The sequence below is a fragment of the Dipodomys spectabilis genome, unplaced genomic scaffold (genome assembly GCF_019054845.1).
Source record: "Dipodomys spectabilis isolate Male_0828 unplaced genomic scaffold, ASM1905484v1 ptg000061l, whole genome shotgun sequence".
Taxonomy (NCBI): domain Eukaryota; kingdom Metazoa; phylum Chordata; class Mammalia; order Rodentia; family Heteromyidae; genus Dipodomys; species Dipodomys spectabilis.
Window position 1 is genome coordinate 4,700,679 of NW_024870738.1, and position 72,089 is coordinate 4,772,767.

The following is a 72,089-nucleotide window of genomic DNA, read 5'->3' on the forward strand; positions in this document are numbered from 1 at the left end:
CTCAGATTTAAGAGCACACTTAGACTCAAGACACTTTTAGGTTCAATAATTGGCATCAGTGCTGAGTGCAAAAGTCACCTAAACTCTGGATCTTAAGTCCTTCATCTGTGAAATGGGGAGGAAGCAGAGTATTATCTTCCTAAGGGAACTGTGAGACTGGAATGAGTGAAGGCATGACAAATACTGTGTGGCCACTGATATTTTCATTATTATTGTTGTCAATTAGACTGAAACATTCTTGATCTCTGCCCCCTCCCTCTTTTTAATAAGATGTGTGCAAATCTGTTTATTTCTCTAGTCATTTACCAAATATTTGAACACCTACTCCAAACCAAATCATGGTTTTTTTATAATTTGGTTAATTCATGAACAAATCAAAGGTAGATAATTCCTAGTAGTAAGTGACCTTCTGAGGCAAAATCTAACTATTACTACATATTCATCATAAAAGAGAAGATTTAATCCTGATATTAATGTGTTATTAATCTTAAAAGGGATATGAGCAGTGTAATTCATAGAAACTATATTTCATCCTCCAGGTTTTGTTTATTCATAAATGATCCATGCCATGAACTTTATTTCCTTTGAAAATATGGCTGTGTACCCAGTGGCTTACACCTGTAAACTTACTACTCAGGAGGCTTAGATCTACAGGTTCAAAGCCATGCCATGAAGTCTGGGTTCACTAGACTTCATCTCCAAAATAACCAGCAAAAATCAAGGTTGGAGACATAGTTCAAGTGGTAGAGCACTAGCTAAGCAAGCATCAAGTCTTGAGTACAAACCTAGTACTAAAGAACAAAAGGAAGAGAGAGAGAGAGACAAAGAAAGAAAGTAAGAAGAAGAAAGAAAGAAGAAGAATGAAAGAAAGAAAGGAAAGGAGAGGGAGGGATACAGACTTGAGAGGAGGATAAAGTGAATATGAATTTTCTCTGGCTTTTTCTTTTCTTTTTTTTGGGTCCAGTCGTGGGGCCTGAACTCTGGGCCTGGGCGCTGTCCCTCAGCTCTTCACCTCAAGGCTAGCACTCTACCACTTGAGCCACAGCGCCACTTCCGGCTTTTTTCTTTTTGCTTATGTGGTGCTGAGAAATCAAACCCAGGGCCTCATGCACGCAAGGCAAGCGCCCTACCACTGAGCCACCTTCCCAGCCCCATTCTCTGGATTTTTCTAATTAAAGCTTTCACAGAGTTTTCCTTCTTCTTGTTTTTGTTAGTCCTGGGGCTTGAACTCAGGGCCTGGGTGCTATCTCTGAGCCTTTTTATACTCAAGATTAGCACTCTACCACTTGAGCCAAAGCATCACTCCCAGCTTTTTCTGAGTAGTTTATTGGAGATGAGAGGCTCATGGACTTTCCTGCCCTGGCTGGCTTCAAACCACAATCCTCAGATCTCAGCCTCCTGAGTAGATAGGATTACAAGTGGGAGCCATTGGCACGTACAGTTTTTCTTTGTTTTGTACAGGTTCTGTGATTCCAATTCAGAATCTCCCAGTCACTCAGTGTGCTTATTCATGGCTGGTGCTCTACCACTTCAGCCATGCTTTAAGCCCTGCTTTTGCTGGGTAATTGGAACTAGAGTCTCATGAACTTCCCTTACCTTACTTCAAACTTTACTCTTCTGCGTCTTAGCCTACTGAATAGTTAGGATTACAGACAAGAGCCACCAGTGCCTGGAAATTTTTCTTTATATATATTTTTCTTTTTCTTTTGCTTATACTGTGGCTTAAACTCAAGGCCTTGCACTCGCTTGGCTTGGTTGCTTGGCTGGCACTGTACTATTAATTATACCTCCACCCCCCCATTTTTCTTTTTCTTTTTTTTTTTTTTTACCAGTCCTGGAGCTTGAACTCAGGGCCTGAACACTGTCTCTGAATTTCTTTTGCTCAAGGCCACCACTCTACCAGTTGATCCACAGCACTACTTCTGGCTTTTTCTGTATACGTGTACTGAGGAATTGAACCCAGGGCTTCATGCATGCTACGCAAGCACTTTACCACTAAGACACATTCCCAGCCCAAACAGACTAGGTATTTTTTTTTGTTGGTCATGGGGCTTGAACTCTGGGCCTGGGCGCTGCCCCTGAGCTCTTCAGCTCAAGGTAAGCACTCTACCACTTGAGCCACAGCACCATTTCCTCATTCTTCATTTAAAAAAAAATTATTTGGGGGCTAGAAGTGTGGCTCAAGTGGTAGTGCTATGAAGCAAAAGGCCCTATGTTCATACTATAGAACTGCCCCTTCCCCCAAAAAAAGAGAAAGGAAAGGAAAAAACAGGAGTGTAATGCATGTCTGTAATCCCAACTATTGAGGAAGTAGACATAGTGGCATTGTAGTTCTGGGCAGAAGCATGAGACTCTACTTGAAAAAAAATAACTAAAGCAAAAAGAGCCAAGGTTGTGACTCAAATGGTAAAGCACTTGCCTAGGAAGCAAAAAGCCCTGAATTCAAACTTTATTTCACCATCCCCCACCAACAGAAACAGTAGTTCTCAGCCCATATTTGAATAATGTGAATGGCTTTAGGAAATTGCCTTACCAAACAAAATCATCTCATTATCAAACCATGTAAATCAGAATCTCAGATAATTAGGAGGACTTAGTGTGAAATGTCCTCTGGTGTCTCTAATGTGCAATATGTAATTCTTTTTTTATCTTATTGTTGTTATTGTTAAGATTTTGGGATTGCCTGCTTTTGAGGAACTGGTCACTAGGCAAAGGAAAATTTGTTCCCCTTGGTACCTTAGAAGCATTTCCTGAATGTACACTTCATTTTAGGAAGAAGTAATAAGAACTGATCAATGTACAGTGTCCCCCACCAGAAAAGGTGTTCAGCTGATGACCTTTCACAGATAAACATGACTCTGTTTCAGTTCTCATTTGTGTGGGTAGTTCAGTCAGGTTGCTTTTAAGGTTTTTCCAACAGTATCATCCCTTATGCTTATTTATGATGTGTCTCTAACACTTCTTCCAAATTTAAGACTTGTAGAGGTCAGATTCCAGATTCTCCTGCTAGGCATAAGTGAAAGATAGGTTGATGTCTTTAGTGGTTTAAAGGACCCAGTTGACAGGCAATTTCTTGTGGAAAGGCTTGTCAAACGTGCAGACACACTCTTTCAAGGAATGGCATTTGACAGTGGTCCAATTAATTGATGACCATTTCTTACTGTTTTCATAGGTATATGAACTTTCACCATCATGACTATCTAAGTATGAAAGCAGTTCAGGAATTTTCATTGTTCCAATGATGAATTGATTGTAATACAAAGTTCTGTGAAATCCACCTTCATCGACTACCATCCTTCTACACAAGCACACTATTCTGTGTCCCCTTTTTTGTGCTGATCCTGGGGCTTGAACTCAGGGCTTGGATGCTGCCCCTGAGCTTTTTTTGTTCAAGGCTAGGGCTCTGCCACTTGTGGTATAGCTCCACTTCCTGCTTTTTGGTGGTTAATTGGTGATAAGAGACTCATGGACTTTCCTACTTGACCTGGCTTCCAACCAGGATCTTCAGATCTCAAGCCTCCTGAGTAGTTATGGTTATAGGCATGAGCTACTGGTGCCTGACATCTATCTATTTTCTTTCTGTGGTGCCTGGTGTCTACTTCCTTTCTATAGAGAGCCTTGTTGACTTGCTCCAGATAGTATAATCTTTTCTTCAGGGTTTATCAGATGTCAGAGAAATACTTCCTTTCCCCTTTAACTTTTTTTCTCCTTTTTCTCTTTCTCTCCCTCTCTTCCTTCTCTCCCTCCCTCCTTCCCTCCTCTCTCTCCCCCTCCCTCCTTTTCTCTCTCCCTCTCTGCCTCTCCCTTCCACCTTCAGGCTCAAGCCACTGCACCAAGCAGAGAAACACTTCTTTAAACTAAGCATTTTCTTTGTGTGTTTGTTTTTGTAATTAGTACAAAATTCAATTCTAGAATTGAATAAATTGTAGAATTGGTATTTTGGGAGCCATACCTTAGAAGGGAGTTATATTTTCTTTTTCCTCCTAAAGGAAAGTAACCACTGAAGAAAGGCAAAACTTATTTCTCTAAATCTTCACACCTTACTTACTTCCAGAAGTAATTTAACAAAAGCTTATGATTGGCTACATTAAATAAAATAAAATTGAAATCAAGGAAAGGAGGAGAAAGCAAATTATTGTAAATGTATGATGCTTCTGACTCTTTTTATCTTATGATTCTTCCAAATTCTTCTTTTTACAAAATTGTTTAGCCTTCCTAATTCATTGTTTATGCATATAAATTGGAAAATAAGCTAATCTATATCAGCAAAGTTGGAATTGACTTAAATCTACTATAGAGTATTTTAATGCTTCCTAGGGAAAAATAAACTATATTAGTTCTTATTAAAAAGAAAAAGTGACTGATAGGTATCTCTAGAGAGAGACAAAGACTTTCCTGGTATTTCATTCTAAGTGTGTTTCCCATGGTATCTTTGATAAAGCACAGGAAGACGAACCCTAATGTTGATAGATGGTTTATAACAATTGATCTGCAACTTTCTTGCAAATGTCCCTTAAAATGATCTTTCATAAAGGATTAGCACCTCACTTTAATGTGAAAGCAGTGAGTCTATGGAGAACAAAGGTAGTGAGGAGGGGAGGAACTCCCTTGACATGAGACAACAGAAGAATACACTCAGTGGAGCAAAATGGGGATCCAGGCAGAGTCGAGTGACAACTTGACCTTGAGGGAGGAGGCATAGCAGGAAGCAGCCAGAGTTCCAAGGGAAGAGTACTGGGGAAGAATAGTACCTTGTACCTGAAGGGTCATTTGGATTCCCTTGACATTTCTTAATGTATTTGGATTAAGTAATGTTCAATGATGTGTTTTCTTGTGACATTGTGACTGGAAGTCCCATCAGAGTGATGGGGTAACTAGTGTGTCCTAAATCACTGATTCCCAAACATGGCTGACCCATCAGGACCAAGTGAAGAGTTCCTTGGACAATATGAGTTCCCTATCCCATGAGGTCTGATCCCATGACCAGAGAAAAGTCACTTTTCCCAGGTAATTCTAAGAAGCACACAAGCTCGGAACCATAGCTGTAGATGACTTTTTTTTAACATACTCATTTCTATTAGCTGACTTTTTCACACAACCGTGGGGCTGGCTAGCCTTGTGATTGCAAAGACTCTACTTGGTCTCCAAGCCAAGTGAAGATTATTCCTCAGAGAGGGACGTTGGCGCTCTTCAGGTCTTAGGAATGCTCATAAATGGGAACTAGAGCCAAGTTTATTCAGATCTAAGTATCCTGTGAACAGATTCTTAACCTTGTTAAATTGGTTCCTTGTTTAATTGTGTATGTGCTTCCATCCTTACAAGCTGACATTGTTACCAGGTTGAATCCTTTTTTCTTTATTTTTTCAATACTAATACTTTAGGAAATGAGTGTAATTACAAGGTCTCGAATTCAGTTATCCAGAAGGTCATTTGGAAATAGAAAAATTCACTTTAATGTGCTGCACCTTCTGTAGAGGTACACAGATGTATTTCATTTCAGACGTAGAAACTGAGTGTGAGTAAACATTTGGTTACTTTAGAGCCATTGTTGTTTCTCCCCCCCTCCAGTACTTGCTATATTCTTTAACTTTTTTTCTTCCTAAGTTGTTATTTTTTTCTTAAAAAATCATTTTACTTATTTTTGGCTGCATTAGGGTTTGAATTCTTTACCCTTAATAGATAGGTAACCTATTGCTCCAGTTAGGCCTCCAGCCCTTTTGCTCTCATTATTTATGAGGTCAGATCTTAACTTTTTGTCTGGACTGTCATTCTCATGTTTATGCTTCCTGCAAGCTGGGGTGGCAGGCATGTGCCATCTCACCTAGCTATTGGTTGGGATGGGGATCTTACAAATTTGCTCAGGCTGGCCTTAAACCCTGAGCCTCCAGAGTAGCTAGGATTATAGATGTGAATCACCAGCTCCTGATTTCTTTTACAGATTTTCAACTAAGATTCTAACTAGGAAAAGTTTTGCTTCTTTAGAACTGGGACTAAATATTAGAAGGAGGGAATAAGTATGAAAATAAACTCATATAAAGAATTAGAAATCATTACTTGGGCACAGCCTGGTCAGTGTAAGCCTTAGTCCTGTTTAAACTGTGAGAAAAAAGTTCTTTACAGTTGTTAGAAACCTTCATGAAATAGAAATTCAGTTAAATTCATTGTACTGTAATGACCAGACATCAGATTTTAGGTTAACTCAGATCTACCAGGGGTCTATGGATTGAGTAGATGTACAATTTCTAGGTTCCATTTCCTTCTCTGCAAAGTAGGGCTGTAGTACAACCAGGCTCAGAGGGAATAAAGGTAAAAAAAAAAAACGCATGAAAACTATGAAACTCTATATCCTCCTCTGTACATAAGTGAGATTACAATACTTCATTAATGAGAAATTGTTATTCTCTAAGTATTTAAATTAAATGAAGATTGTATAAAACCAGGAGTACATTCTTCTCGTGTTCCTCTTGAGACCCCCATTGACATTTCATGTGTGTGTCATAATTTGTCACCCCAATGTCTTCTTTTCCCCTGCCATTCAGCATATAGAAATCTTTCCGAACTTCACTTAGAGGTACCTGAATGACACAGAACTTGGAAATCATTCTTAATTGTACATTTAAATGGAAAGCTCCTATCTTAGTCTTAGAAGAATTCCTTCACGTGCTGAAGCATGGCACCTGAGTAGCATTTCTTACCATACAGTTAAGTAAAACAACAACAACAACAATAACCGTAGCTGAGTCTGTCTCTTAAAGTTCTAAGGCAACATTTTTAGGTTCGCTTTTTAAGTATTGGACTAATAGACTTGATTTTTTTTCATATATAGGTGTTCACGTAAACATAACTTCCCCACATCGAGTCCCACCCTTCTTGTTAAAAGCATGTTTACAACGTTTGGAATGGAGCAGTGCAGGAGGGATGACTATGACACTGACGCAAGCCTGGAATACAGCGAAGAGGAAATCTACCAGCAGTTCCTAGACTTCTATGATGATGTGTTGCCTGAGTTTAGGAACGTGGGGAAAGTGATTCAGTTCAAGGTGGGCATGGGTGTGAGGAGGGGACTGGTGCACCTCAAGTTCTCCATGCGCCAGCGAGCTGGGGCTCGTGCTTGTCACCTGGGTGGAGCTGTGTGCTAGTAAGTGCCTGGTCCCAGGTCAGGCATGCAGGTACTTTGGCCAATCAGTGTCCCTTCATTTCTTTCTCCCTTTCCGCCCCCACTCTGAGTGATGCTATAGCGTTACCATATGAAAGCATGTGAAAGCATGTATCAGCATGCTAGTTTTCTGAACACTAGGGGCAGGGTTGCAAAGGACCCTTCATTTCTTGAGTAACTTTGGACTATAGCTCTTTGTGGCATTTGAATTCTCTGTATCAGGTCGTCTGTATGCAGCCATGCAAGGCTTCGCTTAGATACCTCCTCTCCCCATGAGGACAGCATGCCCCTGGCCTTCCTGTGTAGGCACGTGACCTAGAACTGTGTGAACACACTCTGTGACTCAGCTCCACTCACTGAGCATTTTAGCCCACTGTGCCAAGGGTGGTCTGTTTGTACCTTCTGCTCAAGGTACATGCTTTCTTTTGGAGCTACATAAAACGTAGAAAACTTGATTACTTTTTTTTCTTTTTCTTTTTCTTTTTTTAATATTTTTACTCATCATCTGCTATCCATACTGAAGATAATGTTCTCAAACCATGGTTTGGGATAAAATATACTAAGGGGAAAAAAAGAGGCATTCAAATAACATAATTATTTAAAAATATTCCTCAAAGCAAGGAGGGTAAGGCTAGATGTGATCCTTGCTTCTGGAATCCATTCGTTAAACTGTAATACAGAAAGACCCCTTCCCTGTCCATCATTCGGTCAGATCTGAAATGGAATGACTCATGTTAGGGCCAGGAAAATATCCCACACTTTGGATTTTTCTTCTCTGCTGTAGGAAATGACAGTAGAGAGTTGGAACAGCCCAGTGACAGAGAGATTCCTGAATTTTTCAAGGCTGCTCTTTTGTTCCAAAGTTTTAGCAGGGATTTAGTATGTCAAGATAAAGTAAGGGGAAATGGGGGCAAAAAAGGGAGAAACATTTCCTCCTCTCCAAACAGGACATGAGAGGAAAGACCTCTGAAGGCTATACTTCTAGCAACTACTTTGAAGGTTTTAAGACATTCTTTAAAAGATTTTTCCCTTTAACCTTTATTCCTGTTGCATGCCCTTCCCTGCCTTCACTTTGCTCAGCACAAGCAGTAACCACTAAAACGGAAGTATATGCTCATGCCTGTACGATAGCACACTGAAGCAAGCACTGGCCACGGAAGCAATGTGCTTTCACTCGCCTTGTGCTCTCAGCTATGTCACTTTACCACGCAGAGTGAGATTGACCTAATTAATGCCAGTGTTTCCCATGAAGCATACTGTGTGGAGCATACAGCAGTGGTGTTGCTTTCAGGATCGACTGACCTCTAGGATGTAGTTCAGGGGTAGATTACTTACCGTACACAAAGCTGTGGGTTTCATTCCTACCACCACCAAAGAAATAAAATTAAATAAAAATTATTTACTTAGTTTTGTGTGTATGCTGGTAGTGGGGCTTGAACTCAAGGTTTCACACTTTTTTGCTCTACCACTTGAGCCATAACCTCCACTTCCAAATTAAATAAAAATGTATTAAAATATGAAAAAAATGAACTTCCAACTGGTTAATGGAAAATCACATATTACCGGAAGGAGCTAACAGACACTAACTCTATTTTTTCCCCTTTTGATTAGAAACCTGGTAAGATGGCTGAGTTTATTCTAAACATGTTGGCAGTTAGTAAATTTCAGAACATCAAATCAATGATCAAAAACTAATAATAGATCCTTGAGGGATCTGGATTAAATGGTATTTTTAAGCTTCCTGACACAGTTGACATGGACTTCTGAGGTTCTTCAAGAAATTCTTCTTTTGAAGGATGATGTTGCAAACTGTCCCCTTTTGGATGCTTGTAATAACAGTACTCTGAAACAAATGTATAAACTTATAGATTTGTTTTAACGATAAAAGCTAAGCATTAGTTGGAATTTGGGGGGATCTTTTCATATATAGTATCATATAAAAATATATCAAAGTTGTCATTTTTGAAGACACATGATGAAATGGTCAACCTTACTAGTAATAGAGACAGTATATGTGAAAATGAGCTATTCACACCTACCTGCTAAGCAGTTATACAGTGTGGTAATCAAGAGTAGGTAAAGGGTGTGTGTTAGCATAAGTCACTCCAGAAAGTGGTTTGGCACTGTGTAGTCGTGGAAACCCACAAATCATCATGTTCCTGGTTATGCAGATGAGAGAGGTCCTTAGACCCATAGAGAGGCATTCTAGAATATCACCGCAGTACTGTTCATGGATGAAAAATTGAAAGTACCTTGAGTAGCCATCACTAGAAGAGTAGATGCATAAATGTGATTATTTGATGTTTCTAGTAGGCAGGAGTTAAGTCCTTAAGTTTGCATTATTATGTCTTAGAAAAATACAGGATGACTTTTATATAAGATTTAAAAATTCGCTAAGCAGTACTATATGTTATCAATGCATATACATGTTCCTTTGCATACATATACATAAGTGTGTATACCATGTTGCATAATATATACTTGTGTGATACATATCTTCTGGCATGCATATAGATGTATATATGCCTGTATGTCTATATATGTATAGTTGTGTCTGTAGATCTATGCGTGTATATACATGTTTATGTCTGCAGACTCTCTTTAGTGCTTATTTAAGTTATGGAGGAAAGAGAATATGATGGAAGGATTTCAGTTGGGCCTCTAATGTTTTACTTATTCCAACACTTTCAATCAACTTTGAAAAAGTGTCAAGTGTTAAGTCTGGGTAGTACATCTCTGAATTGTTGAATGGTCTCTATACTCTTATGTATGTGTGAAACATTTCATATTTATGGAAAAAGCAAACCAGACCTAGATCAATCAGGATCAGATAAGTGGAACAATTATGCCTTATACAGTTGATAGAATTGCAATAGTATCTGTTTTGAAATTGGATCCCTAACTACTTTTAGAAATGTTAGCCTGGACAAAGTACATCTGATGACAAGATGTTTTCTTTAATTTCTCATGATCACATTCCTCATTGTTCCCATAGGTTAGCTGCAACATGGAACCTCATCTGAGAGGCAATGTATATGTTCAGTACCAGACGTAAGTATTTTGGATGTGCCCGTCTTCGTGTTTTGTCATAGTAAGATAGTTTGATTCTGTTGATGTTGGAGACTTTCTCACTGGATATCTAGCCTTTATATGCACGGCATCTTCCAAAATGTAAATATTCAGAGCTGATGGGAAGCATTTGAAAAATAATACGGTTGATTTTTTTCTTTGTTTAATTAAAGATTTTGAATCTTTTATAGTATATTATATATACTTAAAAAATTATTTATTAATTTTTTTCAGTGGTTGGGGCTTGAACTCAGGGCCTGGGTGCTGTCCCTCTACCACTTTGAGCCACAGCTCCACTTCCGGTTTCCTGGTGGTTAATTGGCGATAAGCATCACATAGCCTTCCTGCCTGGGCTGGCTTTGAACAGTGATTCTCAGATCTCAGCCTTCTGAGTAGCTAGGATTACAGGCATGAGCCACCAGTGCCTGGCTATTGTTATATATTTTAACAATGAAAATTCAAACTGAAAAAAGATGACTAGGATATAGAGTATAAAATATAAATATTAAAAAGCCAACAAAGCCCCAAATAGTCAGTATGTATGTATCTGGTCATATAAGAGAGTAGTTGCTGTATTTTTTCTGCTTGTCTTGCCATTTGCCTAGGCAACACCCTGGTGAATTGATTCAATTAACCACTGGAATGAAAATAACAGCAGTGTTAGTTGAGAAAGCATAGGCTCTAACAACAGAAAACACTTCTGCAGTTTCAATGGTACAGCCTTTCGGTTTAAGAGGCTTTGACTGAATCCAATTTCCATGCATCAAAACCTCTTACAGGGCCTGGTGCTTGTGGCTCACGCCTGCAGTCCTAGCTACTCAGGAAGCTGAGATCTGAGGATCATGGTTCAAAGCCAGCCTATGTAAAAAAGTACCCATGAGACTCAGCTTCAACTGACCACTCAAAAACCGGAAGTGGAGCTGTGGCTCAAAGTGGCAGAGCGCTTAGCCTTGAGCAAAATTGCTTAGAGACAGGGCTCAGGCCCTGAGTTCAAGCCCCATGAGTGACAGGACAAAAAGAAAATAAATCACTCGCAGGGTTAGTAAGAAAGGTTCCTGAAAATTGTGAGCTGCAGGAGGCTGAATGCTCTAGTTAGGATGACGCCTGAGGCAGTATAAAAACTGTGAACTTGCTGGTCCAATAATAAATTAATAAAATGGTTAATTAATAATGGGTTTCACCTGCCTATTAGAATTATTCTAAAGCACATCCTTTGGTTTTTGGTTCAAAGGGAAGAAGAATGCCAATCAGCACTTGCCTTGTTTAATGGCCGATGGTATGCAGGACGACAGCTTCAGTGTGAATTCTGCCCAGTCACCCGGTGGAAAATGGCCATTTGTGGTAAAAGACTATATGATTTTTGTCCCAGTATATAAAGATCTATTCTTTGAGGGGAAGGGATGAAGCCTACCTCGTCTCTCACAGTAGATGAGCAGAGATGTTATAAATACAAAGGATGCAGCCATTTCCATTTGGAACAGAATTTAGACGTTACTTTAGTGCAATGTATCAATGACAGAGTTGGGGCTAGAATTTCAGTTTTCTGATCCTCAGTCCAGGGCTATGTGCCTAAAATTATAAAGTAGGAGACTTTAGCAGCTTTGTTTTAATAAATATTGTCATTTAAAAATTTCATGGGCCGGGCTTAGAGGCCTGTGTTTATAATCCTAGCTACTCAGAGGTCTGAGATCTGAGGCTCACATTTCAAAGCCATTCCCAGCAGGAAAGTCCTCCAGACTCTTTTTTTTCCAATTAACTACCAAGAGAAAATAAGCCAGAAGTACAGATGTGGCACAAAGTGGTAGGGTGTTAATTTGAGCACAAAAGCTCAGGAACAAAGCCCAGGCGCCCCAAGTTCAAGTGCCAGGATCAGCACCAAAACAAAAACAAAACCCCCAAATAAAACAAAACTTCATGGGAGGCTAAGGCAGGATGATAATGAGTTTGGGGCCAGGCAGGATTATATAATGAGATCCTATTTCAATCAACCAACCAGCCAATTGTTAATCAGCCATTTATGAAGTGGGAAGGATTTTGGAATTCCTGGTTTTTGAAATATGTGGTAAGTTTTAGGAGTGGGGATAGAGGAGATGAAATTGTTTTCTCCATCAAGGAAGTTGCTTTTGCCAGTTCCTGAGATTGCAGTGTAATTTTAGTGAGGTGCTTCTGACTGTGGCTTTGACATTTCCAAAGTAGTCTTTAAAAAAGATAATAGCTTTGTCGTTTTCTCAGTGACTAGTGATATGTGCTCATTACTGACCATTTGTATCCTTGGAGAGATAGCTGTGGTTTAATCGTGGGTCTATTTATTTTTTTTTTTAAGATAAACAGGGTCAGTTCATTTGAAAGCAAAAGAAAGGCAGTGAAAAAGAAAAGTAGCAGAAAGTCTATGTTAGGAGAAGGAGCTAAAGAGGAGTCCCAGGCCCATTTTTAATTAGGATATTTGCCATTATATTACCAAGTCAAAAAAGTTCTTGCTATATTGCGCACACAGGACCAATCACAAATGTGATCTACAAATGTTTTCACCCATTCCATAGGTTGTCTTTTTACTTTGTGTTTAAAAGGAGTAGTGCTTTTTAAGTCTAACTTTATTTTTCTCGCCTTTAGGTTTGTGCTTTTTAGGGTCCTATCTAGCTAGGACCCTTTTGCTGACCTCAAGGTCACTAAGACTTACTATGTGTTTTCTTCATTTTATTTTTCATATTTAAGTTTCTGTGATCCAGTTTGAGTTAATTTCTGGGTATAGTGTGCTACTTAACCATTTTACATATTTGCGGAATTTACAACTTAAAATAGAAATAAAGTCTAATATCTCCAAAAGAGTTTTAGAAGAGTTCAAATCGATGATTTTTTAACATCATCAAATAGTTTTTACTTTTAAGTATATATTAATTGTACAAAGGGATTCATTATGATGGTTCCATATTCAAATTAATTTAGTTAGGAAGTCTTTTGTAATAAAGCACTTGGCAAGGCATTTGGTCAGTGTTTATTATCACTTTTCTCTTTAAGTAGAAACAATTTCCTCTTAAAGTGGAAAGAAAACAAATTCCTCACCTATCAGAAACCATCTTTTTTTTTTTTTTGTGCTAGTCCTGGGGCTTGAACTAAGCACCTGGGCGCTGTCCCTGAGCTTCTTTTGCTCAAAGCTAGCACTCTACCACTTGAATCACTTCTGGCTTTTTCTAAGTAGTTTACTGGAGTTCAGAGTTTCATGGACTTTTCTACCCGGGCTGGTTTCAAACCACAATCCCCAGATCTCAGCCTCCTGAGTAGATAGGATTACAGATGTGATTACGGCCACCTATTTTTTTAAAAATACAAGTTTATTGTTATTAAGGTGTTTCACAGAGGGGTTATCATTTCATGTCAGATAATGAGGACATTTCGTTTTGGACAATGTCACCCCTTCTGTTGCTTTCCCCCAGTTTCCCCTGCCCACAAAGTGTGTAGATGATTTTCCACATAGTGTTTACTGAACACCATGACTACGTTTGTTCACTCTTTCTTCTTCCCTTTTTGCACCCTCCCTTGACCTCCCCTCAAAGCCAGACAAAAGAACAAAACAAAAAAGCAAAAACAAAAAGTTGCCACCTCCATCAAAAATAAAAAACACCCTCCCACCTTTCTATTTCCTGAAATTTGTTTTGATAAATAGTATTTTAAATGTTCAGAAGAGGTATGCCTTTGAGATCCTCTACTAAGAGCATCCTCCTTTTGTCTGTTTGTATGTGAATGAGAAACTTTTTTTATTGTAAAGATACTGTACAGAGGGGTTATAGTTACATGAGTAAGGTAATGAGAACATTTCCTATCGAGCAATGTTAGAAACCATCTATTTTGACCAGTCATTTGCCCTGCCATCAGAGCATGCTACATGTGGTAGGGACCCCAAGGCCTGGCCATTTACTATTAATTAGGAATCTTCTTAATCAGCGCATGGTAAAATTCTGGAGCAGGTGATCACCATTTGTTCAGTTGCAGTCTGATAATGCAATATTCTAGTTAATTAACATGCCTGGCTTGTTTCCACTTTCATTTGGTAAGAGTATTTATATATATAGTATTTATAAGACTGTTGTAAATCTGGGAACCAAAGTATCACATCAACCTATATAGGCCCCGTTTAAGTAACACAGGGTTATAAATAATGCAAGCCCCTCCAAATATCAGAAATAGGGTATCTGAATAGGGTAAAGGACCCAGCCCACAAAGCACGCAATAAATGTGGCTTCCTCCTTGTGCCTCTGCAGGTTTATTTGAGATCCAACAATGTCCAAGAGGAAAACACTGCAACTTTCTTCATGTGTTCAGAAACCCCAACAATGAATTTTGGGAAGCCAACAGGGACCTCTTGTGTCTAGATCAGACTGGCCCTTCCTTTGGGAAGAACTTGGAGAGGAGAGACAAGATGGGTCACCACGAGGAATACTATAGCAGGTCAAGAAGAAGAAGAAGCCCCAGTGAAGACAATTCCTACAAGAGAAATGGGGAATCTACTGCTAGAAAGAGAAGTAGTCATCGGGGGAAAAAGTCTCACAAACACTCGGCCAAGGGTCGTGGTAGGCACAGATCAGGAAGTAGAGGAAGGAAGAGGGACAGTAGTCGGAGCCCCAGCAGCCAGAGCCACAGCCGCAGGAGCCACAACCACCACCGGAGCCACAACCACCGCCGGAGCCACAACCACCACCGCTGTAAGCACCGCCAGAGCCGGAGCCGGAGCCAGAGCCGGAGCCGGAGCCAGAGCTCATCTCCATGCAGGGATTAGGGCGGGCAAGTCAAGTCGTGGAGGTAAAACCATTGAGAGTCCCAATCCAAATAAAACTTTTATTCTTTAATGGCTGTGTATCACTGTGACTCATACATACATACGTACATACGACTACATACCTGGAGAGATGGCAGTGAGTGCACATCCATTTGCACGGATATGTCATATGACCTCTGAGACCAATAAAAGTTGCTTTAAAGAAAGAAGTATGCCAGTCGCCCATGGCTCACACCTGTAATCCTAGCTAATCAGGAGGCAGAGAGCTGAGACTGGGGGGGGGTGTGGATTGCAGCCAAATGGATAGGAAAATTGGTGAAACTGATTAAGCATCATAAAGCCACAAGTAGAGCAGTGACTCAAGTGGTAGTGTGCCAGCCTTGAGCAAAAAAAGCTCAGGGACAGCACCAGAATTCAAGCTCCAGTTCCAGCATGTGCATTTGCGCGTACACACACACACGTGTACACACACACACACACAATTAGGGATTGAACCTAGTGCCTCACACATGCTTTGGTTTGCACTCTAGCAATAACCCTATCCCTTTTGCTTTTTGTTCCAGATAGGGTATCTCAAACTTACAGGCCTCCCGCCCTGCACTGCTAGAATAGCTATAAAGTACAGGCATGCGGTTCTACACCTGGCTAAAGATAAATATTTTTTTTTAAAGTTTGATCAAAGGATTTTAGAATAACAATATTGAGTGATGAGGAAAAGCTAAGTGTATGTCCTGCTCCCCATGCAGGAAATGGGAGTAATAGACTTAATGGGGGTTGCTGTTTATAGCCTTTAGTACTTTCTGAGCTGGGAGAATATACAGGGTCATTCATATCTTAATAACTCCCAGTCCTTAGAAAATGGTTCTAAGGTGGGCAAAATGGATGCTAAATGTTTAGTATTCTAAAACATGAAGATGCAACCAAGGCCCATCTAAAACACAGAAGTCTTTTTCTCCATTTCCTTTTTTACCTGTTGTAAAGTTTACAGTAAAACCGAATATTCTTAATTCATTGTGGGGAGGGGGGAGGAAGGGGAAGGAAATCCACCTTAAGGTCAAGCCAAAATTGAGATGTTGATCCTTTCCCTTCAGATGTCACCGGGGTGGAAGCTTATAAACCTTTGATGATTGTGGTAAACATCCATCTTAAACTTAGCTGCAGTTATATGGGGCTGCTGACTGTGCACCTTCAGTAGACAGGAGGTGAGAGTAATCAGATGGTTTGGATACCTTTGATTACCAGGAATAATCGTAGTTGGCTGTTCAGAAAGAAGTCAACTGCATCCAAGTTTTAAAAGCGACATTTATTAATTGAAAATAAATGTGTTAATATGCTCTGGGCAGCATGGAGTTCATGTTTTTAGTGAGTTGAAGTACATGAAAATGCCTTAGATCTGTTATTTATTGATGTGCTTATAATCACCACCAAATGCAGATGGGGGAGGGGTGTCAAATGGTGGGAAGGGTTAACATTTTATCGAACACGAGAAATTCTTCCTTCAGCAGCTCTCCGTAGTTGGACCAACTTTTGGAAAGAGAAATTGAAAACACACTACAGTGTTTATATGGTGAACATTTATTACAACTGGATGTGATAAGACAGTGCTCATGTGGTCTGATTGTTGTTTACAATCACAACAAAGCTTGATCCAGCCCAGCATATATACAAGGGAAAGTGTGAACACCAGGACATGTTTAGATAATGTATGAAAGTGACTGTGGAACAGTTACACGGCTTGAAAAATAGCGTGCCAGCTAGTGCCATTTTACTTCATTCAACTCTCACTTTGTAATACGAAAGGTTTTTCAATTTTTGTTAATGTTCTGCTCGCTAAGCAATGCCGCAGAAGGAAAGGAAGCTGCTGTCAAGTGTTTTAGCACTTCTAACTGCAAGGAAGCAATAGAGAAGCGAAATAAATTTGGCTTTAACAAGCACCCCAGAAGGAACACTGGTACTTTCAAGATTGATTTTATGCAACGTTGAGAAGAACCATCCATAACAAATTCTGGAAGAGTCTGTTACCAAAACTTCCTGGCAAACTGATGATCTCACTTTACTTTGGGCCATCAAAAAACTAAGTAAATGATAAGGACCTCAAAAAACTCATCTTCAGGAATCAAATGGACCTTGGCCTTTTAATAATTTATGTGCTATTAAGAAACATTCTTTGTCCCTCATCTGGTTTGTTCATATTATTAATTTGTAGTGTAAAACAATATCATTCCAATCTCGTCATCAAAAACAATGGATGCTTTTTTTTTTTGTTTGGCTTTAAGGTATGGAGTATCCAATATAGGTCTTTCATATAAATTTGGATTTTGCTTAAAGTTTCAGTAGCTCAATTTTCATTCACTTGATCTGTAACACGTCAATTCCCTTTATTCTTAGACAGGCTGAAATAGTGCCCTAATCTACTCTTTGGTTCCATAAAACCAGCTTTCACATTCAAATTTGAGTTTTCTTGGTCAAACCCAGTAGTAAGTATATTTTGCATGATTTGTTTGAGATACATGTTACCCAGAAATCATTCTTATATATGCACATAATCAACTAAAAGAAATGGATCTATAAAGTATCCCCAAAAGGTTTCTTTTTCTATATCTTTCCAATACATAATTTAAGTCCCTTAACTTATCATCTTTGATTCACCAAAGTTCCCTTTAAAAAAAATTGTGTAGGCCTGAATGAAGCAGCTTAGCAAAACAGTTAATACTGACAAGACATCATCTTACACCATTAGCTAACATGGACATGAAGGCAGTGACCATCTACAAGTGTGAAATGCCACAAGAAGTCATCAACAAGGGAGAAGAGTTATGTCAGTCCAATTTCTTCAAGAACACTACGTGGGGTTTCAGCTTCCTGTGGAGGGAAAATGTGAGATTCTGGTAAGCAGATCCAGGGAGGGCCTCTTAAGGTGAAAAACGGACATGAAAGACATGCCCCAGAAATATTCTACTAGTGACAGCCAGTTAGTTCAGTGCCCCAAACTCTGGAAGCCACAGAAAAGACATCATATTTACTGTAAATCCGCCAATGTATGGGGGTGCAATTAGCATAACACACAAAGCAATCAAACCAATGCACTTATAATGGATGAAATCACTGGTAGTCCATTAAATAAGAAAATATTATCTTACTGTTAAAAATCTGCGAGTAAAAAGCATCCTCCCCACCTCAAGTTCCCTATGCTTCACCAATTTGTTTTTTGTTCCATGGATTTATAGAAATGACTTCCTCTTGATATTTTCACTTTAAATGTTCACAGCAGTAATGTTTTAGAAATGGTCCTTCCAAGATCTCAGGGCAAACATCTCTGGAAGCCACATACGGAAGACAACAAACACTTTGAGAGAAAAGGAACTTGCTCAGCTGGCGATCTACCATTTAAGTCTTACTTCCAGCCCAGCCTTTTCTGGTTATTTTGGTGATGGAGTCAAGCAACCTTTTCTGCTCGAGCTGGCCTTGAAACATGATCCTCCTTACCTTAGCCTCCCGAGTAGCTGTGATTATATGTGTGAACCACTGGCACCTGGCTCCAATATTTGTATTTAAATTTCAAAGGAAGACAAAACCAAGTTGCTAGGAAAAAAACCTATTTCAAACCATTTCCAAAGTGGCTAACTTTGCACATAACAAAATTTTTAAAAAGGCATGCAGATCAACTGTTAGGAATTACTAGCACTTTTGTAATTAAAAGGCAATATATTTTAATGGTGGATTAACAATGTAAAATTTTGATATTTAATAATAAACTTACTTTTGCATCCTAATTGTGGTACAGCACAAAACAAGGAAAAGTCATATTAAATAATAAATTCATAGAACATCAGGTTTAATCATTATAAAGCACTTTACAGTAGAACAATAAATTACTTAACCTTTATGATCAATTTCTATATTTGGAAATCAAGAATAACAATACTACTTACCTTCATGTGTTGAGGTTAAGAGAATTTAAGTCTCAGTGCCTGATTTATAGAAAGTGCTTTAAAAAACATTAGCTGGTAAGTTAGAAAATTAAAAACTAAATGAAGGCATTTTAGTATTTAGTATCAAGTTAAATTACTGTAGCCAAAAATGTACATCGTGTGACCTGTTAATGTTTCTGTAGTAATGGAAATCTGGGTGGAAGTGAGGTTGGTGAAAAAAGTTTTTTTTTTTTTTTTAAATTTTGTTTTTTGTTGGTTGTGGGGCTTGAACTCTGGGCCTTGGTACTATCCCTGAGCTCTTCAGCTCAAGGCATTTGCTCTACCACTTGAGCCACAGCACCACTTCTGGTGTTCTGATGGTTACTTGGAGATAAGAGACTCACAGACTTTCCTGTCTGTGCCGGCTTTGAACCGCAATCTTCAGATCTTGGCCTCCTGAGTAGCTAGGATTACAGGCATGAGCCACTGACACCTGGCTTGAAAAAGGTATTTTTTAAAGCGTAGTCTCATTATATATCCTTCCCAACTGAATTCACTTTATTCAGGTTATAAATTTAAAGATGGTGGATAAAAGAACGAACCGAATATCACAATAATACAATCAGTGAACATTAAAAAAAACTGTATGGCATTACTGTATGGCATTAAACGATCAGTTTTTAAAAAGCTAAGGAGGAAAAAAGCTGATAACTTGTTAAAAATTTAGAGATTTAAGACTTATCAACCAGATAGATATAATATGATGCTTGTCTGGAATCTGGTTCTAACAAACTAAACATAAGACATTTTCTTCCAGACAATTAGGAAAATCTGAACCACATAGGAGAATTACTATTAACGTTGTTAGGTGTGGAACTACTGTTAGGTATTAAGTAATATAGGTGAAATAGGAGGATGTCTCAGGTTTGCTCTAAAATTCCAGGGCAAAACTAGAGGAATGTTCTTGAGTAAACAAGTACAATATTAAGTTGATGATTGGTGACATTGAGTGATGTGTACCTGAAGGTTCTTTATAGAATTCTCTGCATTTATGTCTTGAAGCTTTCATGATAGGTTATTTTTAAAGTCAAATGGAAAAGCAACCCTCTCAAACTCCATATATGCCAATTTCTTCCATTTATAATGTTTAGCCTTTAATCATTAAAATACAATACACTGTGTAATATCTGATCCATATATTTAATATTTTAACTCAGTTATTTCCACTTAATATTGAGTAATGTTTAAAAGTTTAATGCAACCTTTAGTATGTTAAAGGATGCCTTGAGTTGTATACAGTTTACACTCTAAGTTTATCTTGGTAAAAATGGCCCAGAGCTATTTTGTGGAGCCAATCAGATTTCTATTATATGCTCATTGCCTGCAGAATTTCTTGAGAAAGAATCATGATGCTTTTTGGATATGGATTATTTAAAATGTTTCTTTCCTAAAAAGCCTAGTTTCATTTACACACTTTACTCCTTTAAGAGTAATTTGAACTTTTTTTTTTGTCAGTCATGGGGCTTGAACTCTGGGCTTGGGCACTGTCCCTCAGCTCTTGCTCTTTAGCTCAAAGTGAGCGCTCTACCACTTGAGCCACAGAGCCACTTCTGGTTTTCTAGTGGTTTATTGGATAAGAGTCTCACGGCCTTTCCTGCCTGGGCTGGCTTTGAACCACCATCCTCAGATCTCAGCCTCCTGAATAGCTAGGATGACAGGCGTGAGCCAGCAGTGCCTGGCTTAATTTGAACTTTTTTTTTTTTTTTTTTTTTACAAATTGTTTATAATATAAAATGTAATTTTCCTACAGGTTCACACTAAAATTGTAGCTCAAAATTATTTAGGAGAATTATTATCTAAAGTAGTAAAATCATAGGAACAGAAAGTTGAATGGTGTTTACCAAGGCCTGTGGGACCAAGAAATGGGGAGTGGTTGATTTGATGGGTATAGTCACTTTTCCAAGATGAAAAAGTTCTGGAGATGTGTTGCATAACAATGTAAAAATACTTAACACTACTGAACTATATACTTAGCAGTGCTTAAAATGATGACTTGAATGTTAAATGTTTTAAAATCACATTGAAAAATAACCTGGAATAATACAAATATAACATGTTATTTTATCAAAAGGGATGAAGAAGAAAAGGCCATTCACATGAGTTGAAGTACATGCAATACTTTTATTTTAGACATGCAAGGAAAGCTCTCTCAGTCTACTAATTTAAGCAAGCGGCTGTATACAGATAACCACAAAAAAGCCACATTTTGTTACAGCTCAGCACACAGCAACCAAAGCAATCAGGCAGGAGACAAAGCAAATTTATTTCTGCAGCATTAAAACCAGATGAACCATACTGCAGGACAGAGAAAGGAATGGAGAAAAACCAATGGAAATGAAAGACCAATGTTTCCCAATATTTCAAACATAGTACAATACAACACGAATGGTAAGAATGGAGATGACTCATCTGACCTGCCTAATACTAAGCTTGCTGCAAGCACATGTTCAAAGGTCTTTCAATGAGTGGTAGCTTAAAAGTTAGTGTTTAGGACCAAATTTCTTAACCCAGGCTTCAAACTCTTTCGATCCAATTGATTAACTTGGTACTTTTCTTTTCATTATAAAATATGCTGAAAGTTTAACAGCATACACCATATTGGTCAAAATTAAAGTTTTGGATATTCAGAAAGATATAACCCTAGTTAGCAAAAAAATAAGGATTTAAATGGAGGCTTATATTAGATAGCCATTAACTAATTAAATATAAGAATTTAGATATTGAAAAAATGAATATTAGGCATTCTGTACTGTAATATTGTTATGGAAGGGCTACTACTAAGCCTTGCAGGACAAACTTTGCAGACATAGCTTTCTTAAAGGGATAATACTTTTATTTTTAGATGACTGTGAAACTTTTTTTCCACTATTTTTAAAAATTTTTTCTTTTTTTTTTTTTTTGCCAGTCGTGGGGCCTGACCTTTTGGGCCTGGGCGCTGTCCCTCAGCTCAAGGCTCAAGGCTAGCACTCTACCACTTGAGCCACAGCGCCACTTCTGGCTTTTTCTGCTTATGTGGTGCTGAGGAATCGAACCCAGGGCCTCATGCATGCAAGGCAAGCACTCTACCACTGAGCCACCTTACCAGCCCAAAAAATTTTTTCTTTATTGTAAAGATACTGTACAGAGGGGTTACAATTCATGAGTAAGGGAAAAAAATTCTAAAAGGGATTGTTCAAGGTGGAGGCATGGCTCAAGTAGTAAAGCGCCTCCTAAACGGATTATTTGAGTTTATTTTATAGCACAAGTCATGGAATAAATGTGGCACTGAAAAAAAACTAAAAAGTTTCTTAAAAATCAAATGTTTTAACCAGATAAATTTTTACATAACATATCAGAACATATTGCTTCATACAGACTACAGTCACACTAAATAATTTCTTTTCTGGAACTGAAGATTAAACCACACTAAATATTATGGTACTGCTTATTTTGGACCAAGTGCTTTAGCTCCATTTTCTTTGGTAAACATTAATGATTGCCAGGCTTTTCTTAGACAATTAATCCAGATGGTTCATTAATAATCACATACATGTTTTTAATGAATATTGCTCATAATACTCACAGACCATATTTTGTCAAGAAAAAATTAAATCAGAAATGGGTATCACATACAGAATGAAAATAAAACAGCAAAGTGGGGTATGAAAAGAGGAAAGGTATACAATCAAAAAGGTACTGGTTCTAAAAGTTCTATTATTATTTTACAAGACAATAAATCACCAAGCTGAGGATATTTTCTTTCATAAGTATATCAGCTCTATTTCCTCTGGTAAATTCTGCATACTCGATGAGTAGTCATTTAGTACACAGGGACATTAAAATATTCATGACGTGGCTACAAAAGAAATGCATATATTCTTATACACAATAGAAAAACTGATATAGACACAATCAGATTTATAGAACTTTTAAGTTAATAAAAATTTAAGGGGTTGTTTACTTTTGTTCTTTGGTTTATGACTGAATATTTAACTTCTTTAATAATGCCCAAATCAAACTCACATTTCTATTATACATTTCTGTATGTAAGGGTAAACAAAATGTTGCTCTGTATTTACAAAGCAAGGTCTTTATTTTCAGTGTAACTCAATAATGAGCAAACTGAAAGTTCAATTTGAATATTGCCTTTCACCAGCGCCTTAGGTTGATTGGGATTTTATTACACAAGCGAGATCCAGAGGGAACCTTTCCCCAAGAAAAAAGGAGAAATAACAAAAATCTATGAGTGTGACTTTGAGACTAAGTGTATTAATTTAAAAAAAACCCAGAATAGATGCTAAAGAATTCTCTAAACAGATTTGTTAAGGTGTCCATGCCCACAAATTTATCTAATGATATATTTCTCACATCAACAAGAAAAAATGGTACCGTGTGGTGAGGATCTTAATTTGACTCTAGAGGGCTGCAGATGGTTTCCTGGGGCTTGAAGAATTCCCTGGAATTAGACGCAAAGTTCTGAACAAATTTTCCTCAAGAGAGGATTCACCATCCTTCCAACTGCCCAAGGGATTACACTCCTATCAAAAGGCTGTGAATCCAAGAAGGCTAAAACTGCTTACATTAGTGTTTTGAAGTGTCCTCATTTGAACATTTATTCAAGTTGTAACTTTGAAATACTAGGCTACAACAGCAGATACATTTTTTTTTTGCCTTTCCTGGAGCTTGAACTCAGGGTCTGGGCACTGTTCCCTGACCTTTCGTGCTCAAGTCTAGTGCTCTACCATTGGAGCCATGGACTTTTCTGCCTGGGCTGGCTTCAAACTGTGATCCTTAGATCTCAGTCTCCTGAATAGCTAGGATTAAAGGCAGGTGCTACTAGAGCCTAGCAATTTTATTTTTTCTTTAAGTAACAGAATGAAAGCTTATATCAGATAGTTCCTAAACCGCCTCCAAAACATCTTAAAAAGATAGCTTCCCTTTTTCTTCCACTCACAAAAATTCCTCTAGATTTTAAAAAAACTCAAGTAATTAAAATAATCGTATTAATCAATGCTTCACTTCCATAAGAAACTTTCATTGTTCATAGGAACATTGTGTTCTTATACCAGTGACATTAGCAATTTATAGTATTTAAGGATTTTTTTTTTTTTGCCAGTCATGGTGCCTGAACTCTGGGCCTGGGCACTGTCCCTCAGCTCTTCAGCTCAAGGCTAGTGCTCTATCACTTGAGCCACAGCACCACTTCCAGCTTTTTCTGCTTATGTGGTGCTGAGGAATCGAACCCAGGGCCTCATGAATGCAAGGCAAGCACTCTACCACTGAGCCACCTTCCCAGCCCCTATTTAAGGATTTTCTGTGTCACGGAACTTCAATCTATTTCAACAGTCTATGTAAAAAAATAAATTATAAAAAAAAAACCTGTAACTTATATTAAAAAACAACTCTATGAAAACATCAACTTCAGAAAAGAAAATTAGAACTCTTCCCTTGGGATTTAGTCATAGCCTTTTCAAGTAATGCTATAATATAAACAACAAACTTAAGACAAGTATAATGACAAACTGAATTCACATATCCTACTACATTTTGATGCAGTCAGTATTCCAGCACGTATTCTAGTATGCTTTCTTACACCAATGAAAATGCTTGCTGTGATACATATTCTCTGTTTTCTGGAGAAAGAACAAGAAAAGTCTGTCAAATAACCTTTCATCTAAGTATCAATTCTTTGCCTTTATATTATAGTTCTTAATCTTTTAAAAATTCCTCTTAATTTTATGTCACATCAGTTACAAAAGAGAAAGATGGTTTCCCAAACAGGGCTGAGTAGTCATTCCTCTCTAAATGAAACTTGTATTATGAGTGAGGACAGGTTCTCTACGGACCGTTGTAAAATGTGACCACTCCAGCCACTGCCATCAGCCTTTATCTGTTAGGAATTTTACTGCCTATGAGTTGATGGTAAGCCAAATTATTCTATATAGCGAATGATCTAGACTACTATACTGAAACAAGAAATTAGCAGCCACCAATTGTGAAAGGACACTCTCCTTAGTAGGAAATCCTTCTTTAATGGGAAAACATCCTTCACAAAGAAAAGGAACCCTAAAATTCACAGAAATACTTAATAAATGTTATCTACTTTTAAGTTGCTCTTACAGGTATTAAGTAACGCCCCACTTCAGTCTGCTGGACTCTGAAGAAGTTCTGCTACAAATAAATACCTTAATGATCATTGAACCTTTAAATCTGACTTCAAGGTACGTAAATATGCCCATAATTAACTAAGATTTTTTTCTCTTCTACGTGGAATAATAGTAGATGCAATGTAAACTCTAGTGATCCCAGCCCTTATAACACTTATCGTTTCCATCCCAGGAAAAAAAATTGTATTATTTAAGAATAATGTAATTCCTCAATTATATTTAAAGGTCAGTACATAGGGACTGTGTAGCACTAGACCTACTCTTTTACTCTTCCCATAGACAGGGACATGGGCACTTTTGGAAATCATAAATGGTGTATTTCTGAATATACCAAAATACCTGTGATTTAAGGGGGAGAAAGGACAGCATATTAGTGTAGAAAAAAATTTAGTGCAATTATTGTATTGGATAAATATAAGCCACAAGTTGCCTTTAATACACATTTTGTGTGTGTGTGTGTGTGTGTGTGTGTGTGTTTGTGTGTATACCCTAGGGTTTGAACTCAGGGCCTCATACTTGCCAGCCAAGAGGTCTTACCACTGAGCCACATCTCCAGAGCTTTCATATACTGGTTGTTTTTGAGATTCCTGCCACGGCATGGACCTACATCATGACCTGCCCACATTAGACTTCCCATGGTGGCTAGGATGACAAGCCTGCACCACGTTTAGCTCTCTATTGAAAATGGGTCTCATGAACTAGCTGCCTAGGTTGGCTTTGAACCTCGATCTTCCCAATCTCAGCCACCCAAATGGCAAAGATAATAGGTGTGAGACATTGATGCCTTGCTAGGACAGATTCGTTAGAGACTTTTTGTTTTGAGTAAAGATGATAAGTATATTATATTCAACCTGAAATACGCCTTTGGCTCTGGGAAACCCTTTTACTAATTTGCTTCTTATTAAATTTATTGTCAATCATCAACTCTCCTCAGGTGTCTATCCTTCCCTCCCCAGTCCTCAATGGTTCTTCTCTAGATGATGTCAACTTTCAAGGCAAAGAAAAGGACAACAATTTGTAATTTTCCTCATCTAATTCATGAATAAAAATATCTACAGCTTTCTCCCATTACTGCCTCATGATAAAGGACAAAGACTTTCTTCACTTAAACCAATGCTTTATTTGTCGGTTGTGGGGCTTGAACTCAGGGCCTGGGTCCCTGAACTCAGGCTGTCCCTGAGCCTCTTTGTACTCTAGCACTCTACTACTTGGGTCACAATGCCACCTCTGGTTTTTGACTGGTTAATTGGAGATAAGAGTCTAACTGGTACTTTTCTGTCTGGGCTGACTTCAAACTATGAACCTCAGATCTCAGCCTCTTGAGTAGCTAGGATTACAGGTGTGAGTCACAGGTGCCTGGTTTAAACCAGTACTTTTGACTCCATTCCCATTACCCCTCCCAATATAGTATATCTCCCCTTATCTCATTCTTATTCTTATCACTCTCACCATCAGAATCTTCTCCTTAGTACATATACATGCATCTTCAACTCTGTGTCATAATTCCCTATCAAAAGGACCAAATGTAATGGGAACTATTGTGTAAGAAACACTGAAGACAGGAACTAAGTTATATCTATTCTCAAAACCATCTACCTTCTCAAGAAAAGTAAAACTATTACCACAACATTTCCTAGACATTCACCAGAGCAGGCATATGATTCCAAAGAAAAGGCAACTAGAAAGTGGTAGAAAGCTATAATAATGACTGGGATGCTTAAGTCTCGTTGAGAACAGCAGAGCTGAAGTAAACTAATGGTACCAGTCCGGGGTGTGTAGAGCTAGGAACAAACATCTAGTCTCTTTGTTTCTAGTATACAATGTAATAAAGTGCTCTTGTTTGTCCTTGATGTTTCAGAACACAGTAGTTAGGTCTGTGGGTTGCCCCTAACAGAATTGTGTGGCAACTCTGGAACTCTATTCATTGGGTTAAAGGCTTAAAGGGTCAAAGAATATTCTTACTCAGCAAGATCTACTTAGAACAATGAAGTATAAAAAAGAAGTGAATTGTGTGTGTGTGTGTGTGTGTGTGTGTGTGTGTGTGTGTGTGTGTGAGTGCCAGCACTTTTTGAGGGGGCTTGAATTCAGAGCCCCATACTCTTACTTAGCTTTCTTGCTCATAAGATAGTTCTCTAACACTGAAACCACACCTGCCTCCAGTCCAGAATTTGATTGGTTAAATGGAGATGGAGTATTGCAGATTCTTTTTTATGCCTGGATTGGCTCTGAATTTAAATCCTCAGAGTTTAGCCTCCTTAAGTAGCTAGAATTTCAGGGGTGAGCCACTGGTGCCCAGCTAGAAGCGAAAACACTTTTAAAGAGACCTTTTGGATAATAAAACTCATGGGGTCAGTCTTATTTCATGAGCATTTGTGAATTATTAAAGTCTAAAGTTTTTTTTTTGAAATCACATGAGCCATAAGTGAAAAACTATATGGTTTTACCAAATGATGTCTAAAATGTGCACAGGAGATAGTACTTCATGCGCTGCACATTTATTTTAATAGATTCTACCTTAGTCTTACCATGTTTTCATTTGCTCTGAGCATTTTCCCACTAAACATTTGCAATAATAAACATGCTGTTTTATACTTCTTAAAAGAGGGAGAAACTTTAAACATTTCCACAATTAATATTTAAAGTTAGCTAATATGCTGCTACGAGATTGTTTTCTAATTTTATATGCCTTGAGGATCTTTCCATATCATTACAAAGAAAATTGATCTTACTTTTCTTAGCCATGTTTATAGCTGGATGTATGATTGTGTTGTAATTTTTCTTAACCTTATTTCCCACTGAGGGACATGTGGTAAGTCCTAATGGCTAAATAGTATACTGAGCCTATGCTCATATATACATTGTATATTTCTGTTGGATAAATTGTTGTGGTTAATGGGCCAAAAGGTATACACATAATAGGTACACCAAACTTGTCCTTTGCAAGACAAAGAGTGTCTCTTATCCTTGCCAATCCAAGAAAAAACAAACAAGCAAAAGGTCTAGCTGCTTTCCCTCATTTGTGGTAGCTATAATAAGCCTAGAAACCTATAAGTAAACACATTGGGCAGTGTGCAAGTGGTTACAAGTGAATAAGTAGACTCTATGGAGGGCTTTGACCAAAGTCACAGTCCAACAAAATAAGCACCAGGAAATGAGTACTTGAAAGAGGGAGGATGAGGCCAAGGAGGGAAGGGTAGACAAATGAAGGGGGTAGGGAGGGAGAATGCAGTCAACAACTGATAGTATATACCACAAAACTAAGAAAACGAAGGGAAGGGGTGGGGTGAAGGAGGGTAAGAATGGCAAAGGTGGCGACACTGATCACACTGATTTAGATGTACTGAATTCCTAAACTGCTTTGTTAAATGGCATCTCCTTTGTACAACTACTTAAAGATAATAAAAATTTAAGTATTAAAATGGGTGTATTTGCCAGTAAAAAAGGTCTTGTTGGTATTTTAATTGCATTCTAATATAAGGAGAATTTCTTTTATCTTTCATTTCATTCATCTTTTATTCTTTTCATCTTTAATTTTGCTTTTCTTTCTTCTGTGAATTATTCATGCCCTCTGCTATGTTTTTTTTTCCCTTTTCTACTGGGCTGTTCATCTATTTCTATTATTTTTGTCTTAAAAGTAACCACAGGAGTAACTTTACTATGTTCTTTTAGCTGTTCTAATCTGTTATTGTAAGACATAGGCATAAATTACTCTTTGACAGCTACATTTTTTTACAGTAAAAACAAACAGAAAATTTTCAGCTTAGCAAATACAATTTTAGACTGTTATGAAATATTTTGAGCAGTATTGTTTGTCTTAAAATGCTGTAAATTAAATCAATGTTTCCCAAACATAAAAGATTTTTCAGAGTCAAAGAACTTCAAACTCTAAATATTTTTGCCACGTAAATCCTTTAAAGCCAACAGAGTACAAAAGAACAAGAGCAAAAAAGTCTATCTCTACAGCAAAAGAAAAGTCTGTGTGTATAAATTCTAGTCATTGAATCTATTTTTCCTTTAAGAAGTGATTGAATCCCTAAGGGAGATGGAGAAATCAGCAGAAAATTCAAAAGGGCTCTGCTTGCCTGCAGGGTAGACTCAATTCTATTTCCACACACAAACTCAATTACCTTAATAGAAACAAATAGATCTGGTTTTTGTTGAAGAAATGAGATTATATGTTGATATCCCACTAGCTTTGCTGTGGATTAGGTTCTAAAGTCAACCACAGATTACCTCTCTAGACCATGTTTATCAAGTAAACATAATTTCAGTGAATCACAGGTGAGATTAGACATTTATGTGTTTATTAGCACGTAAGTCCTTTGTTCACAATTCTTAGGTTTCCTTCTCCCCTCTTCCTTTTGCCTTTTTTTTTTTTAGTACTGGAGCATGAATTCAGGACCTCATACTCTTGCTTGTCAAGGTTGCTGCTTTTGTTTTTCTGGCTTTCTGCTAGTTTCATATAGCAATTCTCAGATCTCAGCTTCCAGAAAGGCTAGAATTATAGGCATGAGCTACTGGAGCCCAGCTCCCCTCTTTCTTTTGCATTTTGACCAACTTTCAGGCAACTAAGCTGTATATTAAATATACCACTGAAAAGATGCAACAAGCTGTAAGTTTAAATGGGATTTTTATTCCATGGTGTTAAATTGAACTAGGGTTTCTCAACTCAAGACACAACTGACATTGGGGAAGAGATAATTCCTTGGGGGTTCCTGTTAACTGCAGAATATTCAGTAGTGTCTTTAGACTCTATGTATGATAGGCCAATAGTGATGTGTCCAGCACAGCTCAATGGACCCTGGGAGGACACGGCTGCCCCTCCTCCAACCCATGAGAATTTCTGAGCTAATCAATCTACTAGGCTCTAGTTGGTGGATAAGAGTATAGTCTACTGTGCTTGCTTGCATTTGCTCATTTTTCTATAACAGAAATTTTTAATTTTTGAAAAAAAGCAACACAGGAAACAAAGAAATTATAATAGTAAGGGAAAAACTTCAAACTTAGAAGAATTTCACAAAGTAATGAAAAGATCGCCCACCCAGCTGGAATATGCTCTTTGCAGGTCCCAATGCTAGAGCTCATGAGTTCAAGGAAGTAGGTCAAAAGAAGTATTAAAAAAAAATAACAGGGGCTGGGAAGGTGGCTCAGTGGTAGAGCGCTTGCTTTGCATGCATGAGGCCCTGGGTTCCATTCCTCAGCACCACATAAGCAGAAAAAGCTGGAAGTGGCGCTGTGGCCAAATGGTAGAGTGCTAGCCTTGAGCTGAGGAGCTGAGGGACAGCGCCCAGGCCCAGAGTTCAGGCCCCAGAACCGACAAAAAAAAAAAACAAAACACAAAAAACAAACAAACAAAAACACAGATTGGTAAATGGGAAACCACAAAATAGGAAAGGAGAGTATTATGCAATAAAGTTTTCTACTCTGTTTATTATTATGGCCTAAAAATGCTTTTATTATTATGGGCTCTATTAAAAACTTGTGAAATCAAATTTAACGTTATTACATATTTAAGTTATTCCAACTTTTCATCATTAGAAACAGTCCAGAGTAACAAAAAGTGATTCAAAGTGAGCTAGAAAAGAAACAGCAAGGAGAGGGTGTCCCCTTCTGGATTGTACAACTTGAGCACCAACATAACAAAGCTTGTCTCGAATTTGTTCTGCAGCCCCCATTCAGTTTATTAAAAAAAAATTGAAATACACTGCAATAAAAGACCACAACTTTGTTTAACTTTTGACTAGTGAAAATAAAGGGGTTTAAGGCTAAAAGGTTTTATTATAAACAGTGGCAATTACAAAGGAATTATAGGAGTTTGTCTTATTAGAGCAAATTCTAAAACTATTTCTATCAAAATGTTTTGTACTGGTAATATTATTGTATATATTTTAAAAACATCTAACTCTTAAAATTATTTGAAGCTGGGTACCAGAGGCTGTAATTCTACCTACTCAGAAAACTGAGATCTGAGGATCATGATTCAAAGCCAGCTGGGATAGTCTGTGAGACACTTTTTTTTTTGGGTCCGGTTGTGGGGCCTGAACTCTGGGCCTGGGCGCTGTCCCTCAGCTCTTCAGCTCAAGGTTAGTGCTCTACCACTTGAGCCACAGCACCACTTCCAGCTTTTTTCTTTTTCTGCTTGTGTGGTGCTGAGGAATCGAACCCAGGGCCTCAGGCATGCAAGGCAAGTGCTCTACCACTGAGCCACCTTCCCAGCCCTGTCTGTGAGACTCTATCTCCAATTAACCACCAAAAAGCCAGAAGTGGAGCTGTGGCTCAAGTAGTAGAGTACTTTTTGCTTTTTAGCATAAAGGCTCAGGGACAGTGCTCTGAATTCAAGCCCTAGGACTAGTGCAAAAAAAATTAAGATATTCTGTCATTTCTGTTTGGAGATAGGGTCTTGCTATGTAGCTCAGGCTAGTCTTGAACTAGGGATCCTCCAGCCTCAGTCTCCCACCACCCAGCCCAGGTAAGATATTCTTGAATTTGACTAATATACTCAAGTATTCTTAATTAGCAAGATTTATCTTTAAAAAATTACATATTCACTTAATGTTTTTACTTTAATGCTATTGTTATTAATCATATTTACTTAAAATATTTTCTTTAAAATATTAAGTTGTAAAGTCTTCCTTATTTTCTTAAAGACCACATTTTCTTCTAACATTCTTACCTCTCCATTTTTACGTAGTCCCATAGATTATTACTTAAAAAAGTAGGGATAGCATAATACTAAGATATATCATGTAGGTCCAGCACTAAACCAAATCAATTTTAGCAGTGGTAATTCTCCTTAGAGAACCACTTTCTAGACAAGGAAGACAAACGCCTGCAAACACAGTAAATCTATTCATATTATGTAGCATCTTCAAGTCGAAGCAAATTTTGGGGTACCTCACTTCTTTTCCATTTCACAGATTGCTTTAGTGAGAAACAATACCAACAGCCAACAAAGCTTAAAGGAAAAAAACCACCACAAATTTCAAAATAATGCTGTTAGTATAAAAAAGAAAGGTTGACACATCTCAAAGCATGTCTCCACCGTCATGCAGCTACCCATGAGGGTTAAAGCCCAATGTCCAGTATTTAAATATTTGATCTTCACAGATCAAGCCAGGACTTGAAATCATCTCAACGTGCAACAGTCGTTTTTGCATAGCACCCCATTTTATCCATGCCACAAAAATGGTAAATTTAGTAGTTACCAATAAATATGTTGGGGGGGGGGCAAAGAGACTAAAGCCTTAGACTGTTCTTTATCATAAGATATCCTCAGACAAACCTCCCCATTCTTCATTCTGGCTCTATAAAATTAAGGAGTAGAGAAAAACTGGTTAAGTGCCCAACTTTACAGAAAAAAAGCCACACTACTACTTCCTTTGTCATGTGTGTGTGTCTATAAAATAAATCAAATTGCATTATTCCCCACCTCACCCACACACAATCTAGTTCAGAATGGGTATGTGGGGGGAGGAGAGAAATAATCCCAACATTGCATAAAGTATCAATTTAGTAATCTTAGCATGTCATACCTTAATAATTTAAGAATCAACTGTAGTGCCGGTGGCATGTTAAGATGACATGTTCTAAATGTTAATCAAACATGAAAAATTGGATAATTGGCCAATTTCAGGACTTCCCTCCCAAATCTAATTATGTATTCATACAACCAAATAACAAAAGGAATAAAATTCAGCCTACAGATGCTAAAAATAATTCTTTGTATATCAAGTAATTAAGCAGAAGGAAAAAAATGTGTTATTATTAAATCATGTCTACTGATCTGTTAGTAATTATTATTTAAATCATAATTATTTTATGTTCTTATTATTAACCATAATGTACTAATAGAAAATCAAGTTTAGCCACTGACCATCTACTCTCTTTGCCAATAAAGATGAAAGACTATAACACATCTCATTAAAACAAATTGAGTAAACGAAAAAAATCTCAAGAAAGTTTTCTTACAGAAAATTTTGTCTTATAGAAAGGCACATTTCTCAAGTTAAACATTAATTAAAACCAGAATTATTTTATGATTTGCATATATTTTTAGCCAACAGATATACATTCTTTGTAAATTCAAAGTCATTTTTAGAGCTTAGAAATAATCCAAATAAAAGACTCGACGCTATCTAGAAAAGTCAGTACACATGAAAGATTAAATTAAAAATCAATTAGTCTTTCTACTACAAATTTAAGGCTTTATTTACATTTTTACAAGCAAAATCACTCCACAGAACATTAACTAACTTAACACTATATCCTGAACTATAAGACCTAAAGCTGCTATTATAGATGTAGGCTTTTTAATAAGTACAACAATAACTGATTTAAGATACTATTTATATCTATCTACATTTCCAATACTGTGGACAATAAGAATTCATTGCCTAAGAAGTCATATATGACATATACTCTTTCAGTAACATTTTTGTCCCCTAGTGCATTAATATTTAATAATGCTACCAGGTATTAACAGCATCATTGAGGTATTATAAAGTTGCAATTTCCCAGTAGTACTTAAAAAATAATCCAGGCACAAGGAGATATCAGTGCCCTATACATTTCTCTCTAGGAAACATATTACAAGCAAAAGTTGAACAGCAATGACTTTAAAAATGCTTTAAAAGCAAATGTAGTTAACCAGAAAATTAGGAAATATTTGCATGCTGGCTTCTGAAAGAAAGAGGGTTGCCAACACTTCACATTTTAGGTACCCTAACCACCCTTTTAGTAAATGTAAGAAATCATTAAATGCACAGTGTTTTCTAACAGCTGTTTATACTCTAAATGATGTTATTTTGTAGTCCCTACAACTGACTGGTGCAGGGGATATCCCTACTAATTCCTTCCTTCTCACCAAGAATAATAGTAATACAATTTCACTGGAAAACTAGTTACCTTTCTCCTGTAATTTTGTTCTCTTAAAGCTTGTCATTGCTGTAATAAGAAAAATGCTTAAAAATGAATCTAAAATCTGCTTTAGCAATTAAAAAAGAGCAAACTGATGAACAAATATGTAATGCACAAGAAGAGACTAAAGTAAGCTGGATATAGAAAATGATCATTTGTTTCTGCAAAATGAACCTGTGTTCAAGGCGTTTTCTATATATGCACATATACTTAATACTTAATGTCAGCATACTATGTTTTGTATATTTACTAAGCTCTTCTCATGCTGTAAACTTTCTATAAGACAGCAGTCATAGCTAGCTCATTATAATCTAATTTAGTACCTAAATCAGAGTATCATCAAAATTTAAATTTCAGAACTAGAAAGTATATAAGCATTGAACCCATGACCAGCACAGGATGACAGTGGCAATTAGAAAGGGAAAGGTTTGTTACGATTCTGGAATATGGAGGTTAAGAGAAGAAGATACGAATGTTGACGGAAAATAGTCTGTTATTTATAAAGAACAAAGAGAAATACAAATGACTATTTTGTGTGTTTTGCTAACACAAAATCAGAGAGGTCCACAGAAAGTCTAATTTGAAAACACTACCATTTGCTTGGCTACATTTACACTTAATGGACGTGAGGTGAAAATATGAATCAATTTGGAATGAAAATGCCATAATTTCACAGTCAACTTCAAATTATCCACACTAATGAAAAATGTATTGATCTTAAGTGACTCCACACAATGGATGGAGAGTTCTCAACTTATTGTTACTTTTGTCCAATCATTTCCTTCCTTATGATAGGTTAGAAAATAGTGTTTTAGGGCCCCAAAATGGGCTATTCAGAATAAGCCGAACTGATAGAGTATTTTGAAAATGAACTATCCATCCATAGATAACTGAGTTGATGTGACTGACACATATTCCAATCAATAAATTGCACATAGACACTACACATGCCAAGCATGCTGAAACTACTGAATGATTCGGAAACCAAGAATGATCATTGAGACTTCCCTAGCAAGAGCCAAACATGCTACTGCCTAGATAGAAGAACAAGTAGCTTACCTCTTGCAGTAGATCAGCTTGTTCAATTGCTTTAAGGACATTTTTCTTGGATGTCTCCTGCACTTCCCCTCCCAAAAGAAACTCATCCAAAATAAAATAAGCCTTCTCAAAATTAAAGATAATATCAAGTTCACATACCTGAAAAGCAAATCAATAAATAAGGCCAAAATCCAGAAGCCTGTTAAACTTTTAAGCCAAAGATGCTGATTCATGATCAGGTATGGCATAAAATGTAAGCAGAGAAAATCAATCTTAATTCGTTCTGAAAGTGGCAGTCATGCTAAGCATCATTGATTTCAGTAAGTTTAATTTTCGAATCTCAAGTATGTGAAAACACCATGCCTCTAAGATAAACAGGTCCCACAACTTTCCTCCCAGCATAAATTAGTAATTTCTTTTTTTTCTTTTTGGTCCGGTCGTGGGGCCTGAACTCTGGGCCTGGGCGCTGTCCCTCAGCTCTTCAGCTCAAGGCTAGCACTCTACCAGTTGAGCCACAGCGCCACTTCCGGCTTTTTTTTTCTGCTTATGTGGTGCTGAGGAATCAAACCCAGGGACTCATGCATGCAAGGCAAGTGTTCTACCACTGAGCCACCTTCCCAGCCCTAAATTAATAATTTCTGACTCATAACTTAGGTTTTAAAACATATTTCCTTGATAATGTGATTGAACTGCTAACCGAATCTGAATTTGATACAAAGTTTCAGAAAATTAATGTGTGCAGTAAGACTCTTCTCTATCTTACTAGAATTCATTCACATCATAATTAAATGTAGGTGTGAAGGGCCAGCACTCATGGAAGTTAACTGATCAGACGTCATGTCTTTTCCCCATATTTAGAATCTTCAAGACAACTAAATGATACACTTCTGGGGAAAAAGATGAACAACAAAATACTACTCACACTCCCAAAGTACTTGTCAAGTAATTCCACGTAACGATGGATTATTTCCAGGGTAATTAGTTCATTGTCCTGATCCTCAATTGCACAGCAGAAATACAGACTAGCATATCTACAATAAAACACAAATGGGGAAAAAAATATTACACTAGCATCACACTTTCTAAAGACATTTTCATGTCCTGCTAGAAAGGCCTCATGCTATAAGCAGGTTTATTTCTTCTTTTACAATAGCACATCATTTGAATAGCTTGTATGTAATAAAATACAAATATGGAACACATGTTTCCCCAATCATCACAGATTTTAAATACATTTTCATGGCCTACAGTTAAGGCTTCATGCTATTATCATACTTGTTGTTCTCTGATACTACGAAAGTAATAGCACATAAGAGAAAAATTTAAAAGCATAGGCAGGCCAAAAGAAAGAAAAATTACTTAATCATATCACATAGAAAAACCAAGCCCATCCATTATCAAATCACAGAAGAGAACAAACGCTAAGAATCTTAGCTACTTCGCCCGTACCCTCTTGCAGTTACAATATCTTACCTCTAGGGGGAACCACCACCTTACTTTTTAACAGTATAGCTTTTTTTTTTTTTTTTTTTTTTTAAGATTTCTAGGATTATAAACTTAAAGAACAGATTCAAGTAATTTAGAAGTTAGAAACAAAGTACATAAAGTTATTATCAGTTCAGAAAAACTGAAACCTGTCCTTAAAATGTCCAAGCTCTATACTATTGAAATGTATTACACCAGAAGGATGAATAAGGCTAGGGAATTCATTTTGTCTTCAAATTAGGATTCTGATACATGGGACTGGGTCTTGCTTGACTAAAAAATAGCAAAAACAAACATTAATGAACAACCTTGTGATTTAGCAAACCTTTTGAAGGAGACTGAAGGAGTTGGTCTAAGGAGCACTTAAACACAATAGATAAGTACTACTCATAAAATTAGTGTAAAATAATATACAGAAAACCACACCCAACCTGAGTTTAAGGATTCAATGAATTCCTGCCTTTTGCTATAAAGATAGCCTCAAATTTATACAGCAACAATAATTTAAATATTATCAAAAACACTTTGATGTGATTTTTTTCCCAATGCTGAAGATGGAACCCAGGGCCTTGTGCATTCCAGGCAAATCACTCTACCATGGAGCTACATCTCTAGTCCTTGTTTTGGAAATGGTCTCACTATGCAGCGCAGGCTGGCTATGAAGTTGGGATCCTCCTGCCTCTGCTTCCCAAGGAATATGTACCACTACATCTGCTTTCTATTCGCTCCTTTCAACAGCAAGTAATCCTTGATAACAGATTTTTTTTTTAAATCAATGAGTCCAAAGTACTACTAGGATGAAAAATACAATCTCCTACCTTCACTTAAAATCCAGGCCACTTTCTACCATACTAATTCTTGTGCTATATATTATCTTTTTGGGTATTTTAGCTTACTTTAATATTCAGTAAGTTATTTAAAATTGTGGCTCTTCCATAGTAGAAATGTAAATGTATCTTCTTTTTTTATGTATCTGTATGTGTGTGTGTGAGGGAGGGAGGGAGGGGGAAGGGGGGTGAGGGGGGAGAGAGGGGGAGAAAGAGGGGAAAGGAGAGAGAGGGGTAGAGGGTAGAGGAGAGAGAGAGAGAGAGAGAGAGAGAGAGAGAGAGAGAGAGAGAGAGAGAGAGAGAGAGAGTTTTGGGGTCTGCACCAAGGGTCTAAGCACTGTCCTTTAACCTTTTTTTTTTTTTTTTGCTCAAATCTGGCATTCTACACTTGAGCCATAGTTCTAATTCTAGCCTTTTGGTGGTTAATTGGAGATAAGAATCTCATGGATTTTCTGGCCTGGCCTCAACTTTCTGTGTAGGTAAGATTACAGACATGACGCACTAGCACCCAGCAAGTTCATGTATCATCTTTAAGGGAATAAACATTGTGGCAAACAAAATATGGCACCACCTCCAAATTTAACAAAGTGCTTCCTCTCTTTCCAGTCATTACCCAATTTTTGTTTATATGATTAAAATGCAATGGGATATTCCAACTGTTCATTCTCTCTAAGCTAGACTCTTTAATAGAATTTGGAGAAATGGATGCAAATGATACATAAGATTTCCTGAGAAAGCTAAAAGTGACATAAAAATGGTCGAAGAAAACCAGACACGACTAGCTCAAATGAACAGAATGCTAGACAACTGTATTACAAAACTTACTAATTTCTGAGCAAAATTATTTATTTTTAAGATTTCCCTAATGCTACTGTTGGACAATCCAATGTGTATACCATTCTTGCTTCTTATCCATAGTATTGCTTCTTGCAAATAAACAGTACTTAGCCAGCTGCCAGGGACTCAGGCCTGTTATCCTTGCTACTCAGAAGACTGTGATCTGAGGACTGAGGTTCCAAGTCAGCCAGGGAAGACAAATCCCTGAAGCTGTCATCTCCAATTCAGCAGTAAAAAGTCAGAAATAAGAGGTTTAGTTCAAGTGGTTGAGTTCCAGCCTTGACAAGTGAAAATGTGAGGCTCTGAGTTCAATCCCCAGTACTGGCCACAAAATAAAATAATAAAATAATAAAATAAATGGTGCTTAAGAATCAAAGGTCCTAAGTGATACAACTTAAAAACATGGATGTAAAATCATCAAGAAAACCAATATTATTCTTAGAAATGTAAAACTTCCCCCGATACTATCTAATTTTCTGTTGGTTTATTTTCAGTGGTGGGGATTGAACTCAGGGCCTAGCATATGCTATCACTGCATTATACTCTCAGCCCTCTCAATGTTTACTTTTGCCAAGAATGGAAAAAGAGCCATCAAATTGAAGAATTCTTCCTTTGAAGTGAACAGATAATAATCAGGATGCTAAGAACACCATTTTTTCAGACAGAATAAAAGCACAGTAAGTGGTACTACTGACTGAGTTCTCAATAGAAGAACTCAATGCTAGCTGTAGGTTTTACATACTTTACCATTTTAATCTTCAAAACAACCCTATAAAGGATACCATTATTATTTGCAGGCTTGAGTAACCTGCTCAGAACATAAATTTGACCCAAGAGCCCAAGTTATACATATAAAACCACTGTTACTAAATATATTAAAATAATATTGAGCTTGGCACAAACAAAATGTACTCAAAGCAATACTTTAAGAGCTTTGAAGAAGTTAAAACAAAGTCATACTGATTTAGTAAAAGATTACCAAGAGAGCATGAATTGTACCCCGTATTTTTAGGATGAAATGGTTCTTAAAAATGAAATAATGAGTTCATTTTTTTCCTTTTAGTGCATATTTGTAAGTCTAAATCTGAAATAAAATTAATAATAGACTAGTAAGAAGAAAGGTATGTTTGGTTATTTTTAGCACAGTGGATTAAGGCTTACTCTAATTACTGGCACTCAGAGAACATTTGAAAGTGCCTATTCTTACATTCAAAACACATGACTTCTCTGCAGTCAGCTAAATATCAGCTGACCATAGATGAACAGAGCTAAAATGTTCTCAATACCCACTGGTATGTCATTAAAAATTCTTTTGTTAGTAAAGAAAATCAATAAATACCCTCCAAGAAAATTTCAATCTAGTAACTTGAGGATGTATGCATTTTTATATTAAAAGGCTTTAATTCAAGGATTCTTCCATAAAATGCTGAAGAGAATCAGAAAAGCAGGCACTATTCTGTCTTCAAGGGATCTTCAAGAGTATTTATTTTAGAGTTGAGGTTCAAGGTTACGGAACTAGCTAATGGCACAGACAGAACTTAAACCTTTAGATGTTCAGTCTGCTTCCAGCTGTGTTATCCTTGTCCCCTTTCCTCTCCCTCTCTGAAGGGGAAATTTGCTTAAATACTCAGGATGAAGCATTTTGGATGCTGTGACGAAGATGACATATAAAACAGTTGCTGATACAAACAGCAAAAGTACCAGTTCAGAATTTCTCAGGAGCTAAGCAGCAATTCTCTGGCTTTAATGGTCTTTTCTTCCAGATGGAGCAAGAGAAACAAATCACCTGCTAATATTAACAAAACAAGATGTCATTAGGTGGTAAAAAGATGAGGCTTTCAGTATGAAATATATAGAAAAATACGAAACATTCCATCTTTTGTATATGAAATATCACAATAAAGATGTGATTTTTATTTCTTAAATCTATTTAAAGGGGCTTTGACAAAAGTGTCATCAGGTTTGTTTTACCTTTACCTTTATCCTCCCCTGTGTGTATGGGCTTACCCTGTGTGTACTGGGGCTCGAACTCGGGGTCTCACGCTTTTGCTTGGCTTTGTCTCTGAAGACTGGCACTCTACCACTTGAGTTACACCTCCACTTCCAGCTTTTTGCTGGTTAACTGGAGATAAGAGTTCCTTGGCTTTGTCTAACAGGGCTATCTTTGAATTGCAATCCTCAGATCTCAGCCTCTTGAGTAGCTTGGATCACAGGCATAAGTCACTAGCACCTGGCTGTGTGTGTGTGTGTGTGTGTGTGTGTATGTGTGTGTGTGTGTTAGCCTCTTGAGTAGCTTGGATCACAGGCATAAGTCACTAGCACCTGGCTCCGTGTGTGTGTGTGTGTGTGTGTGTGTGTCCTGAACTGAAGGGTGCTGTCCCTGAGCTTTTGTACTCAAGGATAACACTGCACTACTTGAGCCACAGCTCCACTTCTGGCTTTTCTGTGGTTTAATACAGTAAGAGTCTCATTGACTTTCCTGCCTAGGCTGGCTTCTCAGTGCTCAGATCTCAGCCTCCTGAGTATCAGGGATTACAGGTGTGAGCTCTGGGCACTTGGCTCCCTTATAACTCTAGACAGGGAGAGACCCAATGGCACCAACTTGCTCTTTCCCTTTTTTCTTTTAACAGCTCATTTGTGGGCTGCTCTTCCTGGGATTTTCCTCCTCCACACCAGGGACTCTTTTGAGTGTCTAGAAATAAACTTAAGCCTCTCATACCTATTTTTGAATCTGTCCCCAATCCATGTCTATGGGTGGTTACTACCTCTTCTGGCCTCCACACAGTGAAGTTCCCCAAAATAGGCGACACATGCTGTTTCACTAGCGCTTAAGGCTTCACGCTAGTACACAAGAGGTCTGTCTCTACTATTCCACTGAAAATGTTCCAGCAAGGTGCACTTGATGAAATGCTACCATAAAATGTAATAGTCTTCCTTCACTTTCATTGAACTTACATGACATCTGACATTAGTGCCTGCTTTCCAAACTCTTACTTCCCTGATTTTACTCATATAATATTTACCCTTTGGTTTTCATTCTACTCTGTAGGTCCCTTCTTAATCCCTTCTGCTTGCTACCTAAAAGATGATTTATTCATTCATGTCTAATTGTCTCCTGAATGACCATACTACCTACATACCATCAGAAAGCCAGGAATCTCTTAACAGAAGTTACACCGGCATCCTATGGTCAAATTAGCTGGGTGCTCTAACTTACTACTCACCGCTCTTGGCCAAATTTGAAATGTGGGGATAAACTCACTCCTCCTCTTCCTTAGCTGATCTCCCCACTTCTAGGGATGACCAAGCCTTATCAAACTTCCCTAGGTAACAGCTCTTTTCTAGCCTCTAGTTTCAGAATCTCAGTATTGTGCAGTCCCCTGCTGATCCTGCAGGGACCAGTCTTAGTCCCGTGGCTCCCTCACCACCACCTTGCTGCAGTCTTTTCAGAAAGGCAAATATAATCTTTTTATGCCCCTATTTTAAACCTTTATTTCCACACTAGGGATTTGAGCTGTAGCTCTGTATCAATCATTAGCATGTCACCTTGGACACATCACTATTCGCAAATTCTCCTTTCTTAAAATACTGAAAATTAGCTGGGCGCTGGGGATTCATGCCTGTAATCCTAGCTAGTCAGGAGGCTGAGATCTAAGAATTGTGAAAGCCAACACTGGCAGGAAAAGTCTGTGAGACTTTATCTCCAAATGACCACCAAAAAAACCCCAAGTTGAGCTGTGGCTCAAGTGGCAGAATGCTAGCTAGCCTTGAGTGAGAAAGCTCAGGGACTGTGCCCCTGGCCCTGAGCTCAAGACCCAGTACCAGCACCAAAAAAATAAAATAAAAATAAAAATAAAAAAAAATAAATTGAAAATCAGGAATTATAACCTATGCAGATGGTTGAGGCCAATTGAGCAGGGGGACAGAATGTCTCTGTTTTCCCAAGAGCAGTTCCATTTATTGCTAATTTTGATTAAGGTTCTAACCCTGGGCAAAGATTATTCTAAGATGTCTCCCAGCTCTCCAAAACTATGATTTTCCTAAGCAAACATTACAGTAAAGGCTAGACACAGAATCACAAAACTGATTAAAATTATTCTATAATAAAGATAATTACACAGTAATTGGGAAACTATGTCCTTAAATCTCCATTTGCTTCTTCTGCAACCTCCTCCACCAAAATCCCTTGAAGTACAAAATATTGAAGTACAATAAGAAAAGAAAAAAGAAAGCCACTTTTCTCCCCACCTTGCATTCCATACTGCTAATTCTCTGCATACTTTCCATACAAGATAATTTTTAAAAATATTTTTATTGTAAAGATACTGTACAGAAGGATTACAGTTACATGAGTAAGGTAATGAATACATTTTCTTTTGAGCATTGTTACCCTTCCTTCGTTTTTCCCCTACTATCCCTTCCCTCCCCACCTCTACAATTCCTCCGTCCACCTCCAAGTTGTAAAGTTTGTTTTCAACATGTTGTCTTCTATGTCTCATTGTTACAATGAGTCAAACTGTATCCTTGTTTCAGCATTTTATTATTTCCCTTCCCCTCCCCAATTAGAAAAACGAACACACAAAATGCAGGGCACTGGAATCAAATAGAGTGACAACAGGGATTATACCATGGGGGAAGAACATACAAAAGAAACAAAAAAATCACATAGTACATTAAAAACAACAGTGACAAAGAAAAAAACCTCTATCTTGGGGTTCGTTTCGCTTAGCATCATCTTATATGGTCATATGACATAGCTTTTGACCTTTTCTGCTTGTCTGGTTAAGATTATCCTAGACATATACTAGTTATTGCAAATAAGGGAAACCATGGGACCTATGTTTCTTTGGGTCTGGCTTACTTCACTTAATATAATTTTTTCCAAGTCTATATGCAGAAATGCTGTTTAATACAGTTAAGTTATTCAAAAGGAAACTGAAATGAGGAAGAAACAGATAAATGTTCCCTAAAAAGTTTCTTGCAAGGAAGAAATTATTTTTCATTTAACTTGCTTGAAACAATCTTGAGAAACTTAAAGTTGTCACAGTTTCAGATACCGATAAAATAAAAATGTGTAGAATTTTTCTTAAAACTCAGTGTTAAAAGACCAACCTATGATACCCTTTGCAACATCAAAATTTTAAGAAACTCTATCTTTGGTAAAATATCTATCATATCTCAGCATACCACCACCACAGCAACAAGTGTATTTCAAATTAATAAACATCTTGTATATACACAAAGTTTTTAAGCATCTGTATAACTGAAATGGTCTATGTTCCTAAAATATTTATATTCAAGGTTCTAAATGTCAATAGAAGGCATGTTAAATACCAGATATTAGTACACAGATTTGTGGAGAGAAAGGATTAGACACTATGCTTGCCTGAATTCAAAGAATTACTTACATAATTTAAAATACTGACCCTATTTGCCCCTGCAATAAAATGAATTCACTGATTTTTTTCTATAAGATGATTAAGCATAGTCATTTGCCTTCAATTATGTAATTAGATTTAAAATGGATTTCCTTGATGTTATCATTTTAGCATGAGCAAACAATCAAAAAGAGCAGTTATTTGAAAACACAAAGCTTTCTTTAAGCCTAGTTCATCTAAATATTTATTAATCATTATTTATAAATGTCATCACTCTGCAAATTTCCCCATTATAAAAGACCTAACATTTGATTCCATTTCACCCATGCGATAAATAAAAATTATACCTTTTGTAAACAATCTTCAGATCTCGCCATTCAAGGAAGCTGCACATTTTCGGTTTGCGTGCTAAGACGGTTTGAACAAGTTCTCTTGTGATCTTTTTCTTTTCTTTGTCTGACAGTGGGACATACCATTTCTGCAGTCGAAGCTTTCCCTGGCGACTAAAAAGCAACATAAACTGCATCTGTTAAGATAAAGAAAAATCTAGATTACACACAATACTTTGAATCAATAGCAAAGATTAACTATTTCTCAGAGAAGCTTTGGGGGCAGGGCGTTTGAAACTCAGAGATGTATTCCTAACCTTTAAAAACACTATGCCAGTTATAATAGCAGGAAATTCTTTTAAAGTCTTCCTACTAAATGCAAACCTTTCCTTCCCTTTCCACCCTACTCCAGCCCACATACAATTGGAAGGGAATGTGTGGAAATTAAAGACAAAACAAAAACAAAAAAAAAAAAAAAAAGGAAATAGGTAGTAAGTTAGAGTGAAATTTCTGAAGAAACAAGGTATCTGTGGTCATTTAAGAAACTATTTTCTACCAGTTCCATACACTTTCCACTCCAGATATGCATCAGAAGAACTGCAGACATCAATTGGTTGAGGAGTATTTGGAAGAAACAGGAAGATCTATGATTTTTTACCCTGAAGTTGTTCTAGTTTCAGGCTGGATTACTAGCAGACTGACTAGTTATCACTCAGAATTCTCTTTTCAATTAACCTGAGTATATTTCAAGCAAACCTGAATGGTATAACATAAAATATTAAGCAATAAGCATGTCATAAATGTACATGTTTCTTAATAAAAGCTTGATTTTTGATGTATGTCATATATAAAATTTGCAACACAAATACCTACTCAAGAAAGATCTGAGTTACTTAATCTGAGAAAATAAAAATGTTAAAAAGTCACAATGAATTTACTATATATATATTCAGACATATTATATGAACTATGATAAACAATAAACATATTTAAAACTGTAAAAATAGCACTTACAGATGAAGTGGATGACAAGTTGGAGTGCATTTTACACAGAAGCTTATTGGTATGGATGATTTATTTGGAATCTGTAAGTCTGTTGATTATTCTACACATTTTTTCTTTCAAGGGAAGCATTTTGTGATTAACCTGGTCATCTCAACTATGTATAGAAGTATTCTTTCTACAGAGATAACTTAAAAGCAAAATGCAGATAGGCATTTTCTTTTCTTTTAACCTTGTAACTTCCTTTAACAATGTCAGCACAAGTCAGAGTGAAGCTTGATGGTTTGTATTCACCACACCATCTTGAATTTGAGCACCGGGGAGGGTGAGTTTACACAAACCAATGCATAAAATAAAATGGGCTCGAAATTTCGGCATGAAATTACTGTCGCTTTTTTCCCCCCAATAACCCAGAAAGCCATCCAGAAGATAACTGGATATTTATGAGGCGGCAATTTAACTTTCATAAAGTTCAAATGACCTTATTAATGTACTAAACATGCACGAGTAGCACAAAAATACACGGATATTATTCAGTGATACCAAAGTGCTTGACACATAAGTCCGGAAGATAGCAGCATCCGCAAGGGACAGACAGCAAGTGAAGCAGCAACTAGACATTTAATCAAACCCGTTAGCAGAACTTGGAAAAGAATGAACCCCGGATTCCTGGACTTTGGTAAGCAGAAGGAATGAGGGTTAGTCATCAGTGGGCTCGAGGCTTCGGGGAACAGGGTCCTGTATCCAGCCTAGCACTTTGTAGGACGAGAATGAAAAAAAAAAAACAAAAAACAATCCAAGATCTGCTCTTTGAAAATAAATGATGTGTTATCATGGGACGAAACCTGGTGGTTCAGACCCAAGTATTTCTTTCCTCTCGTTCAAAACCCCGTGCTTTGATTTGGCCGCAAATTACAGAGCACCACGATTCCCCGCGATTGGTATGAAAACAAAACAAACAAACAACAACAACAAAAAAACAACAATGTGCTCAGACTTAAAAGAGTGGGCTCCGGTCCAGCGATCTTCATCTTCGGATCCCGCTATCTCTGTTCCCCCAGCCTCTGCCGGGGCCACACTCCATCACTGACCGAGCCCCGGAGGTGATGGGCAGAGAGCGAGCGGAGCAGACAATGGCATTCGCCGCCGCGCAGGGGGCGCCAAGAGTCCTCGGCCGCCGCCGCCCCGGCTCGCCGGCCCCTCCCCAAAACGCCCCGCAAAACTTAAGGCGATGCCTGAACCACAGGTGCCGCGGGACTCCCGCGGAGCCCACGAGCAGCCCCCAGCCGCAGCCAGCGCCACGCGGAGTGGTGCGCGCGGCGCGGACATGGATAGAAGTGAGTTGCGGGGCGCCGCGCCCCACTGACGGGCCGGGCGGGCTCGGGGTGGGGTCCTCGAGGTGCGCGCGGGGCGACGGGGGGCGCGCCCCACCATCGCTCCGCACTTCCCATGTCCGGCACCTCCGCGCGTCCCTGGAGACTTACAGCGGCAGTTGATCGTGGACCTGACGGAGCTTGACCGGTGGCGGCTGAGGGGAAGCCCCGGTCGCCGTGCTGTGGAAGCGAAGCCGTGTTGCCGTGGGGAGGGGATCCACTTCGCGGAGGGACGGCTTAAGTGGCGAGGGGAGGGCGAGTCAACAGACCCCGCCCCGGAGGCTGGACCAGGGAGGAGCCGGGGCTGCGGCGAGCGGAGGGGCGGGCTAGGCGACTCTGGAGAAGCAGCACTACGGTAGCCAACAGCTCCGAGGGCATAACGGCTCTTGCGTAATCTGAGAATGCTCATTGGTTCTGTCGCCAACATGAGGCGGGGTGATCACCGGAAACCGGGACACGTGACCCGGAAGCTGCTTCTGCCTCAGCCAGCGCGCCTGCGTATTCCTGCTGGTGTCTCCGGATCGCTTGAGGGCAGCTGCCCTGGCTCTTTTCTGACAGTTGGAAGGGGTTCCGCGGCGCCCTTAGCTGACCCGATCGTGCAGGGCAGGGTAGGACAGGTCCACACTGCAAAGAGCCAACCAAATTCTAGTTCGCGTGTCACTCAGTTCCCCAGGAGGGTAGAGCGGGGAGGTGGGAGGGGTCGATGGTGACGGTAGGTGGAGAGGAGCTACAACTCTGGGGAAAACAAGTCAGCTTTTTCCGTGGAGCTCATGCTGGCATTCACAGGGAGGCCCCTCCTTCCTAACGCACTGCTGCAGCTCTAGCTCAGACGCTTCTCACCCAAAATCTTTTTTCCCTAGGCTTGCCTTGCTCATCCTCAGTACTCAGGGCTAGATGAATTACTGTCTCTTCTCGGCTGAAAAGCTCAGACAGCACTTCGTCTTCGGGATCCCGCTACCTTCAGCCCCCCCCAGCCGCCTGAGCTGCAGTTTAGCCTTGCCAACGATGCAATCTGCATGGTTTGTCCTTTCAAATGTCTCACCTATGAAGCCTCGCCCTAAAATGAACCCCTCTGTCACCTACGTGCCCATTGACCCTGATTTAGCATATCTCAGAATTTTTTTTTCCTTTCATTTTGCATCCTTAGCCAATTCCCCCCTTGGCTAGTAAGACTATACAATGATAGATTGGTTAAGTGTAGTAATGCTGAGCCAGTACTGGACATATAATAGATGTTCTTTTTTTTTTGAATGAGAGAACGGAAGAATCATTTAGTTCAACTCATCTTTTATAGATAAGAGGAGAGGAGTCCCACGGGATTAGGTGACCTTGTTTGAACAGCCATGGGTTTCCCATGTCAAATGCTATTCATTACCCTAGTCACCTACGTTCTTACAAAGGAAGCTACAAAATTGCTTTTCTTGGGCCATGCCCTCTTTTGCAGAGCTTACTAAACATAGTCGCCAGAATTTTTTTTAAATGACTAAGTATAAAAGAGATGCTAACATCTTCACGAAGCTAAGATTACTCAATTTAAAGGAATCCTTTGTCAGAGATGATTATGTTCGTTGATTGAGTTACAATATCTGTAAAACGAAGATGATATACAATAGGAACTTTAGGACATTTTTGATGCCCTACGTGGCAAAATAAAGTATGTATAATATCTCTTCCTTTCACTACTACTATGCTGCTTGCAAAGTTTTCTAACATGCATGATTAACGTATGCTGGAATATTGAAGTCATCCACAGAAAGCAAAGTTGGCTTGCTGTAGTTTGTTAGGACCCCAGCCCCAACTCCTCTCTATTTCCTGCCTAAATATGCTCCAAAGGTGCATGGCATTGTCCTATTTCTCCCTTACTACATGAAACACATACCATTAGTTCAAAGATTGCTCTAATATTATACAATGAAGTCTGGCTTTTTGATTCCAAATGCTGCATCCTTTTCTCTTTCTGTTCAAAATGTATGTCCTCAAATTTCCTGAGATAGCCACTTCCAAGTTTAAACTCATTGTATGTGCTCCTAATGTTGGTCTGTGACTCTGAAAATGAGGACAGGACTTGCTGATGACATATTGGCAATCTCATCTCTGTGGTCTTAGCCAAAAACATGGGGGGGGGGGAGGGGGAAAGACAGAGGAGAAGGAATCATGGGAAAAATAATTAGCAGCTGAAAGCAGCTATTACATAATCTTGGCTGCTTATTAATTTAGCAGAAGGAATGGCTTATTAAATTCTAATACCAACAGCACAACTGCAAACAACCTAGCAATTAACAGTGCAGGGCCCATTATTTTGTTAATATGTTCTCTTTTGGCAAGTGTATGAGGACAAAATTTATAGAAGCAGATGGTCTTTTTCAGTAGATTATAGATGGTTTATTCCCCAGTCTTAGTATTAAGTGCTAATTGTGAATTCCCTATGAAAGACAAAAAAAACCCACAGTTGCTGTCTTTGTTAGTAATTAACTGACATGACTTTGATTCCCACAATTAGGAAATTGTAGGCTTTGTTATATCCATGTTTCTTCTCACCTAGTATCTTTCCCATCTGTCATGTCAATAGGGGATATATTTTTAATCTTCTATTTCTGTTTTTAGGATGATCCTGCTTTCTTGGTGTTAAAACAAAAAATTATAATACAAAAATAGGATTAAAAAAATTAAAAACCAGAGTATACACTTGTTTCTTAAAGCTCTTTCCTGTCAGTTAAGCTAAATGCAGATTCAGGGTGAAATCAGGATTTTATTTCTTAACAATAAAAATTTCATATTCTATACAATCACCCAAAATTTTCAAAAATACTTTTCATTTTCTGATAACTATAGAATGGTCATATACTTTCATCTCCTCTTCCTCCCAAAACACCATTAAACTAAAAAAGGAAGGAAAAAGGTTTAAAACATATCGCTGAGTTGACAATGAAAAGGGTCATTAGGGCTGGGATATAGCTCAGTGGAAAAGCACTTACCTATCAAGTGCAATGTCCTGGGTTCAATCCTACTACAGGTTTTTGGGGGGTTTGTTTTGGTTTTTTAAAGAGGAAGTCATTAACACAAGGCTGTCAAAAAGGATCAGTGTCATCGTGCCATTTCAATACTGAGGTTATAAACATTACGGGTAATAATGAAATAATGCTATTTTAAATAAATCCAGAATTAGAATTATCAGCTTTTGCTTAGACACCAGGAAGTAAAATCCAGAAGCAATGATGAGCATCTTTCTAGGAACATAATCTTGAAGTAGGATTATAAAGGCAATTTTCTTTTCTTTTTTTTTTAATATTTATGGGTGTGTGTGTGTGTGTGTGTGTGTGTGTGTGTGTGTGTGTGTGTGTGTGTGTGTGTGTGTGTGTTGGTCCTTTGGTCCTGGGATTTGAACTGAGGGCCTAGTGCTGCCCTTGAGCTTTTTTACTCAAACGAGTACTCTACCACCCAAGCCACAGCTCCACTTCTGGCTTTGAAAGTAAGTTTTATGGACTTTCTGTCCCTGGGCTAGCTTTAAACTGGGACCCTCAGCTCTCAGCCTCCTGAGTACCTAGGATTACAGGTGTGAGCCACCGGTGCCCAGGTCTATGCAAATAAGTTTTAAAATAGTGTAGTGAAGTAGATTTTAAAAAACATTCAGTTTCTTGATAACTGCATGTTGTAGACACTATAGAGTCCCTTTATCCAGTATATAGATTATTTAGAAACTATTACATAAAAATACCTATTAATGGCATTCAATGCTTAGTCAAGTATATAAGGTATGCTCAAAAAGGGTACTTAGAATTTGTAAATTTTCATCTCCAAAGACAAAGTTGTTCCAAGGAGAAAACTAGCTTGAAATAATGAGAATTTGTGAACCAAATCATGTCAGAATAGATAGAGCTGTCACTGCCAAAGTCCTTAACAATGAACTAAACAGAAATGTAGAATATATTCTCTTTCTTTCTTGAAGCTTGTTTCTATACCTTTGAATAAAATACAGGAAAATTGCTATTCTCCTATTAATAATAGGTTATTCTCAACCAGGGCAATTTTGTTCTCCGGAAGACACTTGGCAGTGTCTATGTACATTTTGTTGATCACCTCTGAGAGGATATGATGTTACCAGAATCTACTAGGTAGAGACCAGGAATTCTGCTCAGTGTCTTATGATGTATAGGATAGCTCCCACAACAAAGCATGGACCAGCTCCAACTGCTAGTACAGTTAGGGGTGAGCAAGTCTGTATTAGTCACTGAAAAGGTTAACCTGTCGTAACAGATCTTTTAGAGACATTTCAAGAAATAGAAGAAGTGCTTTCTTTTGGATTATTTGAGTGAGAAAGCTCAGGGACAGCGCTCAGGCCCTGAGTTCAAGCAATTTCTTTTGTTTTTAATTTTTAGTTTTTGATGATTCTCTTTTTTTTTTTTTTAACTTGTATATGGTGTATTCAAGAGTACAACTTGGAAAGGGTTGGGAGGAAGGTACAGAACTCAAGGGAAAAAGGATGAAAAAATGCAACAGTGGTGCTCATTGGACGCTGATGAAAGTGAACTATACAACTTGTGGGTAGAGACAGGAGGGAGGAACTGGGAGAGAGTGAGGGAAGGGAAGACACTGTATGAAAGGAAATGTACTCATTACTTGACTCATACCATTGTAATCCCTCTGTATATCACCTCTATAATAACAATAAAGTAAATTAATTAAAAAAACCTGCCGGGCGCTGGTGGCTCACGCCTGTAATCCTAGCTACTCAGGAGGCTGAGATCTGAGGATCGCGGTTCAAAGCCAGCCAGGGCAGGAGAGACCGTGAGACTCCTATCTCCAATAAACCACCAGAAAACCGGAAGTGGCGCTGTAGCTCAAGTGGTAGAGCACTCGCCTTGAGCTGAAGAGCTGAGGGACAGCGCCCAGGCCCAGAGTTCAAGCCCCACGACCGACAAAAAAAAACAAAACCAAAAGCCAGAAGTAAGTAGAGCTCAAGTGGTAAAGTACCAGCCTTGAGTGAAAACGTGAAGCGAGAGTTCAAGCTCCAGTATAGGTTAAAAAAAAGATGTTTCAAATCTTTCTGATTTCTGCTAGCCAGAGAAAACCATGTATGGGGAGGCATTTATTTGTTTGTTTATTTGTAGAGAGCTCCATATGATTTTGGTTAGGGCTACTTGGATAATCTATCTTGTGGTCAACTGAGTAGCAAATTAAATGATAACTAGTTAACACAATTATGGCAGTCATATCAAACAGAATGGAGTGGGAACAACTTAAAATTTTGCCTTCTAAAGTACCTTTAAAATATTATTGTATATATGCTCTGGGAATAACCTCATCCTGCTACTCAGCTTTATTTATTTATATACTGCTGACTTACAAATCTCTAGTCTCTGCACCGCCCTCACATCAAAGCCTTTAGACTTGCATCATCGCTTCCACTGTCCACACGGACCCCTATACATATCTGATGTTGGACGCTGAAAAGTGACCTCATCGTTTCATCACCAGCTTGTACTCTTCCTACTTTCCCTCTCTTAGTGAGTCATTCTCCATTGTCCTCCTTGACATTATTATGCCCATTCAAAGCAATTCACATCAATCAAGCCTACCTCCAAAAGTCCCTCTCTTTACTTCTGGTTCAGGCTACCTTCACCCCTCGGGTGAATTATTAAACATCCTTTGAATTAGTGTCTTGGCTGCTAGTCTTGATCTCCATAGTGGATATTGTGGATCGACATTCCAACTTTCTTATAGTGGTCTTTTCAGGAAACTAAAAACTATATTCCTTAGGTAGGTTTCTGATTGTGATGAAAGAATAAAGGGCATTCATGCAATATTTAGAAGGTGGAAGGAAGTGTCATGAAAAGTAGGCCTTTATTCTGCCATTTCTGTTGGCAAAGATATTAATGGAGGCATTTGGATTTCAGCAGCAGTTGTAGATGGATGCCAGTGTCCAGTCCCTAGCTGCATAAGTGGAAAAAAATCCACTTTATTGGCAGCATGTCCCTGATTTCCAGATCATGGCAGAGAAAGGATAGTCCTGGAGCCAGCAGTTATATGGAAACAGAGTTTTAATATTCCAGCTCATTGATCACAGCAGAGGCAACAGCTTTCTGGCAGTCAACTTCTGCAGTGTTGTTCTGGAAGGTTTTCCTGGAAGCTCAGTCTGGATTTTGCTTCTCCAGTAATTCCAATCATTTTTAGACTGCTTCTGTTCAAATCCAGTTCGATGGGTGTATTTTCTTTGCAACAAAACTTAGATTCTACAACTGACCGCATTTCATCCAGAGTGTTAGTCTCAAAATTCAAACAGAAAAGTGATCATGACACTGTCCTTATTTAAAGTCTTGCAATAACTGCAATATCCTTATGCCAAGCCCAGGTATTTTGTTCTTGTTTGAAAAGTCCTGCATATATGAGTACCGTGGCTTACTCTTGTAATTTTAGCTTCTCAGGATACTGAAATGAGAAGAGTGAGATTCAAAACCAGCCTGAACAGAAAAGTCTACCTCCACTTAATCAGTACAAAGTTGGACTAGAGGTGTGGCTCAAGTGTAGCACCAGCCATGAACAGGCTGAATGAGCACTAGGCAGTTAATTCAAGCCTCAGTACCAGGGAACAAAAAGAAGAAAGATCCTGCATAATCTAGTCCTCCTATCCTCTGCAGACTCATCCTTAGCCATGCACACTCTGGCCACAGTCACTTTCTATTCCTGTCCTTAAGAGGGTTGCGTATTCATCTCCTTGTTTTATCCTATGCTATTTTCCCTGTGTGAAATTCTTTTGTCCTGTGTTCTCCTAGCTAATTCATTCCCCTGGGACTGGGAAGGTGGCTCAGTGGTAGAGCGCTTGCCTTGCATGCATGAGGCCCTGGATTCGATTCCTCAGCAACACATAAGCAAAAAGAAAAAAGCCGGAAGTGGCGCTGTGGCTCAAGTGGTAGAGCGCTAGCCTTGAGCTGAAGAGCTGAGGGACAGCGCCCAGGCCCAGAGTTCAGGCCCACGACCGGACCTCCCCCCCCCCCAAAAAAGGTACTAATTCATTCCCCCACTACCTGTGTTCCAATTTGGCCTAAGTACTATATCCTTCAGGCTTTCTTTGACTCTGATGCCTATCATTACCTCCAAAAACTCTAGGTGCTCTCCTATGTGCTCCCACAGTATCTTGGTCATCTGCCTAGCTCCCCTCGTCCGCTTTGAAACACCCCCTGAATTGGGATTGCCAATTGTAAAGTGTCACCCCCTCCCCTCAGTATTTCATATGAGCCTGGTAGAAGTTTCCACATCCAAGTTACTTTGTTTTTACTCAGTACTCAATGAGTGCCTAGCCCAAACTTAAGTGCACAATTTGAATGAAGTAATAAAAAAAATTGGGGCATTCTAAGAAGAGGTTCTAATATCTATTGGACTTATGTTTTAGGAAAATAGTCAAGTGGCCATGTACAGAAGTAACTGAAATGGAATCAAATAGAGGAATGTGTTGGTCTGACATAGTACAATATTAAAAATAATGGAGAAGAAGAAAATATTTCAGAAACGCTCATAATATTCAAGAAATAATAAGGCAGAGCATTATTAAATTTTAGCATTTCAAGTCAAGGTTTTTTTTGTTTTTTGTTTTTTTTGCCAGTCTCGGGGCTTAAACTCAGGGTCTGGGTACTGTCCCTGAGCTTCTTTTGCTCAAGGCTAGCACTCTACCACTTGAGTCACAGCTATACTTCTGAGGGGTTTTTTGGTGATTAATTGGAGATAAGAGTCTCATGGACTTTCCTGCCCAGGCTAGGTTCCAACAGTGATCCTCAGATCTCAGCCTCCAGAGTAGCTAGGATTACAGGCCTGAGCCACTTGTGTTCAGCTAACAAGATTTTTGAGTACTTTGTGTAATGTATTGCACTAGTTGTTATATAAATCAAGTGTTAATATATCAGAATCCTGGAGATTATAAGTGTTTCAGTTGGTAAGTAGGACTTAAATTCTTCAGTGTCAGAAAGACAAGTAAGAGGAGATTGAAGACTTTATGTTTTGGCCCCCAAAAGCTGTTGAATAAATTGGGAGAAAGGGGGAACGGGGAAAGAGAGAACAACAGGATGTTAATCTGATTAAAGTACACAATACACGTGCATACCTCTTAGTACATAGTGAATCCTCTTAGTACAATTAATACATATGAAATTAATGCCAAGAATGTAAAACAGGCTATGTTTGGGAGTGGGTGTGCGTGGGAAGGGAAGACGGAAAGGAGAGGATGAAAGAGGGTGAACATGGCTGACTTTAGATAATGTTTGAAAAGAGAACAATGAAGCCTATTGAAATTGTTTCAAAAAGGCTCAAGGGAGATAAGGGAAAGTGATAGAAGGGGTGAATTTCATCAGGTGAAATTTTATGTATGAAAGTATCACAATGAAATTCTCATATGCAACTGATGGGAAGTGGAATAAGCTCTTTTGCTTTGAATATTTTTATATTAAATAAACGTGTACAATGACAAAGATTATATATTTTGCGGACAAGTAAAGTAGATATGGTGTCGAAGAGTTATTGTATGTTTCTTATTGGGCTGGTATTAGGGCTTGAACTCAAAGCATTGTGCTCTCACTTGGGTTTTTTGCTCAAGGCTAGTGCTCTGCCACTTGAACCACAGCTCCACTTCTGGCTTCTTGCTGGTTAACTGGAAATAGAACTTTTCTGCCAAGGCTGGCTTTGTACCACCATCCTTAGATCTCAGTCTCCTGAGTAGCTAGGATTACAGGTATGAGCCACCTGTGCCCAGTTAATTTCTATGACTTTTTGTTTATTTCTTTGTTTTCTCAACAAGATGGTGGTGGAGGTGTCAGTGGCAATAGATGATATACTGTGGCAGGAAAAAATTGCCTAGTGAACATAGGAGTCTTAGTTCCTGGTGCCACCAGTTGGTAGTGTGATCTTAAAAAACACTTATGTAACTTCTCTGAGCCTTAATGTCCTCCCTTTTAAAATGAAGTTTTTGAATGAAATGACCTTTTACATTTTTATTCTTTTCTATATTTGTTATATTTAAAATATGTGTAGTAGTGCTGAGAATTTTTTCAAAAACTAGTTAAAATGTTATAGTCTAAGTGGTGCTGATAAACTTTAGAATAAATATTTTAAATTTTCTTATGGCAGATAGAAAGTGAGGATACAAACCATAAGTTTTTGTTTCTGGATTCCTAAGAGATTGATGATAATATTCACTTTTGCCAGTTGTGCATCACTTACCCAAACTCAACCGACAAAAAAGGGGATGTGGAAAAAAATCTCTTGTTTCCATGTCTTGGAGTTCATTTCAGTATGTATATTATTTTTATAAACATGAAGGGGTACTTAGGCATCACACCTTTGTGCTTCTCTCTTCTACCAAAAGAGTATCCTCATTTAGTCTCACTGTAAGTGAACATCTAGAATTCGGTAATTTAGCATATCCCAGTTCATTTTAAATCTAATTTCTGCATATCAGAGAGAACATGTACCATTTGTCTCTCTGAGCTTGGCTTACCTCACTTAACATGATTTGTTCATTTTATCCATTTCCCTGCAAATGACATTATTTTATTCTTTCTAATGGCTACGTAAAATTCCATTGTATATAGGTACCACATTTTGGGGATCAACTCATTGATTTTGGGGCATCTGGGCTATTTCCACAGAGTGTGAATATGGTGGCAATATACATGGATGTGCAGGTATCTTTATCATATCCTGGCTTATGATGTTCAGAGCAGATGCTCAGGAGTAGTATGGCTGGGTCGTAGGGAAGGTCTATATTTAGTTTTTTGAGGAACCTCCAGACTGCTGTCCAGAGTGGTTGTCCTAGTTTACATTCCCACCAGCAGTGCAGTAGGGTTCCTTTCCTTTCTCTATCAACATTTGTTGCTATTTGAATGCATAATGTTAACCAGTGTCACAGGGATAAGATGGAATTTCACAGTTGTTTTAACTTGCATTTCCTTTACGGCAAGGATGATGAACATTTCCTCATGTGTTTCTCCCCCACCCCCCATTCTTACCTCTTTTTCTGAGAAGTCTCTCCTTAGCTCCCTTGCCCATTAAGAGATTGGTTTATTAGGTTTGGAAGGGGCTAGTTTTTTGAGCTCTTTGCATATATTGGGTAGTAGGCCTTTGTCATATATATTGCTGGTGAAGATGTTTTCCTAGTCTGTTGGCGGGCTTTCTAGTTTAGTAACTATGTTCTTAGCTGTACAGAAACTTTATTTTGATGTAGTCCCACTTGTCAAGTGTCTCTCCTGTCTGTGTTCCCCTGGGATTCTATTCAAGAAGTTTCTACATATGCAGAAAACTCAGAGTGGATCCCTGTTTGTCACCATGCACTAATACCATTTTAAAGTGTGGATCAAAGATCTTAAAATCTGACCTGAAGTGGCTCAAATGGGGTAGAGTGCTAGCTTTGAGCAAAAGAAGCTCAGGGATTGTGCCCAGGCCCTGAGTTCAAGCCCCAGGACTGGCAAGAAAAAAAAATCATAGAATGGAATTTCTGTTATAAAATCTGACCTGAAACTTTGAAACTACTGCAAGAGAGAAAAAGGGAAACATTAGAACTTCTAGCTCTTTTTTTGTCTGAGTAATTAGAGATAAAAGTCTCACATAGTGGGGCACTGGTGGCTCATGCCCTTAATCCTAGCTACTCAGGAGGCTGAGATCTGAGGATCTTGGTTCAAAGCCAGCCCAGGCAGGGAAGTCCACGAGACTCTATCTCCAATAAACTACTCAGAAAACCAGAAGTGGCACTGTGGTTCAAGTGGTAGAGCCCTAGCCTTGAGCTGAAGAGCTGAGGGACAGCACTCATGCCCAGAGTTCAAGCCCCACGACTGACCAAAAAAAAAAAAAAGAGAGAGAGAAAGTCTCTCAGATTTGTTTGCCCAGGCTGGCTTTGAATTACAATCTTCAGATCTCAGCCTCCTGAGTAGCTAGGATTACAGGCATGAGCTACCAGCACCTGCCTTTGAGGCATTTTTTCAGTAAGATTTAAGAGAGTGTTTTTCATTGCTGAGATGTAGGGGGGCCAGGATATAAAAAAAAGCCTTCAGCAAGAGAGTGAACTGTATTGACAGCCAATGATGACAATAAAATCTCCCCAAACAGGCACCCCCATCCTACACCCACAAGTAACTTAATTCTGCCAACAAGCTGTCTGAGTTCCTGAGAATGAAATGCCAGCTGATGCTTTGATTTTAGCCTTGTGGGACCTGAGCAGAGCCCTCAGCTAATGTGTCCTAATCCATAGAAACAGTGAGAATCAATCAATATTGTTTTAAACTCATATGTTTGTGTTAGTTTATTATACATTATCAGATCACTTCTATATATCAGAAACACAGGAGGAGATCCAGACGGATAAAGAGTCATAAAGCTAAAGGGGAAGAAACAAAGCCAAACACTTCCTCTGGATACAAAGACACCTCTATAGTATTAGTATTTAGTGCTCAATTTTTATTTGTACTTATTCTCTTTGGAAAAATCCAAACTAAGTAAATATTAATGCTAACGCTTGCTTCTTCCTTTCCATCCCTTCTTCCTCCACAGTAAATATAACTGAAAGTCTTGATTCCCCAAACTCAGTCATTGTTGCTTCATGTTAACTACTTGCCTAAGAAGCACATTCATCTTATGGGAGAGATAATGAGAGAAACTGGCAATGCCCTAATAAGCTCTAAATTAAGCATACAGAATGTTGGACAAAATATAAGAATCAGCAATTTTTTTCTACATATTGATCATTAGTGTTAATGAGAACAGCAGCAAGTGGCTTTGTTCCTGTTCACTTGAAAACTATAAAAACAAGGTAAGCAAGCAATTAGGAAGGTTAATATGAGGATTCAGTTTTCATTCTGATAAATGGAATAATTTATTTCCTAGCCTATTGGCCTTGGATGGTGTCATCTACTCTGGTCTTGGATCTGGTCTTGGCTAGTTTTAGGCCATATTCTTACAGAAACTGTGGGACTAGAATCAGAACCTCCTAACAGCACTGAAATCGAATGCATTATTTCCTTCCAAGAAATGTATTGTAAATAAGCATAAAAGCTTATTGTCTGATGAAGGAACTGAAGCTTCTTCTTAAGAACAGTGGAATACCTTAATCAGTTTGGGTAGCTATAATAGAATACCCAAGATTGGGTGAATTAAACAACAAATATCGAGTTGGGAGTGTAGCCCAGTAGTGCTAGCATACATGATGTCCTGGGTTCAATCTCTAGCACCAAAACACAAAGACAACATTAATAAATACTTATTTTCACAGTTTTGGAGGCGAAAAAGTTCAAATGTTTGGTAAGGTCTCTCTTCTTGGGTTGTGGACAGTCATCTTCTCACCATGTCCTCACAAAGTAGAAAGAGAAAGGGGAAGCAAGCTCCCCTGAGCCTCTTCATAAAAGAAGGGCATTCATCCTACCATGAGGGTTCCATCATCAAAAACTAATTACATCCCAAAGGGCCTATTTCCAAATATCATCACATTGGGGAATGAGATTTCAACATATGAATTTTGAGAGGAAATCAACATTAAATCCATAGCATAGAGAAAGGAATATGAGACCAAATTTTATAGTGAGAAAGGTTGAGGCTCTCTGAGGAGCTCAGATTATAAAAGACACATAGAATCCTTGAAATAAAGAGATAGCAATCAAAAGATTTAAACCACAAGAACAGCACAGATCTGTCACAGTGATGCAAGCAAGCTTAGCTAAAAAGAACCTTGAATTTGCAGGTTCACTGCTGCAGTGGAATCTGTTTTGTTTGCCCAGCATCTCTCACTTTTGAAAACAGTAACCCCATTCTTTAGGGAAACCATGCTCTCCTGCTACTCCATTACTCTCATTCCAATGGATGCAAACTAAAACAATGGGCTTGGTAGCTCAGTGGTAGAGTGATTGTCTAGCACATGCAATGCCTTGAGCTGGATCACCAGCCTGGAAAAAAACAGAATTAACTAAAAAATTGTATACCTCTGGCTTTGGAATACGAAAAAAATTTAAACATCCATAAAATATGATCCATATTCTACAGGGAAATGAAGACAAAATTCTCCTTCAGAGAGTTAACTCAAGATTTCAATGTTAATTCTCTATTAAGAAAATCAAATGGGTAGTGTATAAACTTGAGAGAGAGAGGCGATCCTTTAAAAGCCAATGTGAATTTACCAAGACATGATGAACAAATCTTAGTCTCTTTGTGAAATGTTTATTATGCTAATAGACCAAAGGAACCTCTTGGATACAAGCATTTGTATTTTTTTTTGTCAGACATGGGGCTTGAACCCAGGGCCTGGGCACTGTCCCTGAGCTTTATTGCTCAAGGCTAGTGCTCTACCACTTTGAGCCACAGCTCCACTTCTGGTTTGTGGTGGTTAGAGATAAGAATCTTGGGGCTGAGAAGGTGGCTCAGTGGTAGAGTGCTTGTCTTGCATGCATGAGGCCCTGGGTTCCATTCCTCAGCACCACATAAGCAGAAAAGGCCGGAAGTGGTGCTGTGGCTCAAGGGGTAGAGTGAGCTGAAGAGCTGAGGGACAGCACCCAGGACCAGAGTTCAGGCCCCAGGACCAACAACAACAACAAAAAGGTAAGAATCTTATGGACAGTCTTAGCTGGCTTCAAGCCATGATCATTAGTACTCAGCCTCTTGATTAGATAGAATTACAGGTGTGAACACCAGCGCCCAGCACGTTTCTGTATTTTATGCAGAACTTTTCAAAGCTTGTCATGGCAACTGTAGGAAAGGTAAAGAAACTGGATAGATAAGGTACTTTGGTAGTATAGCCTCTCTATCCTTAGAATTCCAATTAATGGATCCATCTGTGTCAAATCTGGAAAATATTGTCAACAATCAAACAACAGTAGCCCTGTTGTTGAACAACAGGGCTATATTTATCTTCTTGAATAGTCTTTTTCAAAACAATGTAGTACTGGGTTTTAAACTCTGTCATTGTGCTTACAAGTGGTTTACAGCTTGAACCACACTCTCAGCTTTTCCTTTCTTTTTATTTAGTTTCCAGATAGGGTCTCACTCATGCTTTTGCCATGACCAGCCTCAGAACTGTAATCTTTCTACCTCTGCCTCACTCATAGATGGGATTAACAGGTTTACAGCTTCACACCAGTTCAATATTTCTTTAAAAGTAGCCTGGATCTGTGAGCCGGGCGCTGGTGGTTCACGCCTGTAATCCTAGCTACTCAGGAGGCTGAGAACTGAGGATCGCAGTTCAAAGTGAGCCCGGGCAGGAGAAACCGTGAGACTCCTATCTCCAATAAACCACCAGAAAACCGGAAGTGGCGCTGTAGCTCAAGTGGTAGAGTGCTCGCCTTGAGCTGAAGAGCTGAGGGACAGCGCCCAGGCCCAGAGTTCAAGCCCCACGACCGACAAAAAAAAAAAAAAAGTAGCCTGGATCTGGGTGCTGGTTGTTCATGCCTGTAATCCTAGCTATGTATGAGACTGAGATGTGATGGTCATGGTTCAGAGCTAGCCTGGGCAGGAAAATCTATGGGATGTTTGTCTCCAATTAACCACAAAAAAGCCAGGAATGAAACTGTGATTCAAGTGGTAGAGCACTATCCTTGAGAATAAAAGCTCAGGGATAGCACCTAGGCCCTGATTTCAAGTCCCAGGACTGGCATAAAAAAGTAGCCTTGGATATTGTCTGAATGGACCTGGGTATCAATAGATAGAGAATAAGAAAGAGTGTGGATAAATCAAATGACAAGATCCTCAGTGGCATTGGATCAGCGATGATGTATCAGCCATCTAGTATCTTTTGGAATAAGGTAGGATAAATGCATAAATGATCATGTGTAGTAAAATAAAATGCAAATGTGGTAAGCTTTAGTATCCTATCCTTCAAAGCGAAGTTAAGGATGTAGGGAGAACTTGCTAAATGGAAGCAGGAAGAAAAAGCAAATCGAGGGCATTAGAGGCCACAGCACAATGAGGCTGCAAAATAATGGAAAAAACCAAAACCTCAAACCAAATGATTCCTAAGCTGCTTAAACAGGAAAAACAGTATTCTGGCTGTTCCATGCTTTACTAATGAATCTTACTACATTTTGATTTGTTATATTCAATTCTGGGAAACATATTTCATGAGGACACAGACCAAATTCAAGGCCTTCATCACAGTCATATCATATAGTGTTATAAATCATGACATATGAGCACCAGCCAAAATGAGTGAGGATGGTTTGCTCAGGAAATAAAATATTCAGGGACAAAAGATGGATGCTTTCACAGCATTTAAAAAGATAGGATAGGATATAGGATTCTGTTTATGTTCTAAGAAGAGAAGAAGTATCGATGCATAAAAGTTACAAGAAAGTAAATACTGTCAGATAAAATAGAAGGACTATGTAATACTTAGGTTTCTGGAATTGGAGTAGGTGATTACCCAGTTGTAGATGTTAAAGAAGGGCTGACTAGCCAAAATCTTAGGAGAAAACATTAAGTTCAGGCCTCTCCAAAAGTCTGCTTTAAGTCCACTGTTGTTGCTGTTGTTGTTTGTGTGTGTATGTATGTATGTATGTGTGTATGTATGTATGTATGTATGTATGTATGTGTGATGTGTGTGTGTGTGTGTGTGTGTGTGTGTGTGTGTGTGTGTGTTTCTCTAAATACAAGAGAAGTGTTTCATAAGTTTTGTGTCACAATTCTAGAAATGGGCACAATGTGATGGAAGCTAATGTCTTCAATTTAAGATTATCGCCATAACATCTGACATACAAGTTCTCTGGGAGGGGACTTTTTCAATGCTTCTTCATGCTTCTTATCTTCTTATTTCATACCTCAGTTGTATTTGTGATGTAACATCAAATTGAAGTGGTTTTCTTCTATTTAAAAGTCTTTGCCACTGGGCGCCAGAGGCTCACACCTGTAATCCTAGCTACTCAGGAGGCTGAGATCTGAGGATCGTGGTTCAAAGCCAGCCCAGGCAGAAAAGTCCATGAGACTCTTATCTCCAATAAATCACCAGAAAACCAGAAGTGACACTGTGGCTCAAATGGTAGAGCTCTTAGCCTTGCACTGAAGAGCTGAGGAACAACACCCAGGCCCAGAGTTCAAGCCCCAGGAATGACAAAAAAAAAGTCTTTGCTTCAATGGCTTTTGTTTCTGTACTGTAGACATTTCCTAATTTAAAAGTAGAGAATCATGCCTTTGCACACCTACTTACTAAAGGCATTGTAACTCCTTGCTGTGCTTGCCATCATTGCAGATTCATAGCAAGTAAACATATTCCTCATTCTCACTCATTTTTATCTGCTAAGACTTTTGCTGTGCTGGAAATCAAACCCACAGTCTCCCACATGCCAGACAAGTGGTCTACTACTGAGTTACACCACCAGCCCAGGATTTTGTTTTGGAAGGTATTTGATCTTTGTCACAAAAGCCTGAATGATCTCTTTGGAGCATCATAGAAAACAGTGTATGCTCCAAGTCAGGTTAACCCAGGCTTTAATCCTTGGCTTTCCAAATAACATGATCAGCTTGCTTATTTTATCAAGACTTCAACTTTCCACATCTGTTAAATGAGGTGAATAGCGTGGGTATTTCCAAAAGTTATGTTGAACCAGAAATGAGATAAAGTTTATCAAAGACCTATCATAATTGCTTAGTATGTAACTGGTATACAAGTGAACATGAATATTGTTAATTATCAACAGATTAACTTTCCAACAGCTGTCCTTAGACTAAGACACCAATTGATTTTTCAACACCATAATATCTATAGTTAAAATGTTTAGTGCCAATTGTCCATTTATTTCCCTCATCTAACCATTTAAGATCAGCTATAATGTCATAGATTCAGAATTATTACAACTTTCTTAATATTAGTATGATGGTAGCCAAGTCTAAGACAAGTGTAGGCGCGACATTTTTTTCCCCCTACCTCTCCTCTGCTTAGGTCTGAAGTCATACAGTTTCCCAAAAGTACTCTGCCCAGAGAAAAGCAATTGCAGGGTTCCTGCCTCTGTAGCCTGCTCTAACCAAGCCAGGGGCACGACTGTTTTCTTCCTACTCTTTGCAGAAATTGGCCTCCTCTGTTTGATTTGAAGTCATGAGTCTGGATCACAGTGAGCGGTACACTCTGCTTAATGAATCATTAGTAGAACAGAGAAAAGAACAGACTCAATTACATGCTGGGTTGGTTAACCAGCCTTTCCCTGAACATTGCCCTGCTCCAACCTACGCTAAAACAGGGAGGCTTTTGTATAGCAACTACTCCCTCGCCAATAGTTCTGTCTGTTGAACCTAAGACCCATATTCTACATTCTTGATTGATTTTAATCTGACTTGGCAGCTTTCTTAAGTACCGCAGCCATCTGCAAGCAGGAATAATGAGGGCTTTGTACAAATAGCATCACTGCTGGGCTCCCTGTCTCATTTTTCCCTTTTCTATCTTCTTGATTATGGGTTTTGTCACCTGCAGGTGTTACACTCTGGGCAATGACCCTTCAGGATTAGGCTCTAGAAGCTTGCTTAGAAGATGATGAGCCCAAGAGGAGAGGAGGAAGAGTGTGTGTGTGTGGGGGGGGGGGGGAGAGCAAATGATAGATAAACAAATAATTAGGTGATGAAAAGTGTTATTATATGCTTTTCCTATGCATGTATATTAGCTCCAGCTTCGGAATATTGAAGTTGTCTGAATGAGCTCTGTTCTTTTGACTATAGTGAATTTGAATTCCTGTGGAAAACTTTGGTCTTCAGGAAATCTCAGGCATTTTCATCCCTTCAGTGAAACCTTCTTAATATACCTCACTCCATAGCCTCTTCTATGACACATTTTCATCTGTCTACTGCTTCTAGTCCAGAAGTTCTTTACAAGCAGGTACCCTGTCTTTTCATTTCCTGCATCTCAGACTTACCACAGTGCCTACGATATAGCAAGACTGTTCAATCACTCTTGGTTGATTAAGTAAGGGGAAAGTCGAAGCCCAACCTTGATTTAATTACAAAAATAATTATTGAGTACCTGTAGCATGCCAGGGGAGCCAGATAATTAAAAAAAAGAACCTATAAATATGACAGATTGTGAGTCTTGCCAAGGGGTAAGGAGAAAGGAGTAACAATGGGACCACACACAATAAGCAGATAAAAAATAAACCAGGAGATAATAAATAGCCAGAGAGAACAATGTCAGAGAGGTGCCATGGGGTTATCATTTTGGATAGAGTAGTTAGGCAAGTTCTTCATGGCACAATTATATTTGAACACAGACATGAAGAAAATGAGGGCTAAGGAATGTGGAAGAAAGAACAAACGGCACTCACTTCTACATCTTGATAGAAGGAAGCATGACATCTTTGTTGTAAAGAATTAGAGACAAGTGTTACTGGACTAGAGTAAGCAATAAGGCAAGTGGTGAGAGGTGAGATGAAAATAAAAAAGACACAAAGTGGAAGATGCCACACTTGCTGGCTGTAAGTATAGGTTTGTGCCTAGGTGAATAGGTCAATCAGAAAAACCTTACATATAAGACCCTAAATGTCAGCAGTTGGAAAGTAGGAGAAATGCCAGAGAAAGGGAGTAGAAAAATCCTAATTATGAAAATTGAGGGGATACCAAGAATAACAATCTCATGGACTTGATGTCATTCCCAGATAGTGAGTTGTAATCTTCAAAGCATGATTTGCAAGCACTCGCACAGGAAAGAAGTGAGCTTCAGTTGCTGGGACCATGGGTCACAAAGAACATCATATCATGCAATTAGATTTCTTTTTATCTGTATCTTCACTGATGATGTTAGGTTGGTTGATCAAAGTAACATGGTAGCAATAGTGTATAGAGATTTCTATAAAGCATTTGGTAAGGTCTTAGTTTCCTTGTGGACAAGATGAACAAACACAGTCTACATAGTTCCCCTTTTTCCATTCTTTTGATTATGGTAAAATTCATGAGACACAAACATTTCCTTCCTTAATGTTTTTTTCTTAAGACAGGGCCTTGCTATGTAGCCTAAGTTAGCTTCAGATTCACAATCCTCCGGCCTCATCATCTTGAGTACAGGGGTTTTAAATGTGAATTATGATACCTACTCACTTTAGTGATTTTAAAGTGTATAATTCAAAGATTAGCTCAGTGGTATAGCTTGCAAACATGAGACTCTGGGTTCCAGTGTCTACACTGAAAAAATAGCAACAATGATGTGTAGAATTCAGTGGTAATAATAAAGTATGTCTCTCTCCTTGCCCCTCTCTGTTCATATTCTGTACATGACGATTTGCTCATTGGCTGGTTCTCTACCATCTGAGCACGTTTTCAATGCTGTGCAGCTCTCACGACTTTCTAGTTCCAGAACCTTGACAAGCACTAATCTACTTTCTGTCTCTGTGGATTTGCTTTTCTAGACATTTATACAAATGGACTCCTATCATATTTGACCTTTTTCTGGCTTTTTTCATCCATATTGTAGTATATATAAATACTTCATTCGTTTGAAAATGGCTGAATTGTATGACTAGGCCACATTGATTCATCCAGTCACTTATTGATGGACATTTAGGTTATTTCTATTTTTGCCCATTGTGAATACTACTGGCAAGAGCATTTGCATGTAAGTTTTCATTTGATTTTCTGTGTTCAATTCTTTTGGGTATATATCTAGGAGTAGAATTACTGGGTCATATAATAATTCTTGTGTTTATCCTTTTGAGGAACCACCACACTGTTTTCCAGGGCACTTTGGAATATTACTTTACATTCCTACCAGCAATAGTCTTTCTCTACATCCCCTCCAGCACTTGTTATTTTCAGGTGTTTGGTTCTTGTTTCATAACCATCTTAATGTATATGAAAGGACATATCATAGTGATTCTTGAGCTACATTTCCCTAATTAGTAAGGTGAAACATTTTCCTAGGCTTGTTGACCATCTCCACCTTGTCTGGAGGATTATCTATTCAAGTTCTCTACACAATTTCTATTGGGTTGTCTTTTGGTTGCTGAGGTATAAGAACTGCTTTTATAATCTGGATATTAGAACTTTGTCAGCTCGGTGATTTGAGCATATATCCCTCTCCTCTCTTCTCTGTCCTTCTCTTCTTTTATACATATGTCTAAATAGTCCAACAGCAAACGTTCAGAGCAGATGAGATGACTCACCTCTGAAAAGGTCTCAAAGGTTTTCTAGACCAGTTAACACATTAATAGATGCATTGGTCAAGTTTAATTTTAAGGAGCTGCTTTTCCCTGCAAAGAGCGAAAGGAAGAGCTAGAAGGGATAAATAGCTACTGGTGTTTTTTCCCCTTCGGCTAGACATGGCAGCCAGGGCCTTGTGCATGCAAGACAAAAGTGCTCTACCAATAGCCCTAGTACTCTGATCATTGCCAGGACAATACGCTGGAGAAGCTACTACCAGTATCATCGAGTAGCCCTAGCTACAGGGCTCTTCAACAGAAGTTCAGAGGTTACGCAAGCAGCAATAGACCAACAAATACACTAAAGGTACTTGTATTTATTTCCAAACTCACCTAAGAAATAAATGCTAAAATTTCAGCCACGGCACTATGTCTCCTAAATTAACAAACTCAAGAGCCACTGGTTATTAAATATTTATCTTGTTATACTGCTTGATCTCTTCTACTCTTAGGAGTAACTTTCAGGAAAAAAAGTTCCCCTGTCAATCTCTGTCAATTAATAATGGAGCGTGAAAGCAGAAGTCAGGGTAGAAAAAAACATGATTAAGATAGCCAGATCAGAAACTATATGATTCCAGAATCAACTTTTACATCAATTTTTTTACAACTGCAAAATCCATCAGAATATTTGTATTTCTTTCAGATTCAATATCATAAGAATATCAAAGAACAAGCCCATTTCTAAAAATTATGAAAAAGTAAGTCATGGAATTCCATTCAAATGTTAACTGTGCATAACATTTATGAGTCCACAAATTGCAAATTAAAAATATGAAAATGGTAATGAAAATGATTTATTCCCAATGGAGACTCTGCTATTGAAAAATCATGTTCATCATATTCTTTTCCTTGTGACCTAGACAGTTAACATCTGATATTCACATAAAGAGTACCTCCTCAGGCTTCAATTTCTCCAAATGACTTTAATTTTGACATTTTAACTTCTATCAAAGGATATAACTCTTAGCCAGACATGAAAAATTTTGTTTAAAGTTAGCCTAGGAATATCTGAACAACCTGTCCAATTCTGACATTCACCACACATACCATTTGCACAACACCTTCCATTATTCCTTCAACATACCAAGAGTAGGAGGAAAAAGGGAGTTGATCAAACACACAAGATTATTATCATTTCCTTGTATTAAAAAAAAGCTCATTTAAACATTATAACTAGTATTTACTATTAAGTATTTGCTGTTTGAAAACACAAGTAAGTATTCTATGTAACATAGTACTTTTTGAACTGAAGTTATTTAAAACTTCTTGATAACATTCATATTTTCAAAACACGTTTGTATCCCAACAAAGATGAAAGCTGGGGAATTTCTAAAATGCAGAGTAAAGTTTAACTGATATATCTAGAGAAGACAGCTTCTTCAGGAGAAACACATAACATCAAGATAGCATGATTCTAAAATAATTAAATGAGGTGTCAAATCCTCAGGTAGAAAATATCAAATTGTCCTCTGTTAACCTCAGTACTATGCATTTCCAAATTGCTTTTTTGTTTTCCTGGAGTTGTTTGTGGACCAGAATGTTGGTGTTTGATAAGCTATAAAAATAAGAACAGATGAGGATAAAAACTCTACTAAACATTTCTGAGTGTCAAATAACAAATAATCACCTCATTTACTTAAACAAAGAAGATTTGAGAGCATTTCGTGTTCTCCCAAAAAACTGATTTCCATCCACAGACCTACGTCCAACAATATAGATGAAATAACCCATTCTTGCAAGGTATCTCTAAACTTGCAGGAATTAGCATCATGATCTGGAACACTGCTACAGTTTTAATTAATATCTCCATGTTATTCAGATTAGCAAACCTAAATTTCGGGTCTCCCTATTATTATGTGGAATGTTCCAGTGTAAGTGGGTTTGTGGTTAGAAAATCTAACTATATTGAGGAGGCCTAATATGCAGACACTAGAAAATCCAACAAGTGTTCAGGGCTTTCATGAATGCTCAGTGCTGCGCGCGCGCGCATGTGTATGTATGTATGTGTGTGTGTGTGTGTGTGTGTGTGTGTGTGTGTGTTTGTAGTAGGGCTTGAACTCATGGCTTTGCATTCTTGCTGGGACTTCTTTTTCATAGCTAGTGCATTACCATTTGAGTCATGCCTCCAGTCTAACATTTTGTTGCTTAATTGGAGATGGAGTCTCACAGACTTTTTCTATTTAGTCTGGCTTTGAACTGTGATCCTCTCAGTTTCAGCCTCCTGTGTAGCCAGGATTATAGGTGTGAGCCACTGGTGCCTGGCTGTCAGTGATTTGCTTTTCTACTGTTTCTTAGTGTTCAAATTTCTTTTAATGTACCCAGCTTCCTGCCTCTTCAGCTTGCAGTCTCTTCTGTTAAATGAGGTTGGAAAGGGTAGTCCCAAGAATGTTCTAGATGCTGCTTCCTTATGTAGTCTCCCTTCTTTTTCAGTCATGGATTGGGATCAGTAAGTTTTCCAGGCTTTTGTTTGCTTCCCTTTCCTAAGAAGCAAGTTGCTCTCTCATTGTCATGACTATGTTGACCCAGATCTGACCCCAAAGTGTGACAGAAATCATGTAGTGTTTGTGTATGTCACACGCGTGTGTATGTATGCGTGTGCATAAGGCTACCCTAGTGCTTGAATTTGGGGTCTATTGTGATATCCTTGAGCTTTTTTCCCAAGACTAGCACTCTATTACTTGAGCCACAGTTCTACATATAGTTTTTTTGGAGGTTAATCAGAGATAAGTGTCTCAGGGACTTTTCTGCCCAGGCTAGCTGTGAACTGTGATCCTCATATCTCAGGCTCCTGAGTAGTTAGGATTACAGGCATGAGCCACTAACACACAGATGAAATTGTGTATCTTAATAAGTCTGGAGCCAAGTGATTAAGAGAAAAAATTCATTTATCCATATCATTGTTTAGATATTGTAAGAACTCATTTAGCTTTTCTTTAAAAATCAATATAAAACTAAAAAAACCTTAATTTCATGGTTAATATATTGCCCTCTTATATAATCTTTTTAGGGAAATGCTTTAGAATTCTCTAAAATACAGACAGTAGAAATCCAGCTAGTAGCAAAAGGCTCAAACTATAGAGAAAGATTATAATTCAACTGAGAAGGAGCCTACTTTGTGTGAAGATACCTGGCCAGTCCTAATGGCACAGATATGACAATAATAGCTCAAACACAATTCTTCTACTGCAAGTTAATCCATTTCGTTAGGAATTTGAACTCAGAGAGAACTGTGCATTTTTGCTCATTCTTATTCTCCAAATAATAATATCCCATCTTTGAGCCAATTTTATTTAAAGTTCTCTATAGCTAAGACTGCTATAAGCTACAATACCCAGCAGAGTCTTTTGTATGTTGCAAAGAAATGGCAAAGTATATTACTTTTATGATGCAACCCCAATAACCTAACCCTTCCTATTTCATTTTTATTTAAATTGTAGCAGAAAAGAAAAAAAGATTGAATTTCTCAGCCATTCCTAGTCTGTGAGCCATGTTAAATTGTTTTGTTCCTCAGTGAAAAGTGTTTTTATGACACGTATTTTTAACATAGAATTTTATATTATGAAGCATGAATGGCTATTCCAGATAAAAATGTAAAAAAAAAAAATAGCCAACCCTGACACTGTCGCATTAATTGCTTGAGAATCCCCTGGATAAGTAATAGAATTATTTCCAATATTTCCCTGAATAGACTAGTTTGTTGTAAAGAATCCATTATTAGAATTAGCTGAGTAGATGCTCTCAGGGAAAATTAATCTATGCCTATCTTTGTTATTATAATAATATACATTATTTTCTCAAGATATTAAGGGCCATGGCATCCATCCAAGAACTCTCCTGCAGTAATGTTTAGATGTGTGGTGCTCCTTTAATGATCAAAATAAGTGTTTGTGAAAGCTCTTTGGAGCTAGAGAGTACAAATTCATATAGAAATTTATTTATTTTATTCATATAGGAATTTATTTATTTATTCAGGCCTGAATTCTGGGCTTGGGCGCTGTCCCTCAGCACTTCAGCTCAAGGCTAGCTCTCTACTACTTGAGCTACAGGGCCACTTCCGGCTTATTCTGCTTATGTGGTGCTGAGAACTCGAACCCAGGGCCTCATGCATGCAAGGCAAGCACACTACCACTGAGCCACTTTCCCAGCCCTGATTTGTATTTTTTTATTGCCAGAGAAGTTGAGCATTTCTTCATATGTCTATTGGCCATTATTATTTCTTCTTCAGAGAAGTCTCTCTTCAAGTCTTTTACCCACTTATTAATGGGGCAGTTGTTTCTTTAAGGATTTGTTGTTGGGGGATTTAATTTTTTGAGTTCCAGTTATAGTTTAGATATGAGACCCTTGCCCGGTGTATGGCTAGTGAAGATCTTCTCCCAATCTGTGGGCTTTCTATTGATATTGCTAGCTAAGTCCTTTGCCATGCAGAAGCTCTGCAGCTTCATGCAATCCCATTGTCCAACCTTTCTTTGATTTGTTGTTTTTCTAGGTCTTTATTGAGAATTTTTTTTGTTTCTTTTGTATGTTCTTCCTCCTATGGTATATCCCCCATTGCCACTGTGTTTGATTTTGGTATTCTGGTATTGTATATATGTTATTTGAATTAGGGAAGGGAAGGGGAACAACAGAATGGTGAGACAAAGGAAGAGGGTAGAACCAATGCAACAGTGATGTACACAAGATAATAGGTTGGGAATGATCTGTACAACTTGGGGGGTTGGGGGAGAGGGAAAATAGGAGAAAAATGAAGGAAGGGGTAACAAAGTTGACAAGAAATGTACTTATTACCTTGCTTATGCAGCCGTAACCCCTCTGTACATCACCCTGACAATAAAAATTATTTGTATAAAAAAGAAATTATCTGGGCACTGGTGGCTCACGCCTGTAATCTTAGCTACTGAGAAGGCTGAGATCTGAGGATCGCGGTTCAAAGCCAGCCTGGGTGGGAAAGTCCATGAGACTCTTATCTCCAATTAACCAACAGAAAACTGAAAGTGGTGCTGTGGCTCAAGTGGTAGAGCACTTGCCTTGGCTGAAGAGCTCAGGGACAGAGCCCAGGGCCAGAATTCAAGCCGTATGACTGACAAAAGGAAAAGAAAAGAAATTAGTGTCAATCTTAGTTAATGCTTATTTATATCTTAGGTCAAAATGAGACACCTGGGGGTTCTTCTAGTTTGGATTCTCACCAGCTGATCCTGAGACTAGGATTTGGGTGCCGACAGTTAATTGGGCAGGTGATCTCAAGAAGCCTGAGTGAGGAGATGGTCAGTGTTAAGTAGGTGAGGGAGGAAGTTGGACAAAAGAATGCACGATGAGTTATTGAGTCAATAATTGTGGGCAAATGAAGCTCAGAACTCAGTAGCTTCCAAATTGCTCCACTGAGGATTGGGAAGCAGAAGTATTTAGCCAGTGATTTCTGTCCCCTTTGATTAAGGGCTGCCATTGGAGCTGATGACCATCTGGACTTTCATGGATACTCTGTGCCTAAGCTGAGCAGCTCTGAAGGTTTTTGAGAAAGGCCTTGGCAAAAATGTTGGGAGACACTGGTGGTTGCTGAAGAGGAGGAGCTGTCTGTATACACTGGATGGTCTTCTCCAGTAGGTGGTGAACCTTTGGGGTGAGTCAAGGACACATGGGACAGGGTGTGATGGTGAGTTGTCAACTATCATGTATA

At 38.4% G+C, this 72,089-nt stretch overlaps 2 protein-coding genes across 4 annotated transcripts in view; one reads left to right on the forward strand and one right to left on the reverse strand.

The window, feature by feature from the left end:
* The window catches only part of Zrsr2 (zinc finger CCCH-type, RNA binding motif and serine/arginine rich 2), a 25,186-nt gene extending 10,120 nt beyond the window's left edge, over positions 1-15,066 (forward strand). For both annotated transcript variants that reach the window (XM_042680430.1, XM_042680429.1), the window contains exons 8-11: positions 6,827-7,040; positions 10,152-10,207; positions 11,457-11,566; positions 14,482-15,066. In XM_042680430.1, the coding sequence (XP_042536364.1) occupies positions 6,827-7,040; positions 10,152-10,207; positions 11,457-11,566; positions 14,482-14,996 (895 nt within the window). In that variant the 3' untranslated portion in view covers positions 14,997-15,066. The remainder of the gene's footprint in view (positions 1-6,826; positions 7,041-10,151; positions 10,208-11,456; positions 11,567-14,481) is intronic.
* A 1,489-nt stretch (positions 15,067-16,555) lies between these two features.
* Positions 16,556-46,540, reverse strand: Ap1s2 (adaptor related protein complex 1 subunit sigma 2). Of its 2 annotated transcripts, none has more exons than XM_042680431.1 (5): positions 46,410-46,537; positions 43,942-44,120; positions 35,990-36,098; positions 35,089-35,226; positions 16,556-17,858 (listed from the first exon to the last, which is right to left on the reverse strand). In XM_042680431.1, the coding sequence occupies exons 2-5, from the start codon at positions 44,118-44,120 to the stop codon at positions 17,811-17,813; spliced, it is 474 nt and encodes a 157-aa protein (XP_042536365.1). In that variant the 5' UTR covers positions 46,410-46,537; the 3' UTR covers positions 16,556-17,810. The 2 variants fall into 2 exon arrangements, with proteins under 2 accessions (XP_042536365.1, XP_042536367.1); XM_042680433.1 differs by lacking the exon at positions 16,556-17,858 and adding an exon at positions 22,119-22,802 and having other exon boundaries at positions 46,410-46,540.
* Between the last annotated feature and the right edge of the window lie 25,549 nt (positions 46,541-72,089).

Bases quoted from the DNA above. Each gene is read 5' to 3' on its own strand.
- Ap1s2 (XM_042680431.1), bottom strand. From the start codon at position 44,120: ATGCAGTTTATGTTGCTTTTTAGTCGCCAGGGAAAGCTTCGACTGCAG. The intron at 36,099-43,941 runs GTATAATTTTTA...GTTTTATTGTAG, and splicing joins CTGAAGATTGTTTACAAAAG to ATATGCTAGTCTGTATTTCT. The intron at 35,227-35,989 runs GTGAGTAGTATT...TTTGCTTTTCAG, and splicing joins TTGACAAGTACTTTGGGAGT to GTATGTGAACTTGATATTAT.